The sequence below is a fragment of the Xiphophorus hellerii genome, chromosome 10 (genome assembly GCF_003331165.1).
Source record: "Xiphophorus hellerii strain 12219 chromosome 10, Xiphophorus_hellerii-4.1, whole genome shotgun sequence".
In the NCBI taxonomy this organism is placed as follows: domain Eukaryota; kingdom Metazoa; phylum Chordata; class Actinopteri; order Cyprinodontiformes; family Poeciliidae; genus Xiphophorus; species Xiphophorus hellerii.
Window position 1 is genome coordinate 19,156,599 of NC_045681.1, and position 62,149 is coordinate 19,218,747.

At 39.4% G+C, this 62,149-nt stretch overlaps 6 long non-coding RNA genes across 18 annotated transcripts in view; all 6 read left to right on the plus strand.

Annotated features, from left to right (window-relative positions):
* The window catches only part of LOC116726599 (uncharacterized), a 1,926-nt gene extending 941 nt beyond the window's left edge, over positions 1-985 (plus strand). The window contains exons 1-4 of the long non-coding RNA XR_004340625.1: positions 1-6; positions 109-185; positions 455-523; positions 627-985. The exon at positions 1-6 is cut by the window's left edge and continues 941 nt beyond it. This is a non-coding gene — a long non-coding RNA (uncharacterized LOC116726599). The remainder of the gene's footprint in view (positions 7-108; positions 186-454; positions 524-626) is intronic.
* Positions 986-10,610: 9,625 nt separating this feature from the next.
* Positions 10,611-12,860, plus strand: LOC116726835 (uncharacterized). 4 transcript variants are annotated; one of them, XR_004340686.1, is made up of 4 exons: positions 10,611-11,885; positions 11,988-12,105; positions 12,331-12,395; positions 12,503-12,860. It is a non-coding gene; the product is annotated as an uncharacterized LOC116726835 (long non-coding RNA). The 4 variants fall into 4 exon arrangements; XR_004340687.1 differs by having other exon boundaries at positions 11,988-12,064; XR_004340684.1 differs by lacking the exon at positions 12,503-12,860 and having other exon boundaries at positions 12,331-12,478.
* An 8,472-nt stretch (positions 12,861-21,332) lies between these two features.
* Positions 21,333-23,583, plus strand: LOC116726836 (uncharacterized). 4 transcript variants are annotated; one of them, XR_004340690.1, is made up of 4 exons: positions 21,333-22,607; positions 22,711-22,828; positions 23,054-23,118; positions 23,226-23,583. It is a non-coding gene; the product is annotated as an uncharacterized LOC116726836 (long non-coding RNA). The 4 variants fall into 4 exon arrangements; XR_004340691.1 differs by having other exon boundaries at positions 22,711-22,787; XR_004340688.1 differs by lacking the exon at positions 23,226-23,583 and having other exon boundaries at positions 23,054-23,201.
* Positions 23,584-31,999: 8,416 nt separating this feature from the next.
* On the plus strand, positions 32,000-34,248 carry LOC116726833 (uncharacterized). 4 transcript variants are annotated; one of them, XR_004340682.1, is made up of 4 exons: positions 32,000-33,273; positions 33,376-33,493; positions 33,719-33,783; positions 33,891-34,248. It is a non-coding gene; the product is annotated as an uncharacterized LOC116726833 (long non-coding RNA). The 4 variants fall into 4 exon arrangements; XR_004340683.1 differs by having other exon boundaries at positions 33,376-33,452; XR_004340680.1 differs by lacking the exon at positions 33,891-34,248 and having other exon boundaries at positions 33,719-33,866.
* Positions 34,249-43,771: 9,523 nt separating this feature from the next.
* Positions 43,772-45,988, plus strand: LOC116726837 (uncharacterized). Its single transcript, XR_004340692.1, has 4 exons — positions 43,772-45,013; positions 45,116-45,192; positions 45,459-45,527; positions 45,631-45,988. It is a non-coding gene; the product is annotated as an uncharacterized LOC116726837 (long non-coding RNA).
* Positions 45,989-54,498: 8,510 nt separating this feature from the next.
* LOC116726829 (uncharacterized) lies at positions 54,499-56,781 on the plus strand. 4 transcript variants are annotated; one of them, XR_004340678.1, is made up of 4 exons: positions 54,499-55,739; positions 55,842-55,959; positions 56,185-56,249; positions 56,357-56,781. It is a non-coding gene; the product is annotated as an uncharacterized LOC116726829 (long non-coding RNA). The 4 variants fall into 4 exon arrangements; XR_004340679.1 differs by having other exon boundaries at positions 55,842-55,918; XR_004340676.1 differs by lacking the exon at positions 56,357-56,781 and having other exon boundaries at positions 56,185-56,332.
* The last annotated feature ends 5,368 nt before the right edge of the window (positions 56,782-62,149 follow it).

A 62,149-nucleotide genomic window follows, 5' to 3' on the forward strand; every position in this document is an offset into this window, starting at 1 on the left:
GGAAAGGTGAGGACATGATGATGACTTTGATCAGAAAATCTCTTTCAATAATCTGTCATTTAGACAGAGATTAAGGAATGTGTGTCTGATCATGTGATCATTCCCCAGCATCACTGGACCAATCAGGCGAGAGAAGACAGAGAGGACTGAGGACTAAAACGAAAATACTCTGCCTGCCAAAAAAGGTAGACGATCCAGTGGCCCCAGGTTTACACACCATCTGTTGGTACTAAATACATTTTTTACAACCTTAACTTTTCTATTGTTGAGATTATTTTCTTAATTATTCAAGAATTGAAACCTTGGTTTTCCTTCCTGTTAGATCATATAAGCAAAAAAAAGAAACAAATTTTAATGTGCAAAAAGTTGATTTACAGTGAGCAACGCTAGAACACTTTTATACATACAGTGCAGTAAACAATTCTCATTAAATTCCCCCCCCCCGTTGTGACAGGTTTGAGGCAGACCGACCGCTGGGGAGATGGACCTCACCTGACACCATTACTCTGGATGTAACAGGTAGGTGAGCAGAAACTGAAGCTGCTGAGACATCTCAGAAAAGTTTCAGCATTTAATAACGTGCGTTGGACTTTGCGTTTCTCAAGTTTGTTCTTCTGTTTCCTTAGCTCGACTCTGCTGTCAAAACATCAATGACTCGAGAAGCGGACAGCGAGATTTCTGGTGCCTGGCTGGAGACGAGATTCTGATTATTCAAGAGCCAAAACAAAATGTCAGAATAAATAGTTAGAAGGCAGATTTGTTTTCTATTTGTTGTTGTTTTTATTATTAATGCTCCACGACACAAAATGTATCACTGCTTTAACTCTTGAGTTTAATAAAATGTTCTTCTTTCAATCTGTTATTTCTGAAGTCTTTTTTTTTTTTTACCATAATCATTTGTGGAAACATTATATATTAAAGGAACGCCCACATTTTTAATAGAACTTCATGACTGATCAAAGCACAAACTGGAGAACAGGATTAAAAGAAATTTATTTTTTTTAGTAAGTGTTAATTAATTTGTAGTTACATCAATACAAAATTCACATCTTAAGAACTAACACAAGCCAGTCACACTGAAGAAGTATCCTGATGTTGACCTTCGACCCTTAGCTTCAACTGATTCACTGAAAGGTTGGGTAGAAATGTTACCCAGAGAACGTTCTTTTTCCTTCGTGGATTACACATTTTTCAATTTCCCAGAGGAAAATCCATATCTTTGTGCAACAGATTTATTTATTTGTTTTTTGACTCGTTTAGTTTCTAAATTGAAACTTTTATAAGCAGTGACAAGTGGGTTGTTTCAAGGACAAACAACCCACACAAAAAAACGGGTTCTCGTTTTTTTGTGTGTTTAAATGTTATGTAAGGCAGCACACGCGTGTCACCCAATTACTTTGTGTGGCTCTAATTACATGCAGGTACAACGATGAGATGCTGGTTTTTGTAAGGGTTTTTTTTTGCCACAGCAAGAAGGATGTGAGGCTTCAGGTTCAGTGCAGAATTCAGTTTTATTTGAAAGTACGAGCTTTTGACCAAAACAGCTCTGGATATGAAGACTAAATAGAAACAAAAGGGAAAAAGTTATTTAAAAACCTGGATGTTATTCAGAATTAGATATTTTTTTTAAATTAACATATTTTTCTGTTTTTTTGTTTGTTTGTTTCAAATGTTTTTGCAAAGTATTTTTCTGAAGCTGATTATGTAATTTGGATCAATAAAGTATTTTTGAATTGAATTTTTCTTCCAATCCATGTTTTGTGACAGAGAGAAGTTTTCTCATTTATAGGTCCGAAACTGACATAGTTAAGAATGAAAGCAGAAATATAATGTCACACCAGTCGTGTAAGTTTTAAAAATGTCATTGGGGCGTGCTGTGGTGGCGCAGGGGTTAAGCACAACCCACATATAGAGGCCTTAGTCGTCGACGCGGCTGTCGCAGGTTCGATTCCCTGCCTGGCGACCTTTGCCGCATGTCTTCCCCCTTCTCTCATTACCCTCTTTCCTATCAATTCTCTGTCAAATAAAGGTCACTATAGCCAATAAAATCTTTAAAAAAAGGGGCGTGCTGTGGTGGCGCAGGGGGTTAGCACGCCCCACGCTTGGAGGCTTTAGTCCTCGGCGCGGACTTCGCGGGTTCGACTCCCGGTCCCGACGACCTTTGCTGCATGTCTTCCCCCCTCTCCTCACCCTCCTTCCTGTCTGCCTACTGTAGAAAAAATACGAGCCACTAGCGCAGCAAAAACTCTTTGGAGAAAAAAAAAAAAATTTAAGTCATTACACTAGTTGGCCAGTAGGTGGCAGCATACGGAGTGATAAACAAGATAACGCGATACTTGTATTATCTGCGTTATTTGTGGTCCAAGTTCTCTCACGCGCCAGTGCGTGCGTTCGTCAATGAATGTCATGGAAACGACGTTAGCGTCCTCAAGCCTATAAATGACGCTGACCTTCTGAGTTCTTTCCCCTTTGCGACGGGACTTTTGAGAGAGACGCCTGAAGGAGCCTTTACAGCCTCGGAAGGTTTGAGCTTGTTGAAAAGTCTGCTGTGCAAAACTTGCTAAAGAAGCACTTGCTGAAATACGCACTTGCTGAAGAAGCCCGTGGATAACAAACCTGCGACAGACGGTTCCTGACCAGAAGAAGAAGAAGAAGGAGGAGGAGGAGGACCAACAGGGTGACCAGCTGGAAGGTTAAAATCATTCTTCTATTATTTTTAATAAACGAAAGCAAATTATTACTAAGATATTAGTGACTTGTTTAGTTTATTTTGTGTTTGTGTGTGTTTTAAAGAAATACTGACTTCTGTAGAAAAAAAAGACAAGTAGCATTCTTTGCTAGCATAGATGTTCTTAACTAATGAGCCTTTTTCTGAACTGAATTTCGCTGGAAATGTCAGGAATGTTAAACTGTGGTGTAGTGAGTCAATAAATATATGTATTTTACTTAATTATAGTCAAATTAGTTAAATTAAATGTCTCGAAAATGATCTTGGTTTTTGACCGTTATTTTTTGAAAAATGCCATGATAAACATTCCGTTTCCATGGATACGATAAATGAAATACGTTAAATATTTAATATTATTTTTGAAAAAACATTCAAAAAAATAGAATTTACTTTTATAATAGCCTATATTTTAATTGTTTAATTTAATTATTTCTTTCAAGAAAGGGACATGTTGATCTGATTTGTATTATAATTTTTTTGCATAGCCAGGATACATGAATTGATTTGAAAAAACAACAATGGTGATATTTAATCTAAGAGTATCAGGTTTGCTGACTTTGGTGTCCAATTCTTTGAAATTTTGATGACTTCTTTGAAATATATAGCTTTAATAGGTCTCTTGCATTTGTGGGGTGAAACAAATTTGTGAGTTAATTTAAATAGTTTTGTGACTTATGTGTTAGCTTATTGACATTTGTGGATAAATGTCTGGGATATTAACACTGGTGTTTGAGAAAACTGTTGTGCTTGTTTGGGGAAAAAAAACAAACGGTAAGATTTCTGTCCAATTTTTTGAAAAATGCCCGGACAAACACACGTGGTTTCCATGGTAATCACATCAGACTAGCGGCTTATTAGGACACTCGAAGACGCTTTACATAAAATTTCCATTCATGCACACGTTCACACACTGAAGATAATAAGCTAATGGATTGTACCCACCGATGTTATGTCATGCCAACAATAAACTCCAGCTAAAGGTGGGAGAAGTGTCTTGCTCAAGGACACAACGACAGAGGCGGACCATTGCAGGGCAAACTCCTACCACTGTCGCCCCAGTAATAAGCATTATAAGTGTGTGTGTGTGTTTGATTTTAACAAACAAAATAATGATTTCTTTGTAAAAAATCAGTTTTGATGACTTTGGTGTCCAATTTTTGGTAAACTGGATGGTTCTTTTTCATTTTTTTAAAAAAAGCCCAGAAAAACATATTTAGTTTCCATGGATACATTGGTGACATTATTTAAAATGACTTCAATAAAAAATTAAGAAACACTTTTCAAACGTGTGCCTCCTACTATCTAATGATAGACTTTAATATATGCGTTTAGTTTTATTACATGGTGAACTAAATTTAAAAGAAAAAAAACATTATTTGAGTTGGTTAAAGTCAGCTTTGATGTTCATTTTTGGAAACTACAACTCTGTCTAGGAAAATATAATTAGCATTTTTGGGGTGCAACGTATTTGTGAGTTAATTGAATTTGTTTTGTGATTTATATGCTGGTTATTTGAAATTCTGGAAAATGTCAGTAATGCTGACTGGAGTTGTTTTGGTTTGAAAGAAGGTTTGGAACCAGCTTTTTGAAAAATGTTTGTCGTCTCCATGGATACATTGATTAAACAATAACACACAACTTTATTCTTAGAAAAAGTCTTTAAAGAACAATCAATGTGTGCCTGTTGATTTCACAAAGTAACTAAATTATTTAGTTTATTGTAATTACTTAAGACCAGGAAAACCAGTGTTTTGCTCCATTGCATTTTAGTGACGTATCATTTTCAGAAGTTAGTTGAATGTTAACAGTGAATGTTAAAATTCATTAGAAACACATTGATCTCGGTTTCAGTGAATCCAGTTGTGATTACTTCGTTACTTAACATTTTTGGTGAGAATGTGGGGGTTTAACACTGCTTATGTGGTTTAAAAAGTTACTTCTGGTTTTAGAAGATCGGTTTTGATTTATTCAGATCTTTGGAATAAGAAGTCAGTGCCTGGACCAGGTTTCAGAAAATGCCTCAAAAACACATTTGGTCTCCTTGGATACGTTGCTTGAAATAAAACCTTAATGCTTGAATATTAGAAAAGTTTTTAGATATATATTTCTCCTGAACTATTTCTAAGTAGTTTAGGTTTAAACTTATTATTGTTTAGTTTTATTTTTCTAAGAAAGAGGAGTTTTGAATAATTAGTTGTTTATGAAATGCTGTGTTGGTCATTTGCATATTTGGAGCTGTAATATATTTTCACGCTGATTACGTTTTCAGAAAGAGTCGGCAATATTAATAGTGGTGTGGTGATTGGAAAACATTTTATTGTAGTTTGAGAGGATTACTTTTAGAGAATCCATTTTGTTGATGTTTTTGTCTCCATGGAGATGGTAATATTGAAAGAAGCATTTGGAGAAATATAATTGTGTGAACATTCATCTGAGTTTCTTGCTGGGTTGTGTGCAGCCATGATCTTCAGACTGATGTAATGAATTTCATAACACTACCTTCAACCATAACTGACCCATTTGGAGTAATATTAACATGTGATAATAAGACTTTGAGGCATCATGCACACATAAGGGATGCAGATTATTATTTTAATTATTTTATCTCCAGACAAAATATAATGGCCATTTTAACACTGGATATGGATTTCTAAAAAAATAAGCAATATTATTTTTGTAGGAGGGAACCCCTGGAAACGGAGGAAGGGCTACTTATGTCGGCCTGTTTATTTAGATCCCCAATCTTTAAACTTAATTAATTTTACAGGTGTACATTTCTGCTGTTGGCTATATGTGGGAGTATGAAGGTAGTACTGATGGGGTGTCAGACTAGCTGTCTTTGTGATTGTGAAAAATTGTGGAGCTCAAAGGAATTTAGTTTGATTTACTACAATTAACATTTTGGTAATTTACAAATGCTATTAGAAACATATATTTTTAAACTTTGATATTTTTAAATATTAAAATTGTGTAAGCAGTGATTTAAGTGTAATAATTATGAATGGATAACATATCTTATCCCTGGCTATTGTTAAGAATGATAAATTGTACCTGAGCATCAAAGATTTGTGAGGATGGGTTGTTATATAAGGGTAAACTGAGTAACTTGTTGCAGTTTTATTTTATTCACACTAATGGAATAATATTAGATTACAGGTGTTTCATTAGCTATTAAGACATCCTAAACACACTTTATAGCTCTTTAATTTATGTTTCCAAATGTTTAAGAGTTTATGGTTAGGGGTGAATTACCAATAAGTCTAAATTTGATTTGTTGTCTCTAATGACTGATTGGTACCAAGGTGAAGCTGCAAGTTCGTTTGTCTGAGTGACGATGGTCCATACATGTTTGATCATTGAGTTTTAGAGTTTATTGTTGTGGTTTTTATGTAAAATTGTATTTTTTGCTGTTGTTTGTGACTAACGATAAACTATATTTGTTTTATCTCTTAATTCCCGTCCTTATTGTATAATCATACACAATGGCATAGCAATAATATTGTTCATTAAATATATTCAAGAAAAACAAACACATTCACAAACCTGGGTTATTGTATTGTTGGTATTTCAGTGTTGTCTCTAAACATTGCTTTGGACTTTTGTGAAGGTCTGGATACTGAATTGTAGCTTTTTTTGCTTTGTTTCTTTCCTTCACAGCCCATACCATGGCGCTTCCAGCAGATGGATCCCCAATGTTGGAGGGACATCCAGATAATGGTAAGGATCACGGTAAGTTGTGGTCAAATGAAGCCGAGGAAGACGAGGTAGGTAATGCCGGTACTGCCGGCTCTAGTTGTAGTTCTTCTACTAGCTCTAGTGGTAACTCTTCTACCAGCTCAAGTGACGACGAGGCTGATAACGAAGACCAGGATGACTTTAAGTCCCGACTTTGTTTTGTCAAGGTCATTGTAGGAAAGCTTCAACAGTCATTGAAACATCACAATTCGACGGTTGTTCAGCGGGGCGCCGCTAAGAGTAGTTCAACAGTGGACCGTGCCAGTGCTGCGTCACAGCTGCTTGAGATTCTTCCCATCCATCCATCCATTTTTCTGTTAATTAAACGAGTTAAACGAGTTCTCGTTTTTTTGTGTTTAAATGTTATGTAAGGCAGCACACGCGTGTCACCCAATTACTTTGTGTGGCTCTAATTACATGCAGGTACAACGATGAGATGCTGGTTTTTGTAAGGGTTTTTTTTTGCCACAGCAAGAAGGATGTGAGGCTTCAGGTTCAGTGCAGAATTCAGTTTTATTTGAAAGTACGAGCTTTTGACCAAAACAGCTCTGGATATGAAGACTAAATAGAAACAAAAGGGAAAAAGTTATTTAAAAACCTGGATGTTATTCAGAATTAGATATTTTTTTAAATTAACATATTTTTCTGTTTTTTTGTTTGTTTGTTTCAAATGTTTTTGCAAAGTATTTTTCTGAAGCTGATTATGTAATTTGGATCAATAAAGTATTTTTGAATTGAATTTTTCTTCCAATCCATGTTTTGTGACAGAGAGAAGTTTTCTCATTTATAGGTCCGAAACTGACATAGTTAAGAATGAAAGCAGAAATATAATGTCACACCAGTCGTGTAAGTTTTAAAAATGTCATTGGGGCGTGCTGTGGTGGCGCAGGGGTTAAGCACAACCCACATATAGAGGCCTTAGTCGTCGACGCGGCTGTCGCAGGTTCGATTCCCTGCCTGGCGACCTTTGCCGCATGTCTTCCCCCTTCTCTCATTACCCTCTTTCCTATCAATTCTCTGTCAAATAAAGGTCACTATAGCCAATAAAATCTTTAAAAAAAGGGGCGTGCTGTGGTGGCGCAGGGGGTTAGCACGCCCCACGCTTGGAGGCTTTAGTCCTCGGCGCGGACTTCGCGGGTTCGACTCCCGGTCCCGACGACCTTTGCTGCATGTCTTCCCCCCTCTCCTCACCCTCCTTCCTGTCTGCCTACTGTAGAAAAAATACGAGCCACTAGCGCAGCAAAAACTCTTTGGAGAAAAAAAAAAAAATTTAAGTCATTACACTAGTTGGCCAGTAGGTGGCAGCATACGGAGTGATAAACAAGATAACGCGATACTTGTATTATCTGCGTTATTTGTGGTACAAGTTCTCTCACGCGCCAGTGCGTGCGTTAAGAGTAGTTCAACAGTGGACCGTGCCAGTGCTGCGTCACAGCTGCTTGAGATTCTTCCCCAAAATTTCAAATACAAACAAGACATTGGGGTAGCTCAGAAGCCTCAAGAAGACAAGGCTCCCTGTACTTCACTTGAATTCGCATCTGGACTTGACAAACAGGAAGAGCCCATTTTGTGTCCAGAGAACCCCAGACCTATCGGTACCTCGCAACATCATCAGGTAGGTTTGGAAGAGGACGGGGCTTCTTTGACTTCCGGCCGCGCCAGGAGCACTACACAGAAGGTGGATTCTGCGAAGGAACACGACCCACCATCAAAGCTTAGTTTTGGTACAGTGCTTCCTTCCAGCTTTAAATTCACATGTGGACTTGACAAACCAGAAGAGCCCATTTTGTGTCCAGAGGACTCCACTCCTATCAGTGCCTCGCCACAACCTCTGGCAGGTTGGAGAAATTTAGTGGCTTCTTGTACTTCCGGCCGTGCCAAGAGAACGGCAAAGAAGTTGGATGATGTGAAGGAGGATGACCCACCATCAAAGCCTAGTTTTGGTACAGCGCTTCCTTCCAGCTTTGAAGTCACATCTGAACTTGACAAACCAGAAGAGCCCATTTTGCATCCAGAGGACTCCAGTTCTGTCAGTGCCCCGCCACAACCTCTGGCAGGTTGGAGAAATTTAGTGACTTTTTGCCGCGCCATTAGAATTCCAAAGAAGGTGAATGATGCGAAGGAGGATGACACACCATCAAAGCCTAGTGATCAGGTAGGTTCGAAAGAGGACGTGACTCATGCGACATCTGTGACTGGCATAAACGGAAAGAGGACCAGGGACACTGTTGCTAAAGAGGAGCCCCCAGCCAAGAGGAGTAAGGACACTCTTGCTGAAAAGGAGCTCCCTGCCAAGAAGACCAGGGACAGTGTTACTGAAGTGAAACTCCCAGCCAAGAGGACCAGGAATAGTGATGATGCTAGACAGGAGCCCTCTGCCAAGAAGACCAGGGCCAGCGTTACTGAAGTGAAACTCCCAGCCAAGAGGACCAGGAATAGTGATGATGCTGGACAGGAGCCCTCTGCCAAGAGGATCAGGGAGAATCAAACTGAATATGTGCTCCCCTCCAAGAGGACCAGGGACAGTGTTGCTGAAGAGGAGCCCCCAGCCAAGAGGACTAGAGACACTGTTGCTAAAGAGGAGCTCCCAGCCAAGACGGCACAGTGGTATAATGAAGATCCCATTTGGGACGAGGTCCTTCAAAGTATCGGCAGAAGGATGGCATGGAGATATGGTAAAGAATGGGAGGACGAGCCCATTCCATCAACCCCTCTGTTCATTCCATACCGAAAGACAGACCATGAAGATCCTATTCTGTTATCCCCTGTCCTCAGTCCCTCACCAAGGACGTCGTGTGAGGATCCTGGTCTCTCATCCCCTGTCCTCAGTCCCTCACCAAGGACGTCGTGTGAGGATCCTGGTCTCTCATCCCCTGTCCTCAGTCCCTCACTAAGGACGTCGTGTGAGGATCCTGGTCTCTCATCCCCTGTCCTCAGTCCCTCACCAAGGACGTCGTGTGGGGATCCTGGTCTGTCATCCCCTATCCTCAGTCCCTCACCAAGGACGTCGTGTGGGGATCCTGGTCTGTCATCCCCTGTCCTCAGTCCCTCATATAGAATGGCGCGTAAACTTCCTGTTTTGTTATCCCCTATCCACAGTCCCTCACCAAGGACAGCGTGTGAGGATCCTGGTCTGTCATCCCCTGTCCTCAGTCCCTCATATAGAATGGCGCGTAAACTTCCTGTTTTGTTATCCCCTATCCACAGTCCCTCACCAAGGACGTCGTGTGGGGATCCTGGTCTGTCATCCCCCGTCCTCAGTCCCTCGTATAGAATGGCGCGTAAACTTCCTGTTTTGTTATCCCCTATCCACAGTCCCTCACCAAGGACAGCGTGTGAGGATCCTGGTCTGTCATCCCCTGTCCTCAGTCCCTCATATAGAATGGCGCGTAAACTTCCTGTTTTGTTATCCCCTATCCACAGTCCCTCACCAAGGACGTCGTGTGGGGATCCTGGTCTGTCATCCCCCGTCCTCAGTCCCTCGTATAGAATGGCGCGTAAACTTCCTGTTTTGTTATCCCCTATCCACAGTCCCTCACCAAGGACAGCGTGTGAGGATCCTGGTCTGTCATCCCCTGTCCTCAGTCCCTCATATAGAATGGTGCGTAAACTTCCTGTTTTGTTATCCCCTATCCACAGTCCCTTACGAGGGACGATGCAAGAGGATCCTTTTCTTTCATCCCCTGACGTCAGTCCTTCACCATCAACACACCGTGAAAATCCAACTTTGTCATCCCCTGACTTCCGTTTCCGGATGGAGACTGAAAAGGACAAAGAAGAGGAACCAACACCTTCAACATCTGGTGGAACGACAGCAAGAGCGAGTTCCAGACACGTGTGGTTTAGACCTCGCTACGTTTTAAGTGACTCTGATTAGATTGGGATCCGTAAAAACTGAAGACCTATTTGGGAAGTCACATTAGGACATCATCATTTCTCTGTTTTTTGGGTTTTTTTAAAATTAAAGCCAATGGGTTTCTAGCAAGCCCGTGGAAGCCTTACGTAGCGCCTTGCACCGGGGCTGTTCTTTATCCCGCTGCTAGATGTAGCATTTTAGATGGTGAGGATCCTGGCAGGTCTGAGGAAGCCTTAGGTAGCGCCTTGCACCGGAGGTTTCTTCATCTTTGCGATTTCTTCTCAACTCCCCCATGTTTCAGGGTGAAATAGCGGTTCTTCCCCACGCTGTGCTCTCCGATATAGTAAATTGTTCTATCCTGTTCCTCCACTAATCCAGTCTCCAAGTTTTTAATCTTTCAGGTTTTAGCTGCTCATCGCTGGATCCTTTCGTCGTCGTCCATGTGGTTCCTGTCCTTCTGGACCCCTTGTTTTTCACGCTGCTCGTACGTTTTTCCACATTCACATGATACTGCTTGCCTCCTGCTGGTGGTGGGGACCATCAGCTTTACTAAATAAAAGTAGAAATAGAAATTCACTATTAGTAATTTAGAAACTGTTCAACCATGTAGAGTTAAAGTTTACATTAAGTAAGGAATGCTTGCCTGACAACATGTTGTATTAGAAACCAAATTAAAGCATCAGGACAATAAGAAATTAGAAGACAAAGGAGAACATAGACAGAATTTATGATTGAAGGATTTAATTAAAAGTTTTTATTCAGAGAGACACTAGAGAACAGGATCGGAGGAAAGGAAATGGAGAGCATGTGGAGTAAAGTTTTATGTAGATAAACTATTAATCTCATGAAACAAATAGTTTATATGGCTAACAGCATGTTCATGTGTTGCAACACAGCAAAATCACAGAAGATGAATAGACATTAAAAAAATACCAAACTAGTCTCTGGTTCGGGTTCAGACTTCTCAGATCTCTGATTCTCTGGTCGTCCCAGGTTGGATCTCCTCCGCCTGTAATCCTCCACCTTCAGCACCACCAGTCAGGTGGAGGAAGATAAGAGAACCCAGTTGACAAAAAAAGTAAGAAACTTATTTTCATTTTAAATATGGAAGAAATTGAGGTCAAATTTCAAAATTGTTCTTCCTTCTGTCCATGTATATTCTATTTGTTAACCCTGTTGTCTTTTCTCTGGATTTCATTTCTACATCAACTCATGTCACATGACATGAGTTGACCAACAATTAAAGCAGAAGACCAGCTCCGCCTGTAATCCTCCTCCTTCAACACCACCAGTCAGGTGGAGGAAGATAAGAGAACCCAGTTGACTAAAAAAAGTAAGAACATTTATATCTACACAACATGATTAATCATTTCAAATATAGCTGCGGAGAGCTGAACTGAAAGTTAGAAACTGTCTGCTGTCCATGCATATTTTCCTCCTTCACTTTATCTTCTCTCTTTATTTCATTTCTCTGTGAACTCATGTGATGACTGGAGTTGACCAACAATTAAAGCAGAAGACCTGCTCCACCTGCTGATCTACTGGTTGTAACAGCTTGTGGGAAAGGTGAGGACATGATGATGACTTTGATCAGAAAATCTCTTTCAATAATCTGTCATTTAGACAGAGATTAAGGAATGTGTGTCTGATCATGTGATGACTCCCCAGCATCACTGGACCAATCAGGCGAGAGAAGACAGAGAGGACTGAGGACTGAAACGAAAATACTCTGCCTGCCAAAAAAGGTAGACGATCCAGTGGCCCCAGGTTTACACACCATCTGTTGGTACTAAATACATTTTTTACAACCTTAACTTTTCTATAGTTGAGATTATTTTCTTAATTATTCAAGAATTGAAACCTTGGTTTTCCTTCCTGTTAGATCATATAAGCAAATAAAAGAAACAAATTTTAATGTGCAAAAAGTTGATTTACAGTGAGCAACGCTACAACACTTTTATACATACAGTGCAGTAAACAATTCTCATTAAATTCCCCCCCGTTGTGACAGGTTTGAGGCAGACCGACCGCTGGGGAGATGGACCTCAGCTGACACCATTACTCTGGATGTAACAGGTAGGTGAGCAGAAACTGAAGCTGCTGAGACATCTCAGAAAAGTTTCAGCATTTAATAACGTGCGTTGGACTTTGCGTTTCTCAAGTTTGTTCTTCTGTTTCCTTAGCTCGACTCTGCTGTCAAAACATCAATGACTCGAGAAGCGGACAGCGAGATTTCTGGTGCCTGGCTGGAGACGAGATTCTGATTATTCAAGAGCCAAAACAAAATGTCAGAATAAATAGTTAGAAGGCAGATTTGTTTTCTATTTGTTGTTGTTTTTATTATTAATGCTCCACGACACAAAATGTATCACTGCTGTAACTCTTGAGTTTAATAAAATGTTCTTCTTTCAATCTGTTATTTCTGCTGTCATTTTTTTTTTTACCATAATCATTTGTGGAAACATTATATATTAAAGGAACGCCCACATTTTTAATAGAACTTCATGACTGATCAAAGCACAAACTGGAGAACAGGATTAAAAGAAATTTATTTTTTTTAGTAAGTGTTAATTAATTTGTAGTTACATCAATACAAAATTCACATCTTAAGAACTAACACAAGCCAGTCACACTGAAGAAGTATCCTGATGTTGACCTTCGACCCTTAGCTTCAACTGATTCACTGAAAGGTTGGGTAGAAATGTTACCCAGAGAACGCTCTTTTTCCTTCGTGGATTACACATTTTTCAATTTCCCAGAGGAAAATCCATATCTTTGTGCAACAGATTTATTTATTTGTTTTTTGACTCGTTTAGTTTCTAAATTGAAACTTTTATAAGCAGTGACAAGTGGGTTGTTTCAAGGACAAACAACCCACACAAAAAAACGAGTTCTCGTTTTTTTGTGTTTAAATGTTATGTAAGGCAGCACACGCGTGTCACCCAATTACTTTGTGTGGCTCTAATTACATGCAGGTACAACGATGAGATGCTGGTTTTTGTAAGGGTTTTTTTTTGCCACAGCAAGAAGGATGTGAGGCTTCAGGTTCAGTGCAGAATTCAGTTTTATTTGAAAGTACGAGCTTTTGACCAAAACAGCTCTGGATATGAAGACTAAATAGAAACAAAAGGGAAAAAGTTATTTAAAAACCTGGATGTTATTCAGAATTAGATATTTTTTTTAAATTAACATATTTTTCTGTTTTTTTGTTTGTTTGTTTCAAATGTTTTTGCAAAGTATTTTTCTGAAGCTGATTATGTAATTTGGATCAATAAAGTATTTTTGAATTGAATTTTTCTTCCAATCCATGTTTTGTGACAGAGAGAAGTTTTCTCATTTATAGGTCCGAAACTGACATAGTTAAGAATGAAAGCAGAAATATAATGTCACACCAGTCGTGTAAGTTTTAAAAATGTCATTGGGGCGTGCTGTGGTGGCGCAGGGGTTAAGCACAACCCACATATAGAGGCCTTAGTCGTCGACGCGGCTGTCGCAGGTTCGATTCCCTGCCTGGCGACCTTTGCCGCATGTCTTCCCCCTTCTCTCATTACCCTCTTTCCTATCAATTCTCTGTCAAATAAAGGTCACTATAGCCAATAAAATCTTTAAAAAAAGGGGCGTGCTGTGGTGGCGCAGGGGGTTAGCACGCCCCACGCTTGGAGGCTTTAGTCCTCGGCGCGGACTTCGCGGGTTCGACTCCCGGTCCCGACGACCTTTGCTGCATGTCTTCCCCCCTCTCCTCACCCTCCTTCCTGTCTGCCTACTGTAGAAAAAATACGAGCCACTAGCGCAGCAAAAACTCTTTGGAGAAAAAAAAAAAAAATTTAAGTCATTACACTAGTTGGCCAGTAGGTGGCAGCATACGGAGTGATAAACAAGATAACGCGATACTTGTATTATCTGCGTTATTTGTGGTCCAAGTTCTCTCACGCGCCAGTGCGTGCGTTCGTCAATGAATGTCATGGAAACGACGTTAGCGTCCTCAAGCCTATAAATGACGCTGACCTTCTGAGTTCTTTCCCCTTTGCGACGGGACTTTTGAGAGAGACGCCTGAAGGAGCCTTTACAGCCTCGGAAGGTTTGAGCTTGTTGAAAAGTCTGCTGTGCAAAACTTGCTAAAGAAGCACTTGCTGAAATACGCACTTGCTGAAGAAGCCCGTGGATAACAAACCTGCGACAGACGGTTCCTGACCAGAAGAAGAAGAAGAAGGAGGAGGAGGAGGACCAACAGGGTGACCAGCTGGAAGGTTAAAATCATTCTTCTATTATTTTTAATAAACGAAAGCAAATTATTACTAAGATATTAGTGACTTGTTTAGTTTATTTTGTGTTTGTGTGTGTTTTAAAGAAATACTGACTTCTGTAGAAAAAAAAGACAAGTAGCATTCTTTGCTAGCATAGATGTTCTTAACTAATGAGCCTTTTTCTGAACTGAATTTCGCTGGAAATGTCAGGAATGTTAAACTGTGGTGTAGTGAGTCAATAAATATATGTATTTTACTTAATTATAGTCAAATTAGTTAAATTAAATGTCTCGAAAATGATCTTGGTTTTTGACCGTTATTTTTTGAAAAATGCCATGATAAACATTCCGTTTCCATGGATACGATAAATGAAATACGTTAAATATTTAATATTATTTTTGAAAAAACATTCAAAAAAATAGAATTTACTTTCATAATAGCCTATATTTTAATTGTTTAATTTAATTATTTCTTTCAAGAAAGGGACATGTTGATCTGATTTGTATTAGTAATTTTTTTGCATAGCCAGGATACATGAATTGATTTGAAAAAACAACAATGGTGATATTTAATCTAAGAGTATCAGGTTTGCTGACTTTGGTGTCCAATTCTTTGAAATTTTGATGACTTCTTTGAAATATATAGCTTTAATAGGTCTCTTGCATTTGTGGGGTGAAACAAATTTGTGAGTTAATTTAAATAGTTTTGTGACTTATGTGTTAGCTTATTGACATTTGTGGATAAATGTCTGGGATATTAACACTGGTGTTTGAGAAAACTGTTGTGCTTGTTTGGGGAAAAAAAACAAACGGTAAGATTTCTGTCCAATTTTTTGAAAAATGCCCGGACAAACACACGTGGTTTCCATGGTAATCACATCAGACTAGCGGCTTATTAGGACACTCGAAGACGCTTTACATAAAATTTCCATTCATGCACACGTTCACACACTGAAGATAATAAGCTAATGGATTGTACCCACCGATGTTATGTCATGCCAACAATAAACTCCAGCTAAAGGTGGGAGAAGTGTCTTGCTCAAGGACACAACGACAGAGGCGGACCATTGCAGGGCAAACTCCTACCACTGTCGCCCCAGTAATAAGCATTATAAGTGTGTGTGTGTGTGTTTGATTTTAACAAACAAAATTATGATTTCTTTGTAAAAAATCAGTTTTGATGACTTTGGTGTCCAATTTTTGGTAAACTGGATGGTTCTTTTTCATTTTTTTAAAAAAAAGCCCAGAAAAACATATTTAGTTTCCATGGATACATTGGTGACATTATTTAAAATGACTTCAATAAAAAATTAAGAAACACTTTTCAAACGTGTGCCTCCTACTATCTAATGATAGACTTTAATATATGCGTTTAGTTTTATTACATGGTGAACTAAATTTAAAAGAAAAAAAACATTATTTGAGTTGGTTAAAGTCAGCTTTGATGTTCATTTTTGGAAACTACAACTCTGTCTAGGAAAATATAATTAGCATTTTTGGGGTGCAACGTATTTGTGAGTTAATTGAATTTGTTTTGTGATTTATATGCTGGTTATTTGAAATTCTGGAAAATGTCAGTAATGCTGACTGGAGTTGTTTTGGTTTGAAAGAAGGTTTGGAACCAGCTTTTTGAAAAATGTTTGTCGTCTCCATGGATACATTGATTAAACAATAACACACAACTTTATTCTTAGAAAAAGTCTTTAAAGAACAATCAATGTGTGCCTGTTGATTTCACAAAGTAACTAAATTATTTAGTTTATTGTAATTACTTAAGACCAGGAAAACCAGTGTTTTGCTCCATTGCATTTTAGTGACGTATCATTTTCAGAAGTTAGTTGAATGTTAACAGTGAATGTTAAAATTCATTAGAAACACATTGATCTCGGTTTCAGTGAATCCAGTTGTGATTACTTCGTTACTTAACATTTTTGGTGAGAATGTGGGGGTTTAACACTGCTTATGTGGTTTAAAAAGTTACTTCTGGTTTTAGAAGATCGGTTTTGATTTATTCAGATCTTTGGAATAAGAAGTCAGTGCCTGGACCAGGTTTCAGAAAATGCCTCAAAAACACATTTGGTCTCCTTGGATACGTTGCTTGAAATAAAACCTTAATGCTTGAATATTAGAAAAGTTTTTAGATATATATTTCTCCTGAACTATTTCTAAGTAGTTTAGGTTTAAACTTATTATTGTTTAGTTTTATTTTTCTAAGAAAGAGGAGTTTTGAATAATTAGTTGTTTATGAAATGCTGTGTTGGTCATTTGCATATTTGGAGCTGTAATATATTTTCACGCTGATTACGTTTTCAGAAAGAGTCGGCAATATTAATAGTGGTGTGGTGATTGGAAAACATTTTATTGTAGTTTGAGAGGATTACTTTTAGAGAATCCATTTTGTTGATGTTTTTGTCTCCATGGAGATGGTAATATTGAAAGAAGCATTTGGAGAAATATAATTGTGTGAACATTCATCTGAGTTTCTTGCTGGGTTGTGTGCAGCCATGATCTTCAGACTGATGTAATGAATTTCATAACACTACCTTCAACCATAACTGACCCATTTGGAGTAATATTAACATGTGATAATAAGACTTTGAGGCATCATGCACACATAAGGGATGCAGATTATTATTTTAATTATTTTATCTCCAGACAAAATATAATGGCCATTTTAACACTGGATATGGATTTCTAAAAAAATAAGCAATATTATTTTTGTAGGAGGGAACCCCTGGAAACGGAGGAAGGGCTACTTATGTCGGCCTGTTTATTTAGATCCCCAATCTTTAAACTTAATTAATTTTACAGGTGTACATTTCTGCTGTTGGCTATATGTGGGAGTATGAAGGTAGTACTGATGGGGTGTCAGACTAGCTGTCTTTGTGATTGTGAAAAATTGTGGAGCTCAAAGGAATTTAGTTTGATTTACTACAATTAACATTTTGGTAATTTACAAATGCTATTAGAAACATATATTTTTAAACTTTGATACTTTTAAATATTAAAATTGTGTAAGCAGTGATTTAAGTGTAATAATTATGAATGGATAACATATCTTATCCCTGGCTATTGTTAAGAATGATAAATTGTACCTGAGCATCAAAGATTTGTGAGGATGGGTTGTTATATAAGGGTAAACTGAGTAACTTGTTGCAGTTTTATTTTATTCACACTAATGGAATAATATTAGATTACAGGTGTTTCATTAGCTATTAAGACATCCTAAACACACTTTATAGCTCTTTAATTTATGTTTCCAAATGTTTAAGAGTTTATGGTTAGGGGTGAATTACCAATAAGTCTAAATTTGATTTGTTGTCTCTAATGACTGATTGGTACCAAGGTGAAGCTGCAAGTTCGTTTGTCTGAGTGACGATGGTCCATACATGTTTGATCATTGAGTTTTAGAGTTTATTGTTGTGGTTTTTATGTAAAATTGTATTTTTTGCTGTTGTTTGTGACTAACGATAAACTATATTTGTTTTATCTCTTAATTCCCGTCCTTATTGTATAATCATACACAATGGCATAGCAATAATATTGTTCATTAAATATATTCAAGAAAAACAAACACATTCACAAACCTGGGTTATTGTATTGTTGGTATTTCAGTGTTGTCTCTAAACATTGCTTTGGACTTTTGTGAAGGTCTGGATACTGAATTGTAGCTTTTTTTGCTTTGTTTCTTTCCTTCACAGCCCATACCATGGCGCTTCCAGCAGATGGATCCCCAATGTTGGAGGGACATCCAGATAATGGTAAGGATCACGGTAAGTTGTGGTCAAATGAAGCCGAGGAAGACGAGGTAGGTAATGCCGGTACTGCCGGCTCTAGTTGTAGTTCTTCTACTAGCTCTAGTGGTAACTCTTCTACCAGCTCAAGTGACGACGAGGCTGATAACGAAGACCAGGATGACTTTAAGTCCCGACTTTGTTTTGTCAAGGTCATTGTAGGAAAGCTTCAACAGTCATTGAAACATCACAATTCGACGGTTGTTCAGCGGGGCGCCGCTAAGAGTAGTTCAACAGTGGACCGTGCCAGTGCTGCGTCACAGCTGCTTGAGATTCTTCCCCAAAATTTCAAATACAAACAAGACATTGGGGTAGCTCAGAAGCCTCAAGAAGACAAGGCTCCCTGTACTTCACTTGAATTCGCATCTGGACTTGACAAACAGGAAGAGCCCATTTTGTGTCCAGAGAACCCCAGACCTATCGGTACCTCGCAACATCATCAGGTAGGTTTGGAAGAGGACGGGGCTTCTTTGACTTCCGGCCGCGCCAGGAGCACTACACAGAAGGTGGATTCTGCGAAGGAACACGACCCACCATCAAAGCTTAGTTTTGGTACAGTGCTTCCTTCCAGCTTTAAATTCACATGTGGACTTGACAAACCAGAAGAGCCCATTTTGTGTCCAGAGGACTCCACTCCTATCAGTGCCTCGCCACAACCTCTGGCAGGTTGGAGAAATTTAGTGGCTTCTTGTACTTCCGGCCGTGCCAAGAGAACGGCAAAGAAGTTGGATGATGTGAAGGAGGATGACCCACCATCAAAGCCTAGTTTTGGTACAGCGCTTCCTTCCAGCTTTGAAGTCACATCTGAACTTGACAAACCAGAAGAGCCCATTTTGCATCCAGAGGACTCCAGTTCTGTCAGTGCCCCGCCACAACCTCTGGCAGGTTGGAGAAATTTAGTGACTTTTTGCCGCGCCATTAGAATTCCAAAGAAGGTGAATGATGCGAAGGAGGATGACACACCATCAAAGCCTAGTGATCAGGTAGGTTCGAAAGAGGACGTGACTCATGCGACATCTGTGACTGGCATAAACGGAAAGAGGACCAGGGACACTGTTGCTAAAGAGGAGCCCCCAGCCAAGAGGAGTAAGGACACTCTTGCTGAAAAGGAGCTCCCTGCCAAGAAGACCAGGGACAGTGTTACTGAAGTGAAACTCCCAGCCAAGAGGACCAGGAATAGTGATGATGCTAGACAGGAGCCCTCTGCCAAGAAGACCAGGGCCAGCGTTACTGAAGTGAAACTCCCAGCCAAGAGGACCAGGAATAGTGATGATGCTGGACAGGAGCCCTCTGCCAAGAGGATCAGGGAGAATCAAACTGAATATGTGCTCCCCTCCAAGAGGACCAGGGACAGTGTTGCTGAAGAGGAGCCCCCAGCCAAGAGGACTAGAGACACTGTTGCTAAAGAGGAGCTCCCAGCCAAGACGGCACAGTGGTATAATGAAGATCCCATTTGGGACGAGGTCCTTCAAAGTATCGGCAGAAGGATGGCATGGAGATATGGTAAAGAATGGGAGGACGAGCCCATTCCGTCAACCCCTCTGTTCATTCCATACCGAAAGACAGACCATGAAGATCCTATTCTGTTATCCCCTGTCCTCAGTCCCTCACCAAGGACGTCGTGTGAGGATCCTGGTCTCTCATCCCCTGTCCTCAGTCCCTCACCAAGGACGTCGTGTGAGGATCCTGGTCTCTCATCCCCTGTCCTCAGTCCCTCACCAAGGACGTCGTGTGAGGATCCTGGTCTCTCATCCCCTGTCCTCAGTCCCTCACCAAGGACGTCGTGTGGGGATCCTGGTCTGTCATCCCCTATCCTCAGTCCCTCACCAAGGACGTCGTGTGGGGATCCTGGTCTGTCATCCCCTGTCCTCAGTCCCTCATATAGAATGGCGCGTAAACTTCCTGTTTTGTTATCCCCTATCCACAGTCCCTCACCAAGGACAGCGTGTGAGGATCCTGGTCTGTCATCCCCTGTCCTCAGTCCCTCATATAGAATGGCGCGTAAACTTCCTGTTTTGTTATCCCCTATCCACAGTCCCTCACCAAGGACGTCGTGTGGGGATCCTGGTCTGTCATCCCCCGTCCTCAGTCCCTCGTATAGAATGGCGCGTAAACTTCCTGTTTTGTTATCCCCTATCCACAGTCCCTCACCAAGGACAGCGTGTGAGGATCCTGGTCTGTCATCCCCTGTCCTCAGTCCCTCATATAGAATGGCGCGTAAACTTCCTGTTTTGTTATCCCCTATCCACAGTCCCTCACCAAGGACGTCGTGTGGGGATCCTGGTCTGTCATCCCCCGTCCTCAGTCCCTCGTATAGAATGGCGCGTAAACTTCCTGTTTTGTTATCCCCTATCCACAGTCCCTCACCAAGGACAGCGTGTGAGGATCCTGGTCTGTCATCCCCTGTCCTCAGTCCCTCATATAGAATGGTGCGTAAACTTCCTGTTTTGTTATCCCCTATCCACAGTCCCTTACGAGGGACGATGCAAGAGGATCCTTTTCTTTCATCCCCTGACGTCAGTCCTTCACCATCAACACACCGTGAAAATCCAACTTTGTCATCCCCTGACTTCCGTTTCCGGATGGAGACTGAAAAGGACAAAGAAGAGGAACCAACACCTTCAACATCTGGTGGAACGACAGCAAGAGCGAGTTCCAGACACGTGTGGTTTAGACCTCGCTACGTTTTAAGTGACTCTGATTAGATTGGGATCCGTAAAAACTGAAGACCTATTTGGGAAGTCACATTAGGACATCATCATTTCTCTGTTTTTTGGGGTTTTTTTAAAATTAAAGCCAATGGGTTTCTAGCAAGCCCGTGGAAGCCTTACGTAGCGCCTTGCACCGGGGCTGTTCTTTATCCCGCTGCTAGATGTAGCATTTTAGATGGTGAGGATCCTGGCAGGTCTGAGGAAGCCTTAGGTAGCGCCTTGCACCGGAGGTTTCTTCATCTTTGCGATTTCTTCTCAACTCCCCCATGTTTCAGGGTGAAATAGCGGTTCTTCCCCACGCTGTGCTCTCCGATATAGTAAATTGTTCTATCCTGTTCCTCCACTAATCCAGTCTCCAAGTTTTTAATCTTTCAGGTTTTAGCTGCTCATCGCTGGATCCTTTCGTCGTCGTCCATGTGGTTCCTGTCCTTCTGGACCCCTTGTTTTTCACGCTGCTCGTACGTTTTTCCACATTCACATGATACTGCTTGCCTCCTGCTGGTGGTGGGGACCATCAGCTTTACTAAATAAAAGTAGAAATAGAAATTCACTATTAGTAATTTAGAAACTGTTCAACCATGTAGAGTTAAAGTTTACATTAAGTAAGGAATGCTTGCCTGACAACATGTTGTATTAGAAACCAAATTAAAGCATCAGGACAATAAGAAATTAGAAGACAAAGGAGAACATAGACAGAATTTATGATTGAAGGATTTAATTAAAAGTTTTTATTCAGAGAGACACTAGAGAACAGGATCGGAGGAAAGGAAATGGAGAGCATGTGGAGTAAAGTTTTATGTAGATAAACTATTAATCTCATGAAACAAATAGTTTATATGGCTAACAGCATGTTCATGTGTTGCAACACAGCAAAATCACAGAAGATGAATAGACATTAAAAAAATACCAAACTAGTCTCTGGTTCGGGTTCAGACTTCTCAGATCTCTGATTCTCTGGTCGTCCCAGGTTGGATCTCCTCCGCCTGTAATCCTCCACCTTCAGCACCACCAGTCAGGTGGAGGAAGATAAGAGAACCCAGTTGACAAAAAAAGTAAGAAACTTATTTTCATTTTAAATATGGAAGAAATTGAGGTCAAATTTCAAAATTGTTCTTCCTTCTGTCCATGTATATTCTATTTGTTAACCCTGTTGTCTTTTCTCTGGATTTCATTTCTACATCAACTCATGTCACATGACATGAGTTGACCAACAATTAAAGCAGAAGACCAGCTCCGCCTGTAATCCTCCTCCTTCAACACCACCAGTCAGGTGGAGGAAGATAAGAGAACCCAGTTGACTAAAAAAAGTAAGAACATTTATATCTACACAACATGATTAATCATTTCAAATATAGCTGCGGAGAGCTGAACTGAAAGTTAGAAACTGTCTGCTGTCCATGCATATTTTCCTCCTTCACTTTATCTTCTCTCTTTATTTCATTTCTCTGTGAACTCATGTGATGACTGGAGTTGACCAACAATTAAAGCAGAAGACCTGCTCCACCTGCTGATCTACTGGTTGTAACAGCTTGTGGGAAAGGTGAGGACATGATGATGACTTTGATCAGAAAATCTCTTTCAATAATCTGTCATTTAGACAGAGATTAAGGAATGTGTGTCTGATCATGTGATGACTTCCCCAGCATCACTGGACCAATCAGGCGAGAGAAGACAGAGAGGACTGAGGACTGAAACGAAAATACTCTGCCTGCCAAAAAAGGTAGACGATCCAGTGGCCCCAGGTTTACACACCATCTGTTGGTACTAAATACATTTTTTACAACCTTAACTTTTCTATAGTTGAGATTATTTTCTTAATTATTCAAGAATTGAAACCTTGGTTTTCCTTCCTGTTAGATCATATAAGCAAATAAAAGAAACAAATTTTAATGTGCAAAAAGTTGATTTACAGTGAGCAACGCTACAACACTTTTATACATACAGTGCAGTAAACAATTCTCATTAAATTCCCCCCCGTTGTGACAGGTTTGAGGCAGACCGACCGCTGGGGAGATGGACCTCAGCTGACACCATTACTCTGGATGTAACAGGTAGGTGAGCAGAAACTGAAGCTGCTGAGACATCTCAGAAAAGTTTCAGCATTTAATAACGTGCGTTGGACTTTGCGTTTCTCAAGTTTGTTCTTCTGTTTCCTTAGCTCGACTCTGCTGTCAAAACATCAATGACTCGAGAAGCGGACAGCGAGATTTCTGGTGCCTGGCTGGAGACGAGATTCTGATTATTCAAGAGCCAAAACAAAATGTCAGAATAAATAGTTAGAAGGCAGATTTGTTTTCTATTTGTTGTTGTTTTTATTATTAATGCTCCACGACACAAAATGTATCACTGCTGTAACTCTTGAGTTTAATAAAATGTTCTTCTTTCAATCTGTTATTTCTGCTGTCATTTTTTTTTTTACCATAATCATTTGTGGAAACATTATATATTAAAGGAACGCCCACATTTTTAATAGAACTTCATGACTGATCAAAGCACAAACTGGAGAACAGGATTAAAAGAAATTTATTTTTTTTAGTAAGTGTTAATTAATTTGTAGTTACATCAATACAAAATTCACATCTTAAGAACTAACACAAGCCAGTCACACTGAAGAAGTATCCTGATGTTGACCTTCGACCCTTAGCTTCAACTGATTCACTGAAAGGTTGGGTAGAAATGTTACCCAGAGAACGCTCTTTTTCCTTCGTGGATTACACATTTTTCAATTTCCCAGAGGAAAATCCATATCTTTGTGCAACAGATTTATTTATTTGTTTTTTGACTCGTTTAGTTTCTAAATTGAAACTTTTATAAGCAGTGACAAGTGGGTTGTTTCAAGGACAAACAACCCACACAAAAAAACGAGTTCTCGTTTTTTTGTGTTTAAATGTTATGTAAGGCAGCACACGCGTGTCACCCAATTACTTTGTGTGGCTCTAATTACATGCAGGTACAACGATGAGATGCTGGTTTTTGTAAGGGTTTTTTTTTGCCACAGCAAGAAGGATGTGAGGCTTCAGGTTCAGTGCAGAATTCAGTTTTATTTGAAAGTACGAGCTTTTGACCAAAACAGCTCTGGATATGAAGACTAAATAGAAACAAAAGGGAAAAAGTTATTTAAAAACCTGGATGTTATTCAGAATTAGATATTTTTTTTAAATTAACATATTTTTCTGTTTTTTTGTTTGTTTGTTTCAAATGTTTTTGCAAAGTATTTTTCTGAAGCTGATTATGTAATTTGGATCAATAAAGTATTTTTGAATTGAATTTTTCTTCCAATCCATGTTTTGTGACAGAGAGAAGTTTTCTCATTTATAGGTCCGAAACTGACATAGTTAAGAATGAAAGCAGAAATATAATGTCACACCAGTCGTGTAAGTTTTAAAAATGTCATTGGGGCGTGCTGTGGTGGCGCAGGGGTTAAGCACAACCCACATATAGAGGCCTTAGTCGTCGACGCGGCTGTCGCAGGTTCGATTCCCTGCCTGGCGACCTTTGCCGCATGTCTTCCCCCTTCTCTCATTACCCTCTTTCCTATCAATTCTCTGTCAAATAAAGGTCACTATAGCCAATAAAATCTTTAAAAAAAGGGGCGTGCTGTGGTGGCGCAGGGGGTTAGCACGCCCCACGCTTGGAGGCTTTAGTCCTCGGCGCGGACTTCGCGGGTTCGACTCCCGGTCCCGACGACCTTTGCTGCATGTCTTCCCCCCTCTCCTCACCCTCCTTCCTGTCTGCCTACTGTAGAAAAAATACGAGCCACTAGCGCAGCAAAAACTCTTTGGAGAAAAAAAAAAAAAAATTTAAGTCATTACACTAGTTGGCCAGTAGGTGGCAGCATACGGAGTGATAAACAAGATAACGCGATACTTGTATTATCTGCGTTATTTGTGGTCCAAGTTCTCTCACGCGCCAGTGCGTGCGTTCGTCAATGAATGTCATGGAAACGACGTTAGCGTCCTCAAGCCTATAAATGACGCTGACCTTCTGAGTTCTTTCCCCTTTGCGACGGGACTTTTGAGAGAGACGCCTGAAGGAGCCTTTACAGCCTCGGAAGGTTTGAGCTTGTTGAAAAGTCTGCTGTGCAAAACTTGCTAAAGAAGCACTTGCTGAAATACGCACTTGCTGAAGAAGCCCGTGGATAACAAACCTGCGACAGACGGTTCCTGACCAGAAGAAGAAGAAGAAGGAGGAGGAGGAGGACCAACAGGGTGACCAGCTGGAAGGTTAAAATCATTCTTCTATTATTTTTAATAAACGAAAGCAAATTATTACTAAGATATTAGTGACTTGTTTAGTTTATTTTGTGTTTGTGTGTGTTTTAAAGAAATACTGACTTCTGTAGAAAAAAAAGACAAGTAGCATTCTTTGCTAGCATAGATGTTCTTAACTAATGAGCCTTTTTCTGAACTGAATTTCGCTGGAAATGTCAGGAATGTTAAACTGTGGTGTAGTGAGTTAATAAATATATGTATTTTACTTAATTATAGTCAAATTAGTTAAATTAAATGTCTCGAAAATGATCTTGGTTTTTGACCGTTATTTTTTGAAAAATGCCATGATAAACATTCCGTTTCCATGGATACGATAAATGAAATACGTTAAATATTTAATATTATTTTTGAAAAAACATTCAAAAAAATAGAATTTACTTTCATAATAGCCTATATTTTAATTGTTTAATTTAATTATTTCTTTCAAGAAAGGGACATGTTGATCTGATTTGTATTGTAATTTTTTTGCATAGCCAGGAAACATGAATTGATTTGAAAAAACAACAATGGTGATATTTAATCTAAGAGTATCAGGTTTGCTGACTTTGGTGTCCAATTCTTTGAAATTTTGATGACTTCTTTGAAATATATAGCTTTAATAGGTCTCTTGCATTTGTGGGGTGAAACAAATTTGTGAGTTAATTTAAATAGTTTTGTGACTTATGTGTTAGCTTATTGACATTTGTGGATAAATGTCTGGGATATTAACACTGGTGTTTGAGAAAACTGTTGTGCTTGTTTGGGGAAAAAAAACAAACGGTAAGATTTCTGTCCAATTTTTTGAAAAATGCCCGGACAAACACACGTGGTTTCCATGGTAATCACATCAGACTAGCGGCTTATTAGGACACTCGAAGACGCTTTACATAAAATTTCCATTCATGCACACGTTCACACACTGAAGATAATAAGCTAATGGATTGTACCCACCGATGTTATGTCATGCCAACAATAAACTCCAGCTAAAGGTGGGAGAAGTGTCTTGCTCAAGGACACAACGACAGAGGCGGACCATTGCAGGGCAAACTCCTACCACTGTCGCCCCAGTAATAAGCATTATAAGTGTGTGTGTGTGTGTGTGTTTGATTTTAACAAACAAAATTATGATTTCTTTGTAAAAAATCAGTTTTGATGACTTTGGTGTCCAATTTTTGGTAAACTGGATGGTTCTTTTTCATTTTTTTAAAAAAAGCCCAGAAAAACATATTTAGTTTCCATGGATACATTGGTGACATTATTTAAAATGACTTCAATAAAAAATTAAGAAACACTTTTCAAACGTGTGCCTCCTACTATCTAATGATAGACTTTAATATATGCGTTTAGTTTTATTACATGGTGAACTAAATTTAAAAGAAAAAAAACATTATTTGAGTTGGTTAAAGTCAGCTTTGATGTTCATTTTTGGAAACTACAACTCTGTCTAGGAAAATATAATTAGCATTTTTGGGGTGCAACGTATTTGTGAGTTAATTGAATTTGTTTTGTGATTTATATGCTGGTTATTTGAAATTCTGGAAGATGTCAGTAATGCTGACTGGAGTTGTTTTGGTTTGAAAGAAGGTTTGGAACCAGCTTTTTGAAAAATGTTTGTCGTCTCCATGGATACATTGATTAAACAATAACACACAACTTTATTCTTAGAAAAAGTCTTTAAAGAACAATCAATGTGTGCCTGTTGATTTCACAAAGTAACTAAATTATTTAGTTTATTGTAATTACTTAAGACCAGGAAAACCAGTGTTTTGCTCCATTGCATTTTAGTGACGTATCATTTTCAGAAGTTAGTTGAATGTTAACAGTGAATGTTAAAATTCATTAGAAACACATTGATCTCGGTTTCAGTGAATCCAGTTGTGATTACTTCGTTACTTAACATTTTTGGTGAGAATGTGGGGGTTTAACACTGCTTATCTGGTTTAAAAAGTTACTTCTGGTTTTAGAAGATCGGTTTTGATTTATTCAGATCTTTGGAATAAGAAGTCAGTGCCTGGACCAGGTTTCAGAAAATGCCTCAAAAACACATTTGGTCTCCTTGGATACGTTGCTTGAAATAAAACCTTAATGCTTGAATATTAGAAAAGTTTTTAGATATATATTTCTCCTGAACTATTTCTAAGTAGTTTAGGTTTAAACTTATTATTGTTTAGTTTTATTTTTCTAAGAAAGAGGAGTTTTGAATAATTAGTTGTTTATGAAATGCTGTGTTGGTCATTTGCATATTTGGAGCTGTAATATATTTTCACGCTGATTACGTTTTCAGAAAGAGTCGGCAATATTAATAGTGGTGTGGTGATTGGAAAACATTTTATTGTAGTTTGAGAGGATTACTTTTAGAGAATCCATTTTGTTGATGTTTTTGTCTCCATGGAGATGGTAATATTGAAAGAAGCATTTGGAGAAATATAATTGTGTGAACATTCATCTGAGTTTCTTGCTGGGTTGTGTGCAGCCATGATCTTCAGACTGATGTAATGAATTTCATAACACTACCTTCAACCATAACTGACCCATTTGGAGTAATATTAACATGTGATAATAAGACTTTGAGGCATCATGCACACATAAGGGATGCAGATTATTATTTTAATTATTTTATCTCCAGACAAAATATAATGGCCATTTTAACACTGGATATGGATTTCTAAAAAAATAAGCAATATTATTTTTGTAGGAGGGAACCCCTGGAAACGGAGGAAGGGCTACTTATGTCGGCCTGTTTATTTAGATCCCCAATCTTTAAACTTAATTAATTTTACAGGTGTACATTTCTGCTGTTGGCTATATGTGGGAGTATGAAGGTAGTACTGATGGGGTGTCAGACTAGCTGTCTTTGTGATTGTGAAAAATTGTGGAGCTCAAAGGAATTTAGTTTGATTTACTACAATTAACATTTTGGTAATTTACAAATGCTATTAGAAACATATATTTTTAAACTTTGATACTTTTAAATATTAAAATTGTGTAAGCAGTGATTTAAGTGTAATAATTATGAATGGATAACATATCTTATCCCTGGCTATTGTTAAGAATGATAAATTGTACCTGAGCATCAAAGATTTGTGAGGATGGGTTGTTATATAAGGGTAAACTGAGTAACTTGTTGCAGTTTTATTTTATTCACACTAATGGAATAATATTAGATTACAGGTGTTTCATTAGCTATTAAGACATCCTAAACACACTTTATAGCTCTTTAATTTATGTTTCCAAATGTTTAAGAGTTTATGGTTAGGGGTGAATTACCAATAAGTCTAAATTTGATTTGTTGTCTCTAATGACTGATTGGTACCAAGGTGAAGCTGCAAGTTCGTTTGTCTGAGTGACGATGGTCCATACATGTTTGATCATTGAGTTTTAGAGTTTATTGTTGTGGTTTTTATGTAAAATTGTATTTTTTGCTGTTGTTTGTGACTAACGATAAACTATATTTGTTTTATCTCTTAATTCCCGTCCTTATTGTATAATCATACACAATGGCATAGCAATAATATTGTTCATTAAATATATTCAAGAAAAACAAACACATTCACAAACCTGGGTTATTGTATTGTTGGTATTTCAGTGTTGTCTCTAAACATTGCTTTGGACTTTTGTGAAGGTCTGGATACTGAATTGTAGCTTTTTTTGCTTTGTTTCTTTCCTTCACAGCCCATACCATGGCGCTTCCAGCAGATGGATCCCCAATGTTGGAGGGACATCCAGATAATGGTAAGGATCACGGTAAGTTGTGGTCAAATGAAGCCGAGGAAGACGAGGTAGGTAATGCCGGTACTGCCGGCTCTAGTTGTAGTTCTTCTACTAGCTCTAGTGGTAACTCTTCTACCAGCTCAAGTGACGACGAGGCTGATAACGAAGACCAGGATGACTTTAAGTCCCGACTTTGTTTTGTCAAGGTCATTGTAGGAAAGCTTCAACAGTCATTGAAACATCACAATTCGACGGTTGTTCAGCGGGGCGCCGCTAAGAGTAGTTCAACAGTGGACCGTGCCAGTGCTGCGTCACAGCTGCTTGAGATTCTTCCCCAAAATTTCAAATACAAACAAGACATCGGGGTAGCTCAGAAGCCTCAAGAAGACAAGGCTCCCTGTACTTCACTTGAATTCGCATCTGGACTTGACAAACAGGAAGAGCCCATTTTGCGTCCAGAGAACCCCAGACCTATCGGTACCTCGCAACATCATCAGGTAGGTTTGGAAGAGGACGGGGCTTCTTTGACTTCCGGCCGCGCCAGGAGCACTACACAGAAGGTGGATTCTGCGACGGAACACGACCCACCATCAAAGCTTAGTTTTGGTACAGTGCTTCCTTCCAGCTTTAAATTCACATGTGGACTTGACAAACCAGAAGAGCCCATTTTGTGTCCAGAGGACTCCACTCCTATCAGTGCCTCGCCACAACCTCTGGCAGGTTGGAGAAATTTAGTGGCTTCTTGTACTTCCGGCCGTGCCAAGAGAACGGCAAAGAAGTTGGATGATGTGAAGGAGGATGACCCACCATCAAAGCCTAGTTTTGGTACAGCGCTTCCTTCCAGCTTTGAAGTCACATCTGAACTTGACAAACCAGAAGAGCCCATTTTGCATCCAGAGGACTCCAGTTCTGTCAGTGCCCCGCCACAACCTCTGGCAGGTTGGAGAAATTTAGTGACTTTTTGCCGCGCCATTAGAATTCCAAAGAAGGTGAATGATGCGAAGGAGGATGACACACCATCAAAGCCTAGTGATCAGGTAGGTTCGAAAGAGGACGTGACTCATGCGACATCTGTGACTGGCATAAACGGAAAGAGGACCAGGGACACTGTTGCTAAAGAGGAGCCCCCAGCCAAGAGGAGTAAGGACACTCTTGCTGAAAAGGAGCTCCCTGCCAAGAAGACCAGGGACAGTGTTACTGAAGTGAAACTCCCAGCCAAGAGGACCAGGAATAGTGATGATGCTAGACAGGAGCCCTCTGCCAAGAAGACCAGGGCCAGCGTTACTGAAGTGAAACTCCCAGCCAAGAGGACCAGGAATAGTGATGATGCTGGACAGGAGCCCTCTGCCAAGAGGATCAGGGAGAATCAAACTGAATATGTGCTCCCCTCCAAGAGGACCAGGGACAGTGTTGCTGAAGAGGAGCCCCCAGCCAAGAGGACTAGAGACACTGTTGCTAAAGAGGAGCTCCCAGCCAAGACGGCACAGTGGTATAATGAAGATCCCATTTGGGACGAGGTCCTTCAAAGTATCGGCAGAAGGATGGCATGGAGATATGGTAAAGAATGGGAGGACGAGCCCATTCCGTCAACCCCTCTGTTCATTCCATACCGAAAGACAGACCATGAAGATCCTATTCTGTTATCCCCTGTCCTCAGTCCCTCACCAGGACAGTCGTGTGAGGATCCTGGTCTCTCATCCCCTGTCCTCAGTCCCTCACCAAGGACGTCGTGTGAGATCCTGGTCTCTCATCCCCTGTCCTCAGTCCCTCACCAAGGACGTCGTGTGAGGATCCTGGTCTCTCATCCCCTGTCCTCAGTCCCTCACCAAGGACGTCGTGTGGGGATCCTGGTCTGTCATCCCCTGTCCTCAGTCCCTCATATAGAATGGCGCGTAAACTTCCTGTTTTGTTATCCCCTATCCACAGTCCCTCACCAAGGACAGCGTGGGGATCCTGGTCTGTCATCCCCTGTCCTCAGTCCCTCATATAGAATGGCGCGTAAACTTCCTGTTTTGTTATCCCCTATCCCAGTCCCTCACCAAGACGTCGTGTGGGGATCCTGGTCTGTCATCCCCTGTCCTCAGTCCCTCATATAGAATGGCGCGTAAACTTCCTGTTTTGTTATCCCCTATCCACAGTCCCTCACCAAGGACAGCGTGTGAGGATCCTGGTCTGTCATCCCCTGTCCTCAGTCCCTCATATAGAATGGCGCGTAAACTTCCTGTTTTGTTATCCCCTATCCACAGTCCCTCACCAAGGACGTCGTGTGGGGATCCTGGTCTGTCATCCCCCGTCCTCAGTCCCTCGTATAGAATGGCGCAGTAAACTTCCTGTTTTGTTATCCCCTATCCACAGTCCCTCACCAAGGACAGCGTGTGAGGATCCTGGTCTGTCATCCCCTGTCCTCAGTCCCTCATATAGAATGGTGCGTAAACTTCCTGTTTTGTTATCCCCTATCCACAGTCCCTTACGAGGGACGATGCAAGAGGATCCTTTTCTTTCATCCCCTGACGTCAGTCCTTCACCATCAACACACCGTGAAAATCCAACTTTGTCATCCCCTGACTTCCGTTTCCGGATGGAGACTGAAAAGGACAAAGAAGAGGAACCAACACCTTCAACATCTGGTGGAACGACAGCAAGAGCGAGTTCCAGACACGTGTGGTTTAGACCTCGCTACGTTTTAAGTGACTCTGATTAGATTGGGATCCGTAAAAACTGAAGACCTATTTGGGAAGTCACATTAGGACATCATCATTTCTCTGTTTTTTGGGGTTTTTTAAAATTAAAGCCAATGGGTTTCTAGCAAGCCCGTGGAAGCCTTACGTAGCGCCTTGCACCGGGGCTGTTCTTTATCCCGCTGCTAGATGTAGCATTTTAGATGGTGAGGATCCTGGCAGGTCTGAGGAAGCCTTAGGTAGCGCCTTGCACCGGAGGTTTCTTCATCTTTGCGATTTCTTCTCAACTCCCCCATGTTTCAGGGTGAAATAGCGGTTCTTCCCCACGCTGTGCTCTCCGATATAGTAAATTGTTCTATCCTGTTCCTCCACTAATCCAGTCTCCAAGTTTTTAATCTTTCAGGTTTTAGCTGCTCATCGCTGGATCCTTTCGTCGTCGTCCATGTGGTTCCTGTCCTTCTGGACCCCTTGTTTTTCACGCTGCTCGTACGTTTTTCCACATTCACATGATACTGCTTGCCTCCTGCTGGTGGTGGGGACCATCAGCTTTACTAAATAAAAGTAGAAATAGAAATTCACTATTAGTAATTTAGAAACTGTTCAACCATGTAGAGTTAAAGTTTACATTAAGTAAGGAATGCTTGCCTGACAACATGTTGTATTAGAAACCAAATTAAAGCATCAGGACAATAAGAAATTAGAAGACAAAGGAGAACATAGACAGAATTTATGATTGAAGGATTTAATTAAAAGTTTTTATTCAGAGAGACACTAGAGAACAGGATCGGAGGAAAGGAAATGGAGAGCATGTGGAGTAAAGTTTTATGTAGATAAACTATTAATCTCATGAAACAAATAGTTTATATGGCTAACAGCATGTTCATGTGTTGCAACACAGCAAAATCACAGAAGATGAATAGACATTAAAAAAATACCAAACTAGTCTCTGGTTCGGGTTCAGACTTCTCAGATCTCTGATTCTCTGGTCGTCCCAGGTTGGATCTCCTCCGCCTGTAATCCTCCACCTTCAGCACCACCAGTCAGGTGGAGGAAGATAAGAGAACCCAGTTGACAAAAAAAGTAAGAAACTTATTTTCATTTTAAATATGGAAGAAATTGAGGTCAAATTTCAAATTGTTCTTCCTTCTGTCCACGTATATTCTATTTGTTAACCCTGTTGTCTTTTCTCTGGATTTCATTTCTACATCAACTCATGTCACATGACATGAGTTGACCAACAATTAAAGCAGAAGACCAGCTCCGCCTGTAATCCTCCTCCTTCAACACCACCAGTCAGGTGGAGGAAGATAAGAGAACCCAGTTGACTAAAAAAAGTAAGAACATTTATATCTACACAACATGATTAATCATTTCAAATATAGCTGCGGAGAGCTGAACTGAAAGTTAGAAACTGTCTGCTGTCCATGCATATTTTCCTCCTTCACTTTATCTTCTCTCTTTATTTCATTTCTCTGTGAACTCATGTGATGACTGGAGTTGACCAACAATTAAAGCAGAAGACCTGCTCCACCTGCTGATCTACTGGTTGTAACAGCTTGTGGGAAAGGTGAGGACATGATGATGACTTTGATCAGAAAATCTCTTTCAATAATCTGTCATTTAGACAGAGATTAAGGAATGTGTGTCTGATCATGTGATGATTCCCCAGCATCACTGGACCAATCAGGCGAGAGAAGACAGAGAGGACTGAGGACTGAAACGAAAATACTCTGCCTGCCAAAAAAGGTAGACGATCCAGTGGCCCCAGGTTTACACACCATCTGTTGGTACTAAATACATTTTTTACAACCTTAACTTTTCTATAGTTGAGATTATTTTCTTAATTATTCAAGAATTGAAACCTTGGTTTTCCTTCCTGTTAGATCATATAAGCAAATAAAAGAAACAAATTTTAATGTGCAAAAAGTTGATTTACAGTGAGCAACGCTACAACACTTTTACACATACAGTGCAGTAAACAATTCTCATTAAATTCCCCCCCGTTGTGACAGGTTTGAGGCAGACCGACCGCTGGGGAGATGGACCTCAGCTGACACCATTACTCTGGATGTAACAGGTAGGTGAGCAGAAACTGAAGCTGCTGAGACATCTCAGAAAAGTTTCAGCATTTAATAACGTGCGTTGGACTTTGCGTTTCTCAAGTTTGTTCTTCTGTTTCCTTAGCTCGACTCTGCTGTCAAAACATCAATGACTCGAGAAGCGGACAGCGAGATTTCTGGTGCCTGGCTGGAGACGAGATTCTGATTATTCAAGAGCCAAAACAAAATGTCAGAATAAATAGTTAGAAGGCAGATTTGTTTTCTATTTGTTGTTGTTTTTATTATTAATGCTCCACGACACAAAATGTATCACTGCTGTAACTCTTGAGTTTAATAAAATGTTCTTCTTTCAATCTGTTATTTCTGCTGTCATTTTTTTTTTTACCATAATCATTTGTGGAAACATTATATATTAAAGGAACGCCCACATTTTTAATAGAACTTCATGACTGATCAAAGCACAAACTGGAGAACAGGATTAAAAGAAATTTATTTTTTTTAGTAAGTGTTAATTAATTTGTAGTTACATCAATACAAAATTCACATCTTAAGAACTAACACAAGCCAGTCACACTGAAGAAGTATCCTGATGTTGACCTTCGACCCTTAGCTTCAACTGATTCACTGAAAGGTTGGGTAGAAATGTTACCCAGAGAACGCTCTTTTTCCTTCGTGGATTACACATTTTTCAATTTCCCAGAGGAAAATCCATATCTTTGTGCAACAGATTTATTTATTTGTTTTTTGACTCGTTTAGTTTCTAAATTGAAACTTTTATAAGCAGTGACAAGTGGGTTGTTTCAAGGACAAACAACCCACACAAAAAAACGAGTTCTCGTTTTTTTGTGTTTAAATGTTATGTAAGGCAGCACACGCGTGTCACCCAATTACTTTGTGTGGCTCTAATTACATGCAGGTACAACGATGAGATGCTGGTTTTTGTAAGGGTTTTTTTTTGCCACAGCAAGAAGGATGTGAGGCTTCAGGTTCAGTGCAGAATTCAGTTTTATTTGAAAGTACGAGCTTTTGACCAAAACAGCTCTGGATATGAAGACTAAATAGAAACAAAAGGGAAAAAGTTATTTAAAAACCTGGATGTTATTCAGAATTAGATATTTTTTTTAAATTAACATATTTTTCTGTTTTTTTGTTTGTTTGTTTCAAATGTTTTTGCAAAGTATTTTTCTGAAGCTGATTATGTAATTTGGATCAATAAAGTATTTTTGAATTGAATTTTTCTTCCAATCCATGTTTTGTGACAGAGAGAAGTTTTCTCATTTATAGGTCCGAAACTGACATAGTTAAGAATGAAAGCAGAAATATAATGTCACACCAGTCGTGTAAGTTTTAAAAATGTCATTGGGGCGTGCTGTGGTGGCGCAGGGGTTAAGCACAACCCACATATAGAGGCCTTAGTCGTCGACGCGGCTGTCGCAGGTTCGATTCCCTGCCTGGCGACCTTTGCCGCATGTCTTCCCCCTTCTCTCATTACCCTCTTTCCTATCAATTCTCTGTCAAATAAAGGTCACTATAGCCAATAAAATCTTTAAAAAAAGGGGCGTGCTGTGGTGGCGCAGGGGGTTAGCACGCCCCACGCTTGGAGGCTTTAGTCCTCGGCGCGGACTTCGCGGGTTCGACTCCCGGTCCCGACGACCTTTGCTGCATGTCTTCCCCCCTCTCCTCACCCTCCTTCCTGTCTGCCTACTGTAGAAAAAATACGAGCCACTAGCGCAGCAAAAACTCTTTGGAGAAAAAAAAAAAAAATTTAAGTCATTACACTAGTTGGCCAGTAGGTGGCAGCATACGGAGTGATAAACAAGATAACGCGATACTTGTATTATCTGCGTTATTTGTGGTCCAAGTTCTCTCACGCGCCAGTGCGTGCGTTCGTCAATGAATGTCATGGAAACGACGTTAGCGTCCTCAAGCCTATAAATGACGCTGACCTTCTGAGTTCTTTCCCCTTTGCGACGGGACTTTTGAGAGAGACGCCTGAAGGAGCCTTTACAGCCTCGGAAGGTTTGAGCTTGTTGAAAAGTCTGCTGTGCAAAACTTGCTAAAGAAGCACTTGCTGAAATACGCACTTGCTGAAGAAGCCCGTGGATAACAAACCTGCGACAGACGGTTCCTGACCAGAAGAAGAAGAAGAAGGAGGAGGAGGAGGACCAACAGGGTGACCAGCTGGAAGGTTAAAATCATTCTTCTATTATTTTTAATAAACGAAAGCAAATTATTACTAAGATATTAGTGACTTGTTTAGTTTATTTTGTGTTTGTGTGTGTTTTAAAGAAATACTGACTTCTGTAGAAAAAAAAGACAAGTAGCATTCTTTGCTAGCATAGATGTTCTTAACTAATGAGCCTTTTTCTGAACTGAATTTCGCTGGAAATGTCAGGAATGTTAAACTGTGGTGTAGTGAGTCAATAAATATATGTATTTTACTTAATTATAGTCAAATTAGTTAAATTAACGACAAATGTCTCGAAAATGATCTTGGTTTTTGACCGTTATTTTTTGAAAAATGCCATGATAAACATTCCGTTTCCATGGATACGATAAATGAAATACGTTAAATATTTAATATTATTTTTGAAAAAACATTCAAAAAAATAGAATTTACTTTTATAATAGCCTATATTTTAATTGTTTAATTTAATTATTTCTTTCAAGAAAGGGACATGTTGATCTGATTTGTATTATAATTTTTTTGCATAGCCAGGATACATGAATTGATTTGAAAAAACAACAATGGTGATATTTAATCTAAGAGTATCAGGTTTGCTGACTTTGGTGTCCAATTCTTTGAAATTTTGATGACTTCTTTGAAATATATAGCTTTAATAGGTCTCTTGCATTTGTGGGGTGAAACAAATTTGTGAGTTAATTTAAATAGTTTTGTGACTTATGTGTTAGCTTATTGACATTTGTGGATAAATGTCTGGGATATTAACACTGGTGTTTGAGAAAACTGTTGTGCTTGTTTGGGGAAAAAAAACAAACGGTAAGATTTCTGTCCAATTTTTTGAAAAATGCCCGGACAAACACACGTGGTTTCCATGGTAATCACATCAGACTAGCGGCTTATTAGGACACTCGAAGACGCTTTACATAAAATTTCCATTCATGCACACGTTCACACACTGAAGATAATAAGCTAATGGATTGTACCCACCGATGTTATGTCATGCCAACAATAAACTCCAGCTAAAGGTGGGAGAAGTGTCTTGCTCAAGGACACAACGACAGAGGCGGACCATTGCAGGGCAAACTCCTACCACTGTCGCCCCAGTAATAAGCATTATAAGTGTGTGTGTGTGTGTGTGTTTGATTTTAACAAACAAAATAATGATTTCTTTGTAAAAAATCAGTTTTGATGACTTTGGTGTCCAATTTTTGGTAAACTGGATGGTTCTTTTTCATTTTTTTAAAAAAAGCCCAGAAAAACATATTTAGTTTCCATGGATACATTGGTGACATTATTTAAAATGACTTCAATAAAAAATTAAGAAACACTTTTCAAACGTGTGCCTCCTACTATCTAATGATAGACTTTAATATATGCGTTTAGTTTTATTACATGGTGAACTAAATTTAAAAGAAAAAAAACATTATTTGAGTTGGTTAAAGTCAGCTTTGATGTTCATTTTTGGAAACTACAACTCTGTCTAGGAAAATATAATTAGCATTTTTGGGGTGCAACGTATTTGTGAGTTAATTGAATTTGTTTTGTGATTTATATGCTGGTTATTTGAAATTCTGGAAAATGTCAGTAATGCTGACTGGAGTTGTTTTGGTTTGAAAGAAGGTTTGGAACCAGCTTTTTGAAAAATGTTTGTCGTCTCCATGGATACATTGATTAAACAATAACACACAACTTTATTCTTAGAAAAAGTCTTTAAAGAACAATCAATGTGTGCCTGTTGATTTCACAAAGTAACTAAATTATTTAGTTTATTGTAATTACTTAAGACCAGGAAAACCAGTGTTTTGCTCCATTGCATTTTAGTGACGTATCATTTTCAGAAGTTAGTTGAATGTTAACAGTGAATGTTAAAATTCATTAGAAACACATTGATCTCGGTTTCAGTGAATCCAGTTGTGATTACTTCGTTACTTAACATTTTTGGTGAGAATGTGGGGGTTTAACACTGCTTATGTGGTTTAAAAAGTTACTTCTGGTTTTAGAAGATCGGTTTTGATTTATTCAGATCTTTGGAATAAGAAGTCAGTGCCTGGACCAGGTTTCAGAAAATGCCTCAAAAACACATTTGGTCTCCTTGGATACGTTGCTTGAAATAAAACCTTAATGCTTGAATATTAGAAAAGTTTTTAGATATATATTTCTCCTGAACTATTTCTAAGTAGTTTAGGTTTAAACTTATTATTGTTTAGTTTTATTTTTCTAAGAAAGAGGAGTTTTGAATAATTAGTTGTTTATGAAATGCTGTGTTGGTCATTTGCATATTTGGAGCTGTAATATATTTTCACGCTGATTACGTTTTCAGAAAGAGTCGGCAATATTAATAGTGGTGTGGTGATTGGAAAACATTTTATTGTAGTTTGAGAGGATTACTTTTAGAGAATCCATTTTGTTGATGTTTTTGTCTCCATGGAGATGGTAATATTGAAAGAAGCATTTGGAGAAATATAATTGTGTGAACATTCATCTGAGTTTCTTGCTGGGTTGTGTGCAGCCATGATCTTCAGACTGATGTAATGAATTTCATAACACTACCTTCAACCATAACTGACCCATTTGGAGTAATATTAACATGTGATAATAAGACTTTGAGGCATCATGCACACATAAGGGATGCAGATTATTATTTTAATTATTTTATCTCCAGACAAAATATAATGGCCATTTTAACACTGGATATGGATTTCTAAAAAAATAAGCAATATTATTTTTGTAGGAGGGAACCCCTGGAAACGGAGGAAGGGCTACTTATGTCGGCCTGTTTATTTAGATCCCCAATCTTTAAACTTAATTAATTTTACAGGTGTACATTTCTGCTGTTGGCTATATGTGGGAGTATGAAGGTAGTACTGATGGGGTGTCAGACTAGCTGTCTTTGTGATTGTGAAAAATTGTGGAGCTCAAAGGAATTTAGTTTGATTTACTACAATTAACATTTTGGTAATTTACAAATGCTATTAGAAACATATATTTTTAAACTTTGATATTTTTAAATATTAAAATTGTGTAAGCAGTGATTTAAGTGTAATAATTATGAATGGATAACATATCTTATCCCTGGCTATTGTTAAGAATGATAAATTGTACCTGAGCATCAAAGATTTGTGAGGATGGGTTGTTATATAAGGGTAAACTGAGTAACTTGTTGCAGTTTTATTTTATTCACACTAATGGAATAATATTAGATTACAGGTGTTTCATTAGCTATTAAGACATCCTAAACACACTTTATAGCTCTTTAATTTATGTTTCCAAATGTTTAAGAGTTTATGGTTAGGGGTGAATTACCAATAAGTCTAAATTTGATTTGTTGTCTCTAATGACTGATTGGTACCAAGGTGAAGCTGCAAGTTCGTTTGTCTGAGTGACGATGGTCCATACATGTTTGATCATTGAGTTTTAGAGTTTATTGTTGTGGTTTTTATGTAAAATTGTATTTTTTGCTGTTGTTTGTGACTAACGATAAACTATATTTGTTTTATCTCTTAATTCCCGTCCTTATTGTATAATCATACACAATGGCATAGCAATAATATTGTTCATTAAATATATTCAAGAAAAACAAACACATTCACAAACCTGGGTTATTGTATTGTTGGTATTTCAGTGTTGTCTCTAAACATTGCTTTGGACTTTTGTGAAGGTCTGGATACTGAATTGTAGCTTTTTTTGCTTTGTTTCTTTCCTTCACAGCCCATACCATGGCGCTTCCAGCAGATGGATCCCCAATGTTGGAGGGACATCCAGATAATGGTAAGGATCACGGTAAGTTGTGGTCAAATGAAGCCGAGGAAGACGAGGTAGGTAATGCCGGTACTGCCGGCTCTAGTTGTAGTTCTTCTACTAGCTCTAGTGGTAACTCTTCTACCAGCTCAAGTGACGACGAGGCTGATAACGAAGACCAGGATGACTTTAAGTCCCGACTTTGTTTTGTCAAGGTCATTGTAGGAAAGCTTCAACAGTCATTGAAACATCACAATTCGACGGTTGTTCAGCGGGGCGCCGCTAAGAGTAGTTCAACAGTGGACCGTGCCAGTGCTGCGTCACAGCTGCTTGAGATTCTTCCCATCCATCCATCCATTTTTCTGTTAATTAAACGAGTTAAACGAGTTCTCGTTTTTTTGTGTTTAAATGTTATGTAAGGCAGCACACGCGTGTCACCCAATTACTTTGTGTGGCTCTAATTACATGCAGGTACAACGATGAGATGCTGGTTTTTGTAAGGGTTTTTTTTTGCCACAGCAAGAAGGATGTGAGGCTTCAGGTTCAGTGCAGAATTCAGTTTTATTTGAAAGTACGAGCTTTTGACCAAAACAGCTCTGGATATGAAGACTAAATAGAAACAAAAGGGAAAAAGTTATTTAAAAACCTGGATGTTATTCAGAATTAGATATTTTTTTTAAATTAACATATTTTTCTGTTTTTTTGTTTGTTTGTTTCAAATGTTTTTGCAAAGTATTTTTCTGAAGCTGATTATGTAATTTGGATCAATAAAGTATTTTTGAATTGAATTTTTCTTCCAATCCATGTTTTGTGACAGAGAGAAGTTTTCTCATTTATAGGTCCGAAACTGACATAGTTAAGAATGAAAGCAGAAATATAATGTCACACCAGTCGTGTAAGTTTTAAAAATGTCATTGGGGCGTGCTGTGGTGGCGCAGGGGTTAAGCACAACCCACATATAGAGGCCTTAGTCGTCGACGCGGCTGTCGCAGGTTCGATTCCCTGCCTGGCGACCTTTGCCGCATGTCTTCCCCCTTCTCTCATTACCCTCTTTCCTATCAATTCTCTGTCAAATAAAGGTCACTATAGCCAATAAAATCTTTAAAAAAAGGGGCGTGCTGTGGTGGCGCAGGGGGTTAGCACGCCCCACGCTTGGAGGCTTTAGTCCTCGGCGCGGACTTCGCGGGTTCGACTCCCGGTCCCGACGACCTTTGCTGCATGTCTTCCCCCCTCTCCTCACCCTCCTTCCTGTCTGCCTACTGTAGAAAAAATACGAGCCACTAGCGCAGCAAAAACTCTTTGGGCCACTGCTTGAGATTCTTCCCCAAAATTTCAAAACAAACAAGACATTGGGGTAGCTCAGAAGCCTCAGAGAAGACAAGGCTCCCTGTAACTTCACTTGAATAGTCCTCTGGACCTTGACAAACAGGAAGAGCCCCATTTTCTTACAGAGAACCCCCAGACCTATCGTTTTACCAGCTTACCCCAGACCTATCGTACCTCGCAACATTCATCAGGTAGGTTTGGAAGAGGACGGGGCTTCTTTGACTTCCGGCCGCGCCAGGAGCACTACACAGAAGGTGGATTCTGCGAAGGAACACGACCCACCATCAAAGCTTAGTTTTGGTACAGTGCTTCCTTCCAGCTTTAAATTCACATGTGGACTTGACAAACCAGAAGAGCCCATTTTGTGTCCAGAGGACTCCACTCCTATCAGTGCCTCGCCACAACCTCTGGCAGGTTGGAGAAATTTAGTGGCTTCTTGTACTTCCGGCCGTGCCAAGAGAACGGCAAAGAAGTTGGATGATGTGAAGGAGGATGACCCACCATCAAAGCCTAGTTTTGGTACAGCGCTTCCTTCCAGCTTTGAAGTCACATCTGAACTTGACAAACCAGAAGAGCCCATTTTGCATCCAGAGGACTCCAGTTCTGTCAGTGCCCCGCCACAACCTCTGGCAGGTTGGAGAAATTTAGTGACTTTTTGCCGCGCCATTAGAATTCCAAAGAAGGTGAATGATGCGAAGGAGGATGACACACCATCAAAGCCTAGTGATCAGGTAGGTTCGAAAGAGGACGTGACTCATGCGACATCTGTGACTGGCATAAACGGAAAGAGGACCAGGGACACTGTTGCTAAAGAGGAGCCCCCAGCCAAGAGGAGTAAGGACACTCTTGCTGAAAAGGAGCTCCCTGCCAAGAAGACCAGGGACAGTGTTACTGAAGTGAAACTCCCAGCCAAGAGGACCAGGAATAGTGATGATGCTAGACAGGAGCCCTCTGCCAAGAAGACCAGGGCCAGCGTTACTGAAGTGAAACTCCCAGCCAAGAGGACCAGGAATAGTGATGATGCTGGACAGGAGCCCTCTGCCAAGAGGATCAGGGAGAATCAAACTGAATATGTGCTCCCCTCCAAGAGGACCAGGGACAGTGTTGCTGAAGAGGAGCCCCCAGCCAAGAGGACTAGAGACACTGTTGCTAAAGAGGAGCTCCCAGCCAAGACGGCACAGTGGTATAATGAAGATCCCATTTGGGACGAGGTCCTTCAAAGTATCGGCAGAAGGATGGCATGGAGATATGGTAAAGAATGGGAGGACGAGCCCATTCCATCAACCCCTCTGTTCATTCCATACCGAAAGACAGACCATGAAGATCCTATTCTGTTATCCCCTGTCCTCAGTCCCTCACCAAGGACGTCGTGTGAGGATCCTGGTCTCTCATCCCCTGTCCTCAGTCCCTCACCAAGGACGTCGTGTGAGGATCCTGGTCTCTCATCCCCTGTCCTCAGTCCCTCACTAAGGACGTCGTGTGAGGATCCTGGTCTCTCATCCCCTGTCCTCAGTCCCTCACCAAGGACGTCGTGTGGGGATCCTGGTCTGTCATCCCCTATCCTCAGTCCCTCACCAAGGACGTCGTGTGGGGATCCTGGTCTGTCATCCCCTGTCCTCAGTCCCTCATATAGAATGGCGCGTAAACTTCCTGTTTTGTTATCCCCTATCCACAGTCCCTCACCAAGGACAGCGTGTGAGGATCCTGGTCTGTCATCCCCTGTCCTCAGTCCCTCATATAGAATGGCGCGTAAACTTCCTGTTTTGTTATCCCCTATCCACAGTCCCTCACCAAGGACGTCGTGTGGGGATCCTGGTCTGTCATCCCCCGTCCTCAGTCCCTCGTATAGAATGGCGCGTAAACTTCCTGTTTTGTTATCCCCTATCCACAGTCCCTCACCAAGGACAGCGTGTGAGGATCCTGGTCTGTCATCCCCTGTCCTCAGTCCCTCATATAGAATGGCGCGTAAACTTCCTGTTTTGTTATCCCCTATCCACAGTCCCTCACCAAGGACGTCGTGTGGGGATCCTGGTCTGTCATCCCCCGTCCTCAGTCCCTCGTATAGAATGGCGCGTAAACTTCCTGTTTTGTTATCCCCTATCCACAGTCCCTCACCAAGGACAGCGTGTGAGGATCCTGGTCTGTCATCCCCTGTCCTCAGTCCCTCATATAGAATGGTGCGTAAACTTCCTGTTTTGTTATCCCCTATCCACAGTCCCTTACGAGGGACGATGCAAGAGGATCCTTTTCTTTCATCCCCTGACGTCAGTCCTTCACCATCAACACACCGTGAAAATCCAACTTTGTCATCCCCTGACTTCCGTTTCCGGATGGAGACTGAAAAGGACAAAGAAGAGGAACCAACACCTTCAACATCTGGTGGAACGACAGCAAGAGCGAGTTCCAGACACGTGTGGTTTAGACCTCGCTACGTTTTAAGTGACTCTGATTAGATTGGGATCCGTAAAAACTGAAGACCTATTTGGGAAGTCACATTAGGACATCATCATTTCTCTGTTTTTTGGGTTTTTTTAAAATTAAAGCCAATGGGTTTCTAGCAAGCCCGTGGAAGCCTTACGTAGCGCCTTGCACCGGGGCTGTTCTTTATCCCGCTGCTAGATGTAGCATTTTAGATGGTGAGGATCCTGGCAGGTCTGAGGAAGCCTTAGGTAGCGCCTTGCACCGGAGGTTTCTTCATCTTTGCGATTTCTTCTCAACTCCCCCATGTTTCAGGGTAAAATAGCGGTTCTTCCCCACGCTGTGCTCTCCGATATAGTAAATTGTTCTATCCTGTTCCTCCACTAATCCAGTCTCCAAGTTTTTAATCTTTCAGGTTTTAGCTGCTCATCGCTGGATCCTTTCGTCGTCGTCCATGTGGTTCCTGTCCTTCTGGACCCCTTGTTTTTCACGCTGCTCGTACGTTTTTCCACATTCACATGATACTGCTTGCCTCCTGCTGGTGGTGGGGACCATCAGCTTTACTAAATAAAAGTAGAAATAGAAATTCACTATTAGTAATTTAGAAACTGTTCAACCATGTAGAGTTAAAGTTTACATTAAGTAAGGAATGCTTGCCTGACAACATGTTGTATTAGAAACCAAATTAAAGCATCAGGACAATAAGAAATTAGAAGACAAAGGAGAACATAGACAGAATTTATGATTGAAGGATTTAATTAAAAGTTTTTATTCAGAGAGACACTAGAGAACAGGATCGGAGGAAAGGAAATGGAGAGCATGTGGAGTAAAGTTTTATGTAGATAAACTATTAATCTCATGAAACAAATAGTTTATATGGCTAACAGCATGTTCATGTGTTGCAACACAGCAAAATCACAGAAGATGAATAGACATTAAAAAAATACCAAACTAGTCTCTGGTTCGGGTTCAGACTTCTCAGATCTCTGATTCTCTGGTCGTCCCAGGTTGGATCTCCTCCGCCTGTAATCCTCCACCTTCAGCACCACCAGTCAGGTGGAGGAAGATAAGAGAACCCAGTTGACAAAAAAAGTAAGAAACTTATTTTCATTTTAAATATGGAAGAAATTGAGGTCAAATTTCAAAATTGTTCTTCCTTCTGTCCATGTATATTCTATTTGTTAACCCTGTTGTCTTTTCTCTGGATTTCATTTCTACATCAACTCATGTCACATGACATGAGTTGACCAACAATTAAAGCAGAAGACCAGCTCCGCCTGTAATCCTCCTCCTTCAACACCACCAGTCAGGTGGAGGAAGATAAGAGAACCCAGTTGACTAAAAAAAGTAAGAACATTTATATCTACACAACATGATTAATCATTTCAAATATAGCTGCGGAGAGCTGAACTGAAAGTTAGAAACTGTCTGCTGTCCATGCATATTTTCCTCCTTCACTTTATCTTCTCTCTTTATTTCATTTCTCTGTGAACTCATGTGATGACTGGAGTTGACCAACAATTAAAGCAGAAGACCTGCTCCACCTGCTGATCTACTGGTTGTAACAGCTTGTGGGAAAGGTGAGGACATGATGATGACTTTGATCAGAAAATCTCTTTCAATAATCTGTCATTTAGACAGAGATTAAGGAATGTGTGTCTGATCATGTGATGACTCCCCAGCATCACTGGACCAATCAGGCGAGAGAAGACAGAGAGGACTGAGGACTGAAACGAAAATACTCTGCCTGCCAAAAAAGGTAGACGATCCAGTGGCCCCAGGTTTACACACCATCTGTTGGTACTAAATACATTTTTTACAACCTTAACTTTTCTATAGTTGAGATTATTTTCTTAATTATTCAAGAATTGAAACCTTGGTTTTCCTTCCTGTTAGATCATATAAGCAAATAAAAGAAACAAATTTTAATGTGCAAAAAGTTGATTTACAGTGAGCAACGCTACAACACTTTTATACATACAGTGCAGTAAACAATTCTCATTAAATTCCCCCCCGTTGTGACAGGTTTGAGGCAGACCGACCGCTGGGGAGATGGACCTCACCTGACACCATTACTCTGGATGTAACAGGTAGGTGAGCAGAAACTGAAGCTGCTGAGACATCTCAGAAAAGTTTCAGCATTTAATAACGTGCGTTGGACTTTGCGTTTCTCAAGTTTGTTCTTCTGTTTCCTTAGCTCGACTCTGCTGTCAAAACATCAATGACTCGAGAAGCGGACAGCGAGATTTCTGGTGCCTGGCTGGAGACGAGATTCTGATTATTCAAGAGCCAAAACAAAATGTCAGAATAAATAGTTAGAAGGCAGATTTGTTTTCTATTTGTTGTTGTTTTTATTATTAATGCTCCACGACACAAAATGTATCACTGCTGTAACTCTTGAGTTTAATAAAATGTTCTTCTTTCAATCTGTTATTTCTGCTGTCATTTTTTTTTTTACCATAATCATTTGTGGAAACATTATATATTAAAGGAACGCCCACATTTTTAATAGAACTTCATGACTGATCAAAGCACAAACTGGAGAACAGGATTAAAAGAAATTTATTTTTTTTAGTAAGTGTTAATTAATTTGTAGTTACATCAATACAAAATTCACATCTTAAGAACTAACACAAGCCAGTCACACTGAAGAAGTATCCTGATGTTGACCTTCGACCCTTAGCTTCAACTGATTCACTGAAAGGTTGGGTAGAAATGTTACCCAGAGAACGCTCTTTTTCCTTCGTGGATTACACATTTTTCAATTTCCCAGAGGAAAATCCATATCTTTGTGCAACAGATTTATTTATTTGTTTTTTGACTCGTTTAGTTTCTAAATTGAAACTTTTATAAGCAGTGACAAGTGGGTTGTTTCAAGGACAAACAACCCACACAAAAAAACGAGTTCTCGTTTTTTTGTGTTTAAATGTTATGTAAGGCAGCACACGCGTGTCACCCAATTACTTTGTGTGGCTCTAATTACATGCAGGTACAACGATGAGATGCTGGTTTTTGTAAGGGTTTTTTTTTGCCACAGCAAGAAGGATGTGAGGCTTCAGGTTCAGTGCAGAATTCAGTTTTATTTGAAAGTACGAGCTTTTGACCAAAACAGCTCTGGATATGAAGACTAAATAGAAACAAAAGGGAAAAAGTTATTTAAAAACCTGGATGTTATTCAGAATTAGATATTTTTTTTAAATTAACATATTTTTCTGTTTTTTTGTTTGTTTGTTTCAAATGTTTTTGCAAAGTATTTTTCTGAAGCTGATTATGTAATTTGGATCAATAAAGTATTTTTGAATTGAATTTTTCTTCCAATCCATGTTTTGTGACAGAGAGAAGTTTTCTCATTTATAGGTCCGAAACTGACATAGTTAAGAATGAAAGCAGAAATATAATGTCACACCAGTCGTGTAAGTTTTAAAAATGTCATTGGGGCGTGCTGTGGTGGCGCAGGGGTTAAGCACAACCCACATATAGAGGCCTTAGTCGTCGACGCGGCTGTCGCAGGTTCGATTCCCTGCCTGGCGACCTTTGCCGCATGTCTTCCCCCTTCTCTCATTACCCTCTTTCCTATCAATTCTCTGTCAAATAAAGGTCACTATAGCCAATAAAATCTTTAAAAAAAGGGGCGTGCTGTGGTGGCGCAGGGGGTTAGCACGCCCCACGCTTGGAGGCTTTAGTCCTCGGCGCGGACTTCGCGGGTTCGACTCCCGGTCCCGACGACCTTTGCTGCATGTCTTCCCCCCTCTCCTCACCCTCCTTCCTGTCTGCCTACTGTAGAAAAAATACGAGCCACTAGCGCAGCAAAAACTCTTTGGAGAAAAAAAAAAAAAATTTAAGTCATTACACTAGTTGGCCAGTAGGTGGCAGCATACGGAGTGATAAACAAGATAACGCGATACTTGTATTATCTGCGTTATTTGTGGTCCAAGTTCTCTCACGCGCCAGTGCGTGCGTTCGTCAATGAATGTCATGGAAACGACGTTAGCGTCCTCAAGCCTATAAATGACGCTGACCTTCTGAGTTCTTTCCCCTTTGCGACGGGACTTTTGAGAGAGACGCCTGAAGGAGCCTTTACAGCCTCGGAAGGTTTGAGCTTGTTGAAAAGTCTGCTGTGCAAAACTTGCTAAAGAAGCACTTGCTGAAATACGCACTTGCTGAAGAAGCCCGTGGATAACAAACCTGCGACAGACGGTTCCTGACCAGAAGAAGAAGAAGAAGGAGGAGGAGGAGGACCAACAGGGTGACCAGCTGGAAGGTTAAAATCATTCTTCTATTATTTTTAATAAACGAAAGCAAATTATTACTAAGATATTAGTGACTTGTTTAGTTTATTTTGTGTTTGTGTGTGTTTTAAAGAAATACTGACTTCTGTAGAAAAAAAAGACAAGTAGCATTCTTTGCTAGCATAGATGTTCTTAACTAATGAGCCTTTTTCTGAACTGAATTTCGCTGGAAATGTCAGGAATGTTAAACTGTGGTGTAGTGAGTCAATAAATATATGTATTTTACTTAATTATAGTCAAATTAGTTAAATTAACGACAAATGTCTCGAAAATGATCTTGGTTTTTGACCGTTATTTTTTGAAAAATGCCATGATAAACATTCCGTTTCCATGGATACGATAAATGAAATACGTTAAATATTTAATATTATTTTTGAAAAAACATTCAAAAAAATAGAATTTACTTTTATAATAGCCTATATTTTAATTGTTTAATTTAATTATTTCTTTCAAGAAAGGGACATGTTGATCTGATTTGTATTATAATTTTTTTGCATAGCCAGGATACATGAATTGATTTGAAAAAACAACAATGGTGATATTTAATCTAAGAGTATCAGGTTTGCTGACTTTGGTGTCCAATTCTTTGAAATTTTGATGACTTCTTTGAAATATATAGCTTTAATAGGTCTCTTGCATTTGTGGGGTGAAACAAATTTGTGAGTTAATTTAAATAGTTTTGTGACTTATGTGTTAGCTTATTGACATTTGTGGATAAATGTCTGGGATATTAACACTGGTGTTTGAGAAAACTGTTGTGCTTGTTTGGGGAAAAAAAACAAACGGTAAGATTTCTGTCCAATTTTTTGAAAAATGCCCGGACAAACACACGTGGTTTCCATGGTAATCACATCAGACTAGCGGCTTATTAGGACACTCGAAGACGCTTTACATAAAATTTCCATTCATGCACACGTTCACACACTGAAGATAATAAGCTAATGGATTGTACCCACCGATGTTATGTCATGCCAACAATAAACTCCAGCTAAAGGTGGGAGAAGTGTCTTGCTCAAGGACACAACGACAGAGGCGGACCATTGCAGGGCAAACTCCTACCACTGTCGCCCCAGTAATAAGCATTATAAGTGTGTGTGTGTGTGTTTGATTTTAACAAACAAAATAATGATTTCTTTGTAAAAAATCAGTTTTGATGACTTTGGTGTCCAATTTTTGGTAAACTGGATGGTTCTTTTTCATTTTTTTAAAAAAAGCCCAGAAAAACATATTTAGTTTCCATGGATACATTGGTGACATTATTTAAAATGACTTCAATAAAAAATTAAGAAACACTTTTCAAACGTGTGCCTCCTACTATCTAATGATAGACTTTAATATATGCGTTTAGTTTTATTACATGGTGAACTAAATTTAAAAGAAAAAAAACATTATTTGAGTTGGTTAAAGTCAGCTTTGATGTTCATTTTTGGAAACTACAACTCTGTCTAGGAAAATATAATTAGCATTTTTGGGGTGCAACGTATTTGTGAGTTAATTGAATTTGTTTTGTGATTTATATGCTGGTTATTTGAAATTCTGGAAAATGTCAGTAATGCTGACTGGAGTTGTTTTGGTTTGAAAGAAGGTTTGGAACCAGCTTTTTGAAAAATGTTTGTCGTCTCCATGGATACATTGATTAAACAATAACACACAACTTTATTCTTAGAAAAAGTCTTTAAAGAACAATCAATGTGTGCCTGTTGATTTCACAAAGTAACTAAATTATTTAGTTTATTGTAATTACTTAAGACCAGGAAAACCAGTGTTTTGCTCCATTGCATTTTAGTGACGTATCATTTTCAGAAGTTAGTTGAATGTTAACAGTGAATGTTAAAATTCATTAGAAACACATTGATCTCGGTTTCAGTGAATCCAGTTGTGATTACTTCGTTACTTAACATTTTTGGTGAGAATGTGGGGGTTTAACACTGCTTATGTGGTTTAAAAAGTTACTTCTGGTTTTAGAAGATCGGTTTTGATTTATTCAGATCTTTGGAATAAGAAGTCAGTGCCTGGACCAGGTTTCAGAAAATGCCTCAAAAACACATTTGGTCTCCTTGGATACGTTGCTTGAAATAAAACCTTAATGCTTGAATATTAGAAAAGTTTTTAGATATATATTTCTCCTGAACTATTTCTAAGTAGTTTAGGTTTAAACTTATTATTGTTTAGTTTTATTTTTCTAAGAAAGAGGAGTTTTGAATAATTAGTTGTTTATGAAATGCTGTGTTGGTCATTTGCATATTTGGAGCTGTAATATATTTTCACGCTGATTACGTTTTCAGAAAGAGTCGGCAATATTAATAGTGGTGTGGTGATTGGAAAACATTTTATTGTAGTTTGAGAGGATTACTTTTAGAGAATCCATTTTGTTGATGTTTTTGTCTCCATGGAGATGGTAATATTGAAAGAAGCATTTGGAGAAATATAATTGTGTGAACATTCATCTGAGTTTCTTGCTGGGTTGTGTGCAGCCATGATCTTCAGACTGATGTAATGAATTTCATAACACTACCTTCAACCATAACTGACCCATTTGGAGTAATATTAACATGTGATAATAAGACTTTGAGGCATCATGCACACATAAGGGATGCAGATTATTATTTTAATTATTTTATCTCCAGACAAAATATAATGGCCATTTTAACACTGGATATGGATTTCTAAAAAAATAAGCAATATTATTTTTGTAGGAGGGAACCCCTGGAAACGGAGGAAGGGCTACTTATGTCGGCCTGTTTATTTAGATCCCCAATCTTTAAACTTAATTAATTTTACAGGTGTACATTTCTGCTGTTGGCTATATGTGGGAGTATGAAGGTAGTACTGATGGGGTGTCAGACTAGCTGTCTTTGTGATTGTGAAAAATTGTGGAGCTCAAAGGAATTTAGTTTGATTTACTACAATTAACATTTTGGTAATTTACAAATGCTATTAGAAACATATATTTTTAAACTTTGATACTTTTAAATATTAAAATTGTGTAAGCAGTGATTTAAGTGTAATAATTATGAATGGATAACATATCTTATCCCTGGCTATTGTTAAGAATGATAAATTGTACCTGAGCATCAAAGATTTGTGAGGATGGGTTGTTATATAAGGGTAAACTGAGTAACTTGTTGCAGTTTTATTTTATTCACACTAATGGAATAATATTAGATTACAGGTGTTTCATTAGCTATTAAGACATCCTAAACACACTTTATAGCTCTTTAATTTATGTTTCCAAATGTTTAAGAGTTTATGGTTAGGGGTGAATTACCAATAAGTCTAAATTTGATTTGTTGTCTCTAATGACTGATTGGTACCAAGGTGAAGCTGCAAGTTCGTTTGTCTGAGTGACGATGGTCCATACATGTTTGATCATTGAGTTTTAGAGTTTATTGTTGTGGTTTTTATGTAAAATTGTATTTTTTGCTGTTGTTTGTGACTAACGATAAACTATATTTGTTTTATCTCTTAATTCCCGTCCTTATTGTATAATCATACACAATGGCATAGCAATAATATTGTTCATTAAATATATTCAAGAAAAACAAACACATTCACAAACCTGGGTTATTGTATTGTTGGTATTTCAGTGTTGTCTCTAAACATTGCTTTGGACTTTTGTGAAGGTCTGGATACTGAATTGTAGCTTTTTTTGCTTTGTTTCTTTCCTTCACAGCCCATACCATGGCGCTTCCAGCAGATGGATCCCCAATGTTGGAGGGACATCCAGATAATGGTAAGGATCACGGTAAGTTGTGGTCAAATGAAGCCGAGGAAGACGAGGTAGGTAATGCCGGTACTGCCGGCTCTAGTTGTAGTTCTTCTACTAGCTCTAGTGGTAACTCTTCTACCAGCTCAAGTGACGACGAGGCTGATAACGAAGACCAGGATGACTTTAAGTCCCGACTTTGTTTTGTCAAGGTCATTGTAGGAAAGCTTCAACAGTCATTGAAACATCACAATTCGACGGTTGTTCAGCGGGGCGCCGCTAAGAGTAGTTCAACAGTGGACCGTGCCAGTGCTGCGTCACAGCTGCTTGAGATTCTTCCCCAAAATTTCAAATACAAACAAGACATTGGGGTAGCTCAGAAGCCTCAAGAAGACAAGGCTCCCTGTACTTCACTTGAATTCGCATCTGGACTTGACAAACAGGAAGAGCCCATTTTGTGTCCAGAGAACCCCAGACCTATCGGTACCTCGCAACATCATCAGGTAGGTTTGGAAGAGGACGGGGCTTCTTTGACTTCCGGCCGCGCCAGGAGCACTACACAGAAGGTGGATTCTGCGAAGGAACACGACCCACCATCAAAGCTTAGTTTTGGTACAGTGCTTCCTTCCAGCTTTAAATTCACATGTGGACTTGACAAACCAGAAGAGCCCATTTTGTGTCCAGAGGACTCCACTCCTATCAGTGCCTCGCCACAACCTCTGGCAGGTTGGAGAAATTTAGTGGCTTCTTGTACTTCCGGCCGTGCCAAGAGAACGGCAAAGAAGTTGGATGATGTGAAGGAGGATGACCCACCATCAAAGCCTAGTTTTGGTACAGCGCTTCCTTCCAGCTTTGAAGTCACATCTGAACTTGACAAACCAGAAGAGCCCATTTTGCATCCAGAGGACTCCAGTTCTGTCAGTGCCCCGCCACAACCTCTGGCAGGTTGGAGAAATTTAGTGACTTTTTGCCGCGCCATTAGAATTCCAAAGAAGGTGAATGATGCGAAGGAGGATGACACACCATCAAAGCCTAGTGATCAGGTAGGTTCGAAAGAGGACGTGACTCATGCGACATCTGTGACTGGCATAAACGGAAAGAGGACCAGGGACACTGTTGCTAAAGAGGAGCCCCCAGCCAAGAGGAGTAAGGACACTCTTGCTGAAAAGGAGCTCCCTGCCAAGAAGACCAGGGACAGTGTTACTGAAGTGAAACTCCCAGCCAAGAGGACCAGGAATAGTGATGATGCTAGACAGGAGCCCTCTGCCAAGAAGACCAGGGCCAGCGTTACTGAAGTGAAACTCCCAGCCAAGAGGACCAGGAATAGTGATGATGCTGGACAGGAGCCCTCTGCCAAGAGGATCAGGGAGAATCAAACTGAATATGTGCTCCCCTCCAAGAGGACCAGGGACAGTGTTGCTGAAGAGGAGCCCCCAGCCAAGAGGACTAGAGACACTGTTGCTAAAGAGGAGCTCCCAGCCAAGACGGCACAGTGGTATAATGAAGATCCCATTTGGGACGAGGTCCTTCAAAGTATCGGCAGAAGGATGGCATGGAGATATGGTAAAGAATGGGAGGACGAGCCCATTCCATCAACCCCTCTGTTCATTCCATACCGAAAGACAGACCATGAAGATCCTATTCTGTTATCCCCTGTCCTCAGTCCCTCACCAAGGACGTCGTGTGAGGATCCTGGTCTCTCATCCCCTGTCCTCAGTCCCTCACCAAGGACGTCGTGTGAGGATCCTGGTCTCTCATCCCCTGTCCTCAGTCCCTCACTAAGGACGTCGTGTGAGGATCCTGGTCTCTCATCCCCTGTCCTCAGTCCCTCACCAAGGACGTCGTGTGGGGATCCTGGTCTGTCATCCCCTATCCTCAGTCCCTCACCAAGGACGTCGTGTGGGGATCCTGGTCTGTCATCCCCTGTCCTCAGTCCCTCATATAGAATGGCGCGTAAACTTCCTGTTTTGTTATCCCCTATCCACAGTCCCTCACCAAGGACAGCGTGTGAGGATCCTGGTCTGTCATCCCCTGTCCTCAGTCCCTCATATAGAATGGCGCGTAAACTTCCTGTTTTGTTATCCCCTATCCACAGTCCCTCACCAAGGACGTCGTGTGGGGATCCTGGTCTGTCATCCCCCGTCCTCAGTCCCTCGTATAGAATGGCGCGTAAACTTCCTGTTTTGTTATCCCCTATCCACAGTCCCTCACCAAGGACAGCGTGTGAGGATCCTGGTCTGTCATCCCCTGTCCTCAGTCCCTCATATAGAATGGCGCGTAAACTTCCTGTTTTGTTATCCCCTATCCACAGTCCCTCACCAAGGACGTCGTGTGGGGATCCTGGTCTGTCATCCCCCGTCCTCAGTCCCTCGTATAGAATGGCGCGTAAACTTCCTGTTTTGTTATCCCCTATCCACAGTCCCTCACCAAGGACAGCGTGTGAGGATCCTGGTCTGTCATCCCCTGTCCTCAGTCCCTCATATAGAATGGTGCGTAAACTTCCTGTTTTGTTATCCCCTATCCACAGTCCCTTACGAGGGACGATGCAAGAGGATCCTTTTCTTTCATCCCCTGACGTCAGTCCTTCACCATCAACACACCGTGAAAATCCAACTTTGTCATCCCCTGACTTCCGTTTCCGGATGGAGACTGAAAAGGACAAAGAAGAGGAACCAACACCTTCAACATCTGGTGGAACGACAGCAAGAGCGAGTTCCAGACACGTGTGGTTTAGACCTCGCTACGTTTTAAGTGACTCTGATTAGATTGGGATCCGTAAAAACTGAAGACCTATTTGGGAAGTCACATTAGGACATCATCATTTCTCTGTTTTTTGGGTTTTTTTAAAATTAAAGCCAATGGGTTTCTAGCAAGCCCGTGGAAGCCTTACGTAGCGCCTTGCACCGGGGCTGTTCTTTATCCCGCTGCTAGATGTAGCATTTTAGATGGTGAGGATCCTGGCAGGTCTGAGGAAGCCTTAGGTAGCGCCTTGCACCGGAGGTTTCTTCATCTTTGCGATTTCTTCTCAACTCCCCCATGTTTCAGGGTGAAAATAGCGGTTCTTCCCCACGCTGTGCTCTCCGATATAGTAAATTGTTCTATCCTGTTCCTCCACTAATCCAGTCTCCAAGTTTTTAATCTTTCAGGTTTTAGCTGCTCATCGCTGGATCCTTTCGTCGTCGTCCATGTGGTTCCTGTCCTTCTGGACCCCTTGTTTTTCACGCTGCTCGTACGTTTTTCCACATTCACATGATACTGCTTGCCTCCTGCTGGTGGTGGGGACCATCAGCTTTACTAAATAAAAGTAGAAATAGAAATTCACTATTAGTAATTTAGAAACTGTTCAACCATGTAGAGTTAAAGTTTACATTAAGTAAGGAATGCTTGCCTGACAACATGTTGTATTAGAAACCAAATTAAAGCATCAGGACAATAAGAAATTAGAAGACAAAGGAGAACATAGACAGAATTTATGATTGAAGGATTTAATTAAAAGTTTTTATTCAGAGAGACACTAGAGAACAGGATCGGAGGAAAGGAAATGGAGAGCATGTGGAGTAAAGTTTTATGTAGATAAACTATTAATCTCATGAAACAAATAGTTTATATGGCTAACAGCATGTTCATGTGTTGCAACACAGCAAAATCACAGAAGATGAATAGACATTAAAAAAATACCAAACTAGTCTCTGGTTCGGGTTCAGACTTCTCAGATCTCTGATTCTCTGGTCGTCCCAGGTTGGATCTCCTCCGCCTGTAATCCTCCACCTTCAGCACCACCAGTCAGGTGGAGGAAGATAAGAGAACCCAGTTGACAAAAAAAGTAAGAAACTTATTTTCATTTTAAATATGGAAGAAATTGAGGTCAAATTTCAAAATTGTTCTTCCTTCTGTCCATGTATATTCTATTTGTTAACCCTGTTGTCTTTTCTCTGGATTTCATTTCTACATCAACTCATGTCACATGACATGAGTTGACCAACAATTAAAGCAGAAGACCAGCTCCGCCTGTAATCCTCCTCCTTCAACACCACCAGTCAGGTGGAGGAAGATAAGAGAACCCAGTTGACTAAAAAAAGTAAGAACATTTATATCTACACAACATGATTAATCATTTCAAATATAGCTGCGGAGAGCTGAACTGAAAGTTAGAAACTGTCTGCTGTCCATGCATATTTTCCTCCTTCACTTTATCTTCTCTCTTTATTTCATTTCTCTGTGAACTCATGTGATGACTGGAGTTGACCAACAATTAAAGCAGAAGACCTGCTCCACCTGCTGATCTACTGGTTGTAACAGCTTGTGGGAAAGGTGAGGACATGATGATGACTTTGATCAGAAAATCTCTTTCAATAATCTGTCATTTAGACAGAGATTAAGGAATGTGTGTCTGATCATGTGATGACTCCCCAGCATCACTGGACCAATCAGGCGAGAGAAGACAGAGAGGACTGAGGACTGAAACGAAAATACTCTGCCTGCCAAAAAAGGTAGACGATCCAGTGGCCCCAGGTTTACACACCATCTGTTGGTACTAAATACATTTTTTACAACCTTAACTTTTCTATAGTTGAGATTATTTTCTTAATTATTCAAGAATTGAAACCTTGGTTTTGCTTCCTGTTAGATCATATAAGCAAATAAAAGAAACAAATTTTAATGTGCAAAAAGTTGATTTACAGTGAGCAACGCTACAACACTTTTATACATACAGTGCAGTAAACAATTCTCATTAAATTCCCCCCCGTTGTGACAGGTTTGAGGCAGACCGACCGCTGGGGAGATGGACCTCAGCTGACACCATTACTCTGGATGTAACAGGTAGGTGAGCAGAAACTGAAGCTGCTGAGACATCTCAGAAAAGTTTCAGCATTTAATAACGTGCGTTGGACTTTGCGTTTCTCAAGTTTGTTCTTCTGTTTCCTTAGCTCGACTCTGCTGTCAAAACATCAATGACTCGAGAAGCGGACAGCGAGATTTCTGGTGCCTGGCTGGAGACGAGATTCTGATTATTCAAGAGCCAAAACAAAATGTCAGAATAAATAGTTAGAAGGCAGATTTGTTTTCTATTTGTTGTTGTTTTTATTATTAATGCTCCACAACACAAAATGTATCACTGCTGTAACTCTTGAGTTTAATAAAATGTTCTTCTTTCAATCTGTTATTTCTGAAGTCTTTCTTTTTTTTACCATAATCATTTGTGGAAACATTATATATTAAAGGAACGCCCACATTTTTAATAGAACTTCATGACTGATCAAAGCACAAACTGGAGAACAGGATTAAAAGAAATTTATTTTTTTTAGTAAGTGTTAATTAATTTGTAGTTACATCAATACAAAATTCACATCTTAAAAACTAACACAAGCCAGTCACACTGAAGAAGTATCCTGATGTTGACCTTCGACCCTTAGCTTCAACTGATTCACTGAAAGGTTGGGTAGAAATGTTACCCAGAGAACGCTCTTTTTCCTTCGTGGATTACACATTTTTCAATTTCCCAGAGGAAAATCCATATCTTTCTGCAACAGATTTATTTATTTATTTATTTGTTTTTTGACTCGTTTAGTTTCTAAATTGAAACTTTTATAAGCAGTGACAAGTGGGTTGTTTCAAGGACAAACAACCCACACAAAAAAACGAGTTCTCGTTTTTTTGTGTTTAAATGTTATGTAAGGCAGCACACGCGTGTCACCCAATTACTTTGTGTGGCTCTAATTACATGCAGGTACAACGATGAGATGCTGGTTTTTGTAAGGGTTTTTTTTTGCCACAGCAAGAAGGATGTGAGGCTTCAGGTTCAGTGCAGAATTCAGTTTTATTTGAAAGTACGAGCTTTTGACCAAAACAGCTCTGGATATGAAGACTAAATAGAAACAAAAGGGAAAAAGTTATTTAAAAACCTGGATGTTATTCAGAATTAGATATTTTTTTTAAATTAACATATTTTTCTGTTTTTTTGTTTGTTTGTTTCAAATGTTTTTGCAAAGTATTTTTCTGAAGCTGATTATGTAATTTGGATCAATAAAGTATTTTTGAATTGAATTTTTCTTCCAATCCATGTTTTGTGACAGAGAGAAGTTTTCTCATTTATAGGTCCGAAACTGACATAGTTAAGAATAAAAGCAGAAATATAATGTCACACCAGTCGTGTAAGTTTTAAAAATGTCATTGGGGCGTGCTGTGGTGGCGCAGGGGTTAAGCACAACCCACATATAGAGGCCTTAGTCGTCGACGCGGCTGTCGCAGGTTCGATTCCCTGCCTGGCGACCTTTGCCGCATGTCTTCCCCCTTCTCTCATTACCCTCTTTCCTATCAATTCTCTGTCAAATAAAGGTCACTATAGCCAATAAAATCTTTAATCTAATCTTTACACTAGTTGGCCAGTAGGTGGCAGCATACGGAGTGATAAACAAGATAACGCGATACTTGTATTATCTGCGTTATTTGTGGTCCAAGTTCTCTCACGCGCCAGTGGGTGCGTTCGTCAATGAATGTCATGGAAACGACGTTAGCGTCCTCAAGCCTATAAATGACGCTGACCTTCTGAGTTCTTTCCCCTTTGCGACGGGACTTTTGAGAGAGACGCCTGAAGGAGCCTTTACAGCCTCGGAAGGTTTGAGCTTGTTGAAAAGTCTGCTGTGCAAAACTTGCTAAAGAAGCACTTGCTGAAATACGCACTTGCTGAAGAAGCCCGTGGATAACAAACCTGCGACAGACGGTTCCTGACCAGAAGAAGAAGAAGAAGGAGGAGGAGGAGGACCAACAGGGTGACCAGCTGGAAGGTTAAAATCATTCTTCTATTATTTTTAATAAACGAAAGCAAATTATTACTAAGATATTAGTGACTTGTTTAGTTTATTTTGTGTTTGTGTGTGTTTTAAAGAAATACTGACTTCTGTAGAAAAAAAGACAAGTAGCATTCTTTGCTAGCATAGATGTTCTTAACTAATGAGCCTTTTTCTGAACTGAATTTCGCTGGAAATGTCAGGAATGTTAAACTGTGGTGTAGTGAGTCAATAAATATATGTATTTTACTTAATTATAGTCAAATTAGTTAAATTAAATGTCTCGAAAATGATCTTGGTTTTTGACCGTTATTTTTTGAAAAATGCCATGATAAACATTCCGTTTCCATGGATACGATAAATGAAATACGTTAAATATTTAATATTATTTTTGAAAAAACATTCAAAAAAATAGAATTTACTTTCATAATAGCCTATATTTTAATTGTTTAATTTAATTATTTCTTTCAAGAAAGGGACATGTTGATCTGATTTGTATTGTAATTTTTTTGCATAGCCAGGATACATGAATTGATTTGAAAAAACAACAATGGTGATATTTAATCTAAGAGTATCAGGTTTGCTGACTTTGGTGTCCAATTCTTTGAAATTTTGATGACTTCTTTGAAATATATAGCTTTAATAGGTCTCTTGCATTTGTGGGGTGAAACAAATTTGTGAGTTAATTTAAATAGTTTTGTGACTTATGTGTTAGCTTATTGACATTTGTGGATAAATGTCTGGGATATTAACACTGGTGTTTGAGAAAACTGTTGTGCTTGTTTGGGGAAAAAAAACAAACGGTAAGATTTCTGTCCAATTTTTTGAAAAATGCCCGGACAAACACACGTGGTTTCCATGGTAATCACATCAGACTAGCGGCTTATTAGGACACTCGAAGACGCTTTACATAAAATTTCCATTCATGCACACGTTCACACACTGAAGATAATAAGCTAATGGATTGTACCCACCGATGTTATGTCATGCCAACAATAAACTCCAGCTAAAGGTGGGAGAAGTGTCTTGCTCAAGGACACAACGACAGAGGCGGACCATTGCAGGGCAAACTCCTACCACTGTCGCCCCAGTAATAAGCATTATAAGTGTGTGTTTGTTTGATTTTAACAAACAAAATTATGATTTCTTTGTAAAAAATCAGTTTTGATGACTTTGGTGTCCAATTTTTGGTGAACTGGATGGTTCTTTTTCATTTTTAAAAAAAAAGCCCATAAAAACATATTTAGTTTCCATGGATACGTTGGTGACATAATTTAAAATGACTTCAATAAAAAATTAAGAAACACTTTTCAAACGTGTGCCTCCTACTATCTAATGATAGACTTTAATATATGCGTTTAGTTTTATTACATGGTGAACTAAATTTAAAAGAAAAAAAACATTATTTGAGTTGGTTAAAGTCAGCTTTGATGTTCATTTTTGGAAACTACAACTCTGTCTAGGAAAATATAATTAGCATTTTTGGGGTGCAACGTATTTGTGACTTAATTGAATTTGTTTTGTGATTTATATGCTGGTTATTTGAAATTCTGGAAAATGTCAGTAATGCTGACTGGAGTTGTTTTGGTTTGAAAGAAGGTTTGGAACCAGCTTTTTGAAAAATGTTTGTCGTCTCCATGGATACATTGATTAAACAATAACACACAACTTTATTCTTAGAAAAAGTCTTTAAAGAACAATCAATGTGTGCCTGTTGATTTCACAAAGTAACTAAATTATTTAGTTTATTGTAATTACTTAAGACCAGGAAAACCAGTGTTTTGCTCCATTGCATTTTAGTGACGTATCATTTTCAGAAGTTAGTTGAATGTTAACAGTGAATGTTAAAATTCATTAGAAACACATTGATCTCGGTTTCAGTGAATCCAGTTGTGATTACTTCGTTACTTAACATTTTTGGTGAGAATGTGGGGGGTTTAACACTGCTTATGTGGTTTAAAAAGTTACTTCTGGTTTTAGAAGATCGGTTTTGATTTATTCAGATCTTTGGAATAAGAAGTCAGTGCCTGGACCAGGTTTCAGAAAATGCCTCAAAAACACATTTGGTCTCCTTGGATACGTTGCTTGAAATAAAACCTTAATGCTTGAATATTAGAAAAGTTTTTAGATATATATTTCTCCTGAACTATTTCTAAGTAGTTTAGGTTTAAACTTATTATTGTTTAGTTTTATTTTTCTAAGAAAGAGGAGTTTTGAATAATTAGTTGTTTATGAAATGCTGTGTTGGTCATTTGCATATTTGGAGCTGTAATATATTTTCACGCTGATTACGTTTTCAGAAAGAGTCGGCAATATTAATAGTGGTGTGGTGATTGGAAAACATTTTATTGTAGTTTGAGAGGATTACTTTTAGAGAATCCATTTTGTTGATGTTTTTGTCTCCATGGAGATGGTAATATTGAAAGAAGCATTTGGAGAAATATAATTGTGTGAACATTCATCTGAGTTTCTTGCTGGGTTGTGTGCAGCCATGATCTTCAGACTGATGTAATGAATTTCATAACACTACCTTCAACCATAACTGACCCATTTGGAGTAATATTAACATGTGATAATAAGACTTTGAGGCATCATGCACACATAAGGGATGCAGATTATTATTTTAATTATTTTATCTCCAGACAAAATATAATGGCCATTTTAACACTGGATATGGATTTCTAAAAAAATAAGCAATATTATTTTTGTAGGAGGGAACCCCTGGAAACGGAGGAAGGGCTACTTATGTCGGCCTGTTTATTTAGATCCCCAATCTTTAAACTTAATTAATTTTACAGGTGTACATTTCTGCTGTTGGCTATATGTGGGAGTATGAAGGTAGTACTGATGGGGTGTCAGACTAGCTGTCTTTGTGATTGTGAAAAATTGTGGAGCTCAAAGGAATTTAGTTTGATTTACTACAATTAACATTTTGGTAATTTACAAATGCTATTAGAAACATATATTTTTAAACTTTGATACTTTTAAATATTAAAATTGTGTAAGCAGTGATTTAAGTGTAATAATTATGAATGGATAACATATCTTATCCCTGGCTATTGTTAAGAATGATAAATTGTACCTGAGCATCAAAGATTTGTGAGGATGGGTTGTTATATAAGGGTAAACTGAGTAACTTGTTGCAGTTTTATTTTATTCACACTAATGGAATAATATTAGATTACAGGTGTTTCATTAGCTATTAAGACATCCTAAACACACTTTATAGCTCTTTAATTTATGTTTCCAAATGTTTAAGAGTTTATGGTTAGGGGTGAATTACCAATAAGTCTAAATTTGATTTGTTGTCTCTAATGACTGATTGGTACCAAGGTGAAGCTGCAAGTTCGTTTGTCTGAGTGACGATGGTCCATACATGTTTGATCATTGAGTTTTAGAGTTTATTGTTGTGGTTTTTATGTAAAATTGTATTTTTTGCTGTTGTTTGTGACTAACGATAAACTATATTTGTTTTATCTCTTAATTCCCGTCCTTATTGTATAATCATACACAATGGCATAGCAATAATATTGTTCATTAAATATATTCAAGAAAAACAAACACATTCACAAACCTGGGTTATTGTATTGTTGGTATTTCAGTGTTGTCTCTAAACATTGCTTTGGACTTTTGTGAAGGTCTGGATACTGAATTGTAGCTTTTTTTGCTTTGTTTCTTTCCTTCACAGCCCATACCATGGCGCTTCCAGCAGATGGATCCCCAATGTTGGAGGGACATCCAGATAATGGTAAGGATCACGGTAAGTTGTGGTCAAATGAAGCCGAGGAAGACGAGGTAGGTAATGCCGGTACTGCCGGCTCTAGTTGTAGTTCTTCTACTAGCTCTAGTGGTAACTCTTCTACCAGCTCAAGTGACGACGAGGCTGATAACGAAGACCAGGATGACTTTAAGTCCCGACTTTGTTTTGTCAAG